The 72,089-nt window shown below is 37.1% G+C and overlaps 1 protein-coding gene across 1 annotated transcript; it reads left to right on the top strand.

The window, feature by feature from the left end:
- Positions 1 to 35,588: 35,588 nt before the first annotated feature.
- Positions 35,589 to 37,019, top strand: LOC142626292 (ethylene-responsive transcription factor ERF062). Its single transcript, XM_075800104.1, has one exon. It carries the CDS (start codon positions 35,612 to 35,614, stop codon positions 36,845 to 36,847), a length of 1,236 nt encoding a protein of 411 aa, XP_075656219.1. The 5' UTR covers positions 35,589 to 35,611; the 3' UTR covers positions 36,848 to 37,019.
- Positions 37,020 to 72,089: the final 35,070 nt, after the last annotated feature.

The raw sequence follows: 72,089 nt of genomic DNA, 5'->3' as shown, positions 1-72,089 counted from the left end.
ATTGCGAATTCGATCAATATTCATTTTCTTCTCATTTTGCAATCTTGTACATAAAGCTTCAAAGCGCTCTAGAGCATCTGACTTGGATCTTAGAAGAATGACCCAAGTATACCTGGTGAAATCATTTACTACAACCATGATGTATCTTTTTCCTCCAAGAGATTTGATTCTAGTTGGACCTATGAGATCCAAATGTAGTAGCTCCAAAGGTCTAGATGTAGCTGATGTCTGAGTGTCTAGATGTTTTGCTTTCGTCTGTTTCCCAAGCTGACATGGTCCATACACAACATTGCTAACCCTGCTGAGCTTTGGAATTCCCAACACTAATTCATGCTTAGATACAATTGATAGATGTTTGTAGCTAGCATGTCCCATCCTTTGGTGCCATAGGTCTTCATTTGTCAAACGAATACTATTGCACACAATATCAACATCAGGTACCAATCCAAAGCAATTATCCAGGGTACAAACTCTGCTTATGAGTTTCTTCCCAAACTCATTCAACACAAGGCATTTCCCTTTTGAAAACAGCACCATGAAGTCTTAATCACATATCTGACTTATGCTCAACAAGTTCACTCTTAGACCTTCCACATACAACACATTTGTAATGTTTGGTAGTCCAAGTAGAGAAATAGTTCCCTTTCCTTTTATTTGTGATTTGCTCCTATCACCGAAAGTGACATTTCCACCTTTCTTAGACTCGAAAACCTTAAAGAGAGAACGGTCTCCAGTCATGTGTCTTGAGCACCCACTGTCAAGGTACCACAAACATGTGTCCATTACCTTAAATGCAGACTTCATCATAAAGCGCACTCATGTTTGCTTGACAAATCAGTAGGCATGGTTTTCTCTTTCATTTGCCACTTATGTACAAAATCTTTAATTTTCACCCTTTTTAGACGAACTCCTTTGCACATTTTCATTTTGAGGCAGCCTAGTTTCTTCCTTGTCACACTAAGACCTTTTCAACAATCATCAAGATAGCTTTCAAATAACTTTTAGACTTACATTTTTCTGAAACACTCAATCAAATAGAGATTAGAAAAGCAAGATGTATTTGAAATAAGAGATCTTTTATGCTATTTGTAGCCATGACAACAAGGGCCAATGGAGCACACAGCAAAGCTTATACCTAATCAGAGTGTGCCTGCTCTGATACCACTTGATAGGAAAAAAATGTATTGACCCATTTTGCAAATTAATTAATTAATTATCCAAGTTAATTAATTAAGTCAATTTAACATGCAATAACATGGTAGCATAAACAAATCACCAACTAAGTCAATGCAACGAAAAATTAAGGTCACCACTCCTGAAAGGCCGAGAATCCACTATTATCAAAACAAGCGGTTACAAGTAAAAAAAATCCCAGTATCTAATACCAACTTACAGTTGAACCCTTACCCCAATACCCAATTAGACTTGTATTGCAATGACAATATCTCCTTTCAATGCACGAATCTCAGTACGTAACTAACCAATGATGTACGGATCCTAGTACATGACTAACATACCAACTTGAGGAAGATGTTGGCTACAAAGTTCTTCAGCTCATCAACTTGAAGATCAGGAAGCTCCTTGGTCACAAAACCCTTGGTGCAAAGACACAGTAGCTTCTAAAAAGAGAATGATGAACTAGAGAAATTTCTTTCTTCGGTCATAATATGCATGAAGGGATATCAAAAATACCTTTTGCAACACTAAGATGGCCCTTAAGATAATTTTATATATGTCCAGGGTTGTGAGAAAAGAAACCCTATACAAATACTCAAGGATATGCGTGTAATCAGGTCTGAAAAGTCTAATTTCGTAATTCTCGAGAGATATAACTTCTATTGAGCTGCTGTCGAGCTTCAACATTAAATCTTGATAGATTGGCTTCTGTTGAGACATCTGCCAAGCTTTAATGAACAACACTTCTTCACTTGTTTCTTGAAAAAACTTGTATGGCTTTAACACTTAACTTGAATAACATATTTCTTAAAGTCTTAATCCATTTTAGATCTACTCAATTACAAGTAAAGTGCGTTTTGTCAAAGGATTAGCCAATTACATTAATAATGTCCCTAACAGGCCAGTTTAATATTCCAGTAAATGATGGTGAAAACTTCATTACCCTTTCTCTCCCCAGAGAATTTGTCAACCCATGGCAAAAGCAAGGATACACTTATCTACACTTTGGTGCTGCAAGGTTGGCATTAACTTTCTTCGGAAGAGAGGGACTCCTTGTAGTCTCCAGAATGGCACTCCTTAACTCCAGATTTTTGGAGTATCAACATGCAGTTATAGGGACTGTCCAGACAACTCTGAATGCTGGAACTGTTTTTGTCACACTCTTCCTAAATTTCAATATACCTTTAAAAGACCCCCTATCTTTGTGATGCTCTCAAAGTTCAAATCCAAATTACTGGAGCTTCTCTGGCACAAGATACTTATGAAGCCACACTCCATTACCACCTTGCTTATAGGCTCTAAAATCATGCCTATGATTTGGCAGTGCTAGAAATGGCCCAAACCGATGATGCATTGCTTATCCAAGTTGACTCGAAATTAACTCTGATGTGTACATTTGTCCTTAGACAACTTACAAGGGACCGAATGATTTCCCTTTTCCCAGAATCATGGATCACGAAGTATGAGGAACTTCACCAAGCAGTCTAGCCTATTCAGTCTAACAATCTTTTCTTTATTAATAAAGAAAATGGAGAAGTGGAGACAAGATTCTTGAAGGCCCTACCAGAAAAGAAAGATGTAACAATTTCCAACCCAGATAGCAATGTTGCAACCCATACCATATGTTGGTGAAAAAGGCTTGGTAATTAAAGTGTTTGGTGAAAAATGGAAAACCTTGTTATGAAGGAAAATCTCCCTTTGGCCATATATGGTGGGATATTTGTGATTTCAATGAATGCAAAGAAGAATCAATTGATGATGATGATCAACCAAGAAGAAGAAAGAAAAAATCACTTCAGCAAAGCTTGAAAGAGAGATATGAAGTTGTGATCCTGAAGTGGATCTCTTGGGAGAACCTTCTGGAAAATTTACTATTATGTCTTCTATCCCAAAACCAAAAAACAAAAACCTCAACTTCCTTCATGTAAGGAAACCAAGCCTAAACAAGATACAAACCATGAACCTAACCTCCATTGATCCCATACTACAAGAATATTCTCTCCTAACTACATAAATATCATCCATCTACTTCCACACAAAACCAAACACAAAAACCTTTATCCTGCTACACGTTTGACAAAACTTCACCCTCTTATGCCTAGGATTTTCCTCCACTAGAAAACTTTGAACACCCCCAAGCCAACACAAAACATGTTTGGAAAATCAAAACTCCTGTTGGAACCAATTTAGATGGAACCCGAAAACAAGTTTCATCAGTAGAAGTAGCTTTAAATTGGCAAGCAGAGAATGCTATGGCTCAAAACCAAGCCCTTTTAAAGATTATTGATTATCAACAAAAGTTGGTAGAAGCAGTGACACATACATTTTCATCATCATAATCTCTTACTAATGACTTGAAGAAGAAAATAAAGAAAGTAGAACAAGAGCTTGCAACAATTGCATCCACAGTAAAAAATATGTTAGTTTCCTTCCCCTTTTTAGGATAGAAAGAAAACATTTGTTAACACAACTCCAGTTTATAGAGAAATCCTAGAAGATAGAAACACAAGCTTCCTAATGTTTGTCTATACCCCTCACCAATCTAGACAATCTTTGCATAAAGATCTGTCTATATCCTTAACCTCTTCATTTTTATCCAACTCCCCAAGTCAAAACTTCCAGCCTTTAACCACAATACACCCGACCATAACCCTCTTAAGAGCAGTGGAATCCTTCCAGCTATATCGTATCCATTACAATCCAAAACAGAGTCTCAAAACCAATCACAAAGTAAACCTTCCCCTGATAAATACCCACTATCCCAGCCCCCAGAACCAATCATTGGTGCATCCTCAAAACCTCCAGATATGAACATGTTGACCATAGACCCTAATCCTCCGAACCCAATTTCATCTTTCCTAAAAGCCATCACTTTAAAAGACTCAAATACCCCACCTGTGCTCCCAATCAATGTTGATACTGATTTGGATCTTTCTGATCTTGGTCTTGAAGGTATATTTATGCAGTAACAAGATGACCAGCCAACAATAGAAGAAGATAATGTTCTTCACCCTCCATCTCCGTCACCCATCTTTCCCTCTCCACCTTTTGTCCTTGATAATCAGACTTATCTTACCTATTCATCAATGACAGATTTAAAGCATTTATTCACCATTGATGATGCTCCTCCTTCCAAGTGACGTGAAAAGTTTTTTGACTTGTACTCATGGTGCACTGCTGAACTCCATGTTCAGAATTCCAAAGTTGCCCAAGTAATTGCTAAATTCATTGCAAGGCTTACAGGAAGAGTAAGAGAATGGTGGATTTCCCTAGGAGAATGTCGGCAAAGGCATGTAGCCCAATCTCAAACACTGGAAGATTTCCTTACAATCATTCATAATGAATTTCTTGGAGCACCAACACATTATATAGAAGTTGCGTGAGAAGAATTTCTTGTCATGAAATGCTGTTCATTCGAAAGGAGAGATTTAGAAAGACATTTGGATCAGATGTCAAGGAGATTTTATACTATCAATTGCATGGATGATGTGAATATCAAGCAAACCTTCCTTAATTCTCTTCCAGAACCATTGGGAGATGAAACCCTCCGAATGATGAATATCCAAAGAATAACTTTGAACCAAACTTCATTGGGAGAAATCTATCAACATATGCTTATTGCCCTTGAAAAGCTTTGCAATCAAAGAAAATTCTTTTTAGAAATAGAAAAGATTCACAATAAACTCAAGGACAGTTGCAAGAAAAAGATTTGCATATAAAATACCAAGAAAAAAGTTGTGATTTTTTGATAAAAAATGAATATATATATATATATATATATATATATATATATAAAGAAGATTCAAAAAGTTAGTTATGGCTTCAAAAAATATATTAAAAAAAATACCTCTAATCTAATTAGATAATCTTTATTCTTAAAAAAAAAAATTAGAGTTAAAATTATAATTCAATAAAATTCAAAAACAAAAAACTACTAGAGAAATTGTTTTTCCTAAAAATTAGCACACTCTCTATTTAAATATATTTCACACACGTTTGATACATTTTTTCCTAAAAACTAGTACTCACTAAACACAACAGTTTACTTCATTTCAAATCCTAAATTTTAGTTTTTTAAAAATTCCTTCTTGTATAACCTAAATAATAATAGATAAATTCAAATTGAAAAATTACATTATACATAATAAAATAAAAAGAGTCTTATCCCACATGCGGAGCACGTGTGATGAGGCTAGTGTGTATATATACACATCTTCTCTCTCGTACAGATCTCATCTCACACATCACATTAGTGGGGTCCATAAACAATAAGAGAGAGGATGTATTACTCCATCACATCACATTAATACTGATTAGTGTGTTTGATATATATATATATATATATATATTTTTTTTTTTTTTGGAGAGTTTATAATAAGTTAATAACCTTTTAAATTCACATTTTATAAGTATTTTACCGTATCCACCTCTTGAGTTGGTGTAATTATTCAATTTTTCTAGAGTACAATAATGACACGAAACTTTCTTTTCACTCACATAAAATAAAGGTTTCATTAATTAAGTTCGAGAGAAAGAAAGAAATAACATATTTTAGGTTACCATTTCTCTTCCTTAGCGCAATGGTCACTCCACAAATATAAGTGCTTGTAGGGTGTAGGGAACAAGGGACGAGATTTAAGTCTCTAGGAAGAGTTTTACACACATATACATTTAGATTAGGTTAGAGTATAATTTATGTCTTGTAAAAAAAAATAAAAATAAATCTTAAGAGGAGTAATTGAATAACCAACCGCATATAACCTTTTTTTTGTACATATTACTATGGCAACAACTTTCAGCTCTGTGGGTTAACTCCACAGACAATCACTACCTCCACCACATTTGCTGCTGCTACTACTACTACTAATAATAATCGAACATTGACTTCTTCTTGAACTGTCCCACACCACATATAGCACATCACTACCACATCCCAATGACAAATCTTCACATGAGCCTGAGCACAGCACAACAACAACAAAATATTAATTTAGTTCAGTCCTAACTCCAGTCATTTCCCAATTTGGCAACTTGGAGCAAACCTATTCTCTTATTGAAAAAAAATAAGAAGAAGCTCATGACATAATTCATAATCTCACATTTCATGTGTTTATAACAAGTTTGTTAGAAATTGAATACAACATACGGAAAAGGTATTTCCCATAGATATCCTTTACATGTACAACCGTGTGTATATATAATACAAGAGACAGTAGTCGAAGCCATAAATTATGCTATACAGAAAAGGGAAGATCTAATTTCCTACCTAACCTAGAGACAATTGCTATACAAGGAAAACTAAATATGGAATGGAGAATATTGGGAGCATGAAGATCCGCAATACTCCCCCTCAAGTTGGAGCATAAAGATCCATAATGTCCAACTTGCGTGACAAATTCTGAAAATGTTCACGAACCAAGGCTTTGGTGAAAATGTTAGCAAGTTGATGTTTATTGGGGACATGAGCAGTGGAGATGAGCCGAGAGAGCAATTTTTCATGAACAATGTAACAATCAATTTCAATGTGTTTAGTGCATTCATGGAAAACTGGATTTTGATCAATGTGGAGAGCAGCTTGGTTATCACAATAAAGGAGCATGGGCTGAGGATGGGGTACTTGAAGATCAAGAAGTAGTTTCTTAAGCCAAGTAAGTTCACATGAGGTGGAAGCAAGCGCACGATATTCAGCTTTGGCGGAAGAACGAGAGATTGTGAACTGCTTCTTGGCACACCAAGAGATGGGACTGTTACCAAGTTGGATAAGAAAACCATTGGTAGAGCGCCTTGTAAGTGGACAACTAGACCAATCAGAGTCGGAATAGGCAGAGACTTGTAATGAGTTGGTAGTAGGAAACAAGATGCCTTGACCCGGAAAGGATTTGATGTTGTGAAGAATGTAGACAACAGCATCATAGTGCGGTTGGCGAGGTTGCTACATGAATTGACTAAGGATATGTTGTATATATAGGTATATACAAGGATAAGTTGTAATAATGCTGTTTAAGTTTGGAGAATATGGTTTCATAAAGTGAAAATTCAAGTTTTGAAATTTTCTAAGTGAGAATTTGAAAGTCAATATTTTCGATCGGTCGAAACTTTGGCTCGATCGATTGAAAATGGTAAGAAAATAATCCTGGAGTTTCTGGATGTCTCGATCGCTGTTTGATTCCTGTTCGATCAATCGTAAGTAATTTTCGACCGATCGAAAATCGTGAAACAAGATTTTTTGCAGAATTTTCTGGTAACAGTTTGATGAAACATTTTAACTCTCTATATGTGCCTTTTGATGAAATATAACCCTATGTGTATAAATAGAGGTTTATGTTCACTTGAAAAAATAACTTGAAAAAATAAGTTAGAGATAAACACAAGAAATCCTGTGGTTATTCTCCAGAATTGCTATCTGTAGAACCCAACATCTTGGTTGTATCCTGGGGGCAAATTTGCGATAACCCTTTAGCAACAATAGTGTGGGGGGAAAATATTATCTAAGGAAAATGATAAAATGTCTCCAAGTTATCTATTTTTTTGTTTATCTTTTGTATTAACCTTGTTCTTTCATTATTACTTTGTGTAATATCCCCAATAGGATATTAACAGGAAAGGCAATGTTCGGTCGAGTAATGGTGAGATGAATTAATCTTCCCACCAAGCGACGATAGGAGTTGGGATCTGGGAGGAGAGCACCATTTGTGTCATTGAACTTGAGATTTGTTCCATAGGAAAGTGAGCAGGGCGAGCACCTAAATGACCACTATCAGTGAGGATGGCCAAGGCTTATTTTCATTAGTTAAGAAAAATTTCAGCTGGAGAGCGAGCAACTTCCAAACCAAGAAAAATATTTTAATGAACCAAAATCTTTAATTTTGAATGTCAGGGCAAGAAAAGACTTGAGCTTGTTGATAACAGAGAGATCATTACTTGCCACAAGAAGATCATCAACATAGACAAGAACAAGGGTAAAAGATGTTCCACATGAAAGGATGAAGAGAGAGCGGTTAGCATGTGAATGTCTAAAACCAGCTGTAAGCAAAACAGATGAGAGCTTGAAAAACCAATTACAAGAGGCTTGTTTGAGTCCATAGAGAGATTTTTGTAGGCGACAAACACGGGTCTCCCTTTGTTTGCAATATCCCAGCAGAGGGATCATGTAAATTTCTTCATGGAGATCGCCATGGAGAAAAGCATTTGTTATATCCAATTGATGGAGAGACTAATTTTTAGCGGCAGCAACAGCAAGAAAACATCAAACAGTAACAAGTTTTGCAACTGGAGCAAAGGTGTCACGATCCTTCAACTTGAGTGTAACCCTTGGCCACGAGGCAAGCCTTATGATGCTTAATGGATCCATCGGCCTTAAATTTTGTTTTGAAACCAATTTGCAGCCAATTGGTTTATTACCCGGAGGAAGAGATGAGAGGGTCCATGTATGGTTAGCTTCCAAGGCTTAGAGCTCAGCAGCCATGGCATCACACCAATGAGAGTGACACATAGCTTGAGAATATGTAGTGGGATCCACTTGATGAGAAAGGGCAGTAAGAAAAGCACAATGCTTGTTAGAAAAATGATGATAAGAAAGGAAGGAGGACAAGGAATGGGCTATACCTGAAGAAGGCTGAGGAGTGGGTGAAGTCGTGGACAATCTAGATGGAAGCGTAGGACAGATGTAGTCTTGGAGATAGGCAGGATGAGTAAGAGAATTTGGGACAAGAAGGTGGTGCAGGTGGAAGAAGCAAAGATGTGGGTAGTGGAGGTGGAGAGTTAGTGAGTGATTGTGGTAGGGTAGGTGAAGGTGGAAATGAAGGCTCAAGGACAGGGAGAGGAACAACAGGTACAGAAGGAGAAGATGGAGGTGAGTTGAAAAGGAAATACATGTTTAACGAAGGTGACATCACTGGACAAAAAAATCCGTTTGTTTTTAAGTCAAATACCCGATAGGCTTTATGATGGAGAGGATATCCCAAGAAAACACAACGGAGAGCATGGGGAGAAAATTTATCGTGATGAGAGCGAAGGGTGCTGGCATAACATAAGCTCCAAAAGCACGAAGATGTGTGTAGGATGGTGTTTTGTTGAAAAGGAGTTCATAAGGAGATTTATGATTAAGACGTGGGGAAGGAGTGCGATTAATTAGGTAAGTGGCAATGAGAATGACCTCGTGAAATTTTTGTTTTTCATTTTAGTTGATAAAAATTCTTGGCCATCATCAGTGCGAATGTTAATTAGGATGGAACGGTGAAAATTATTTTTTATTTGAGCATGAAAATGTGTAAGACGTCTATGTATCTGATTTCATATGCATTAGGTAGACCCAAGTGGCGCGAGAATGATCATCAACGATAGTCAAAAAATAATGAGCACTAGAGGAGGAAGGGGTTGAATAGCCACCCCATATGTCACATTAAATTTGATGAAAAATAAATGGACTTTTATTATGATTTAATTGAAAAGGCAAGCATGTGTGCTTTGCCCGAGCACAAACATCACGTGGAAAATTGTGTGGGGAAGAGGAAAGACTTGTAGGGATGCAAGAAGAAGAAGAAGGGTGTCCAAGTCATTGATGCTAGAGAGTGGAGGCTGGTGTGCTTTGAGAATGGAGAGCGATGGAAGGAAGAGGTTTGTAGTAATAAAGACCGTCAAGAACTTCACCCATTCCAATCAGCCTCTTTGTGGACAAGTCTCGAAAGACACAGAAAGTAGAAAAGAAAATGGCAACACAATTGAGGACAACTGTTATTTTGCTAATTAACAATAAATTAAATTTAAAATGAGGAACATATAAGACATTTGTTAAGGAAAAATCAGGGGGCGTATGCTTCCAAGAGCCCCACAATGATCACATTGAGGGCGTCCACGCCCCCTTCCCTTGGATTCAGTAGAGTGATTGGAACCAAAATTGCGATTGACAGACATCGCAATAGCATTAGAATTAGGAGTGAGCAAGTGAAGGAGGCGCTGTTTCTCTTCTTGATGAAGAATGGAATAGACTCTGTGTAATACCCGGTTCCAAAATAAATAAATAAAAAGGAGATTTATTTTTTTAGGGGTAACTTAGTAATTCTATTATTGAAGTTAGAAATATTTATACCCTAATTGTATCATGTAAACCCTAGCCACCCTAAAGATTTTGCTTTTTTTGCCTAAAGATTTCTAAGAGGAGTTGCCGTCCACCCCCCCCCCCCCCCCCCTCATCTTTTCTCCTATCTAAGAAGCCAACCAGTATATATCCAGTTAAGCAAAATTTCACCACTAAAAGCACATCACTTTTATTCCTTGATTCTTATTAAGGGCAATGTAACTAGATGCGTGTTGGCCACTATGGGCATTACTGACTTGTCTTTAAGGTTCCTTATTGATTAATAAAAGATGAAGCCAATACCAATTGTTTGAAGATTTCTAAGGACTTAGTCTTTTCACGTGTAAAGCATCTTTGCTTTGTTGTCTCCGTGGTGTTGGATGGCAAGTATTGAGATTTGAGGTCTAAGGATCTAAGTGACAAACTTGTTTGGAGTAAATTCTTTATTTGGTTTTCTAAAAGGTTTACATTGGATTGGTCTTGGGAAACTGCAAGGATTTTGAATAGGCTTTGGATTGATGTAAGTAACCTTATCCTAATTGGTTTTATTTTGCGTATTTTAACGACTGAAATTTGTTTACAATTGTTATAATTTTATGTCTATTGTATTACTGATTTCAAGTAAAGAATTATCACAAATATATCTGATTACTAAATATATGATGTATTTTATTTAAATGTTTTTAGCTACACTGATTCAAAGTAAAGAATAAAGAATTTTCACAAATATATATGAGCATTGAATATAAGATTTATTTTATTTAATTGTTTTTTTGGCTATATTGATTTAAAGTAAAGAATATAGAAATATAACAAATATATTTAAATACTGAATATATGATTATATATATATATATATATGTATTTGAATGAGATATATTTTTTAGTTTGAACTATGATTTGATATATATGATTATGGACAATCTGACTATGAATTAATTCTGATACTCAGCCAATGGGGGTCATTCATTGGTACTCAAATGCCCAGTCACAAGGATATAGCGTGACCATAGTCATAAAATTGTTAGGATATGAATTACATTTGAATATTGAACTGTTTTGAGTCCTTAAAACTACATATGTGATTTTGGAAATGTTGAGTATTTAAACTATTTTGCGTCACTAAAATTGCTTATGTGTTTTTGGAACCTATTGTAAGTTATAACTTTTGATATATGAAAAACTGATTATTTTCTAAACCATCTATGATATATGATTAAAGTACGTGATCTATGTGCAACTTATTATTTTAAGACTATGAAACTTCTTTTGTTATTTTGAAAACACATACTATATTATAACTTTTAAAAATACATATTACATCTTATACTTTACAAATCTATTGCTTGATGGAATTTATTATGATTTTGGTTATTTATTGAGTTGTTAATTCACCCCCTTTTTCCCCTCCAGTTTCAGATTGTGAAGAATAACAAGTTTTGAGAGTTTTGATATTGTGTTGTGAGTAGGAAAATAAGCTCAATGATTTTGGGATTGGATGGTCTTTTAATAGTTTTTATATTTATTGGCCAATTGGCATTATGTACATGAGGCTTGAATTTTGTTTCTATTAAATTATTGGAGATCTATTCATAAAAAAATTGTTGAGGTATTTTAGATTTATTTGATTTAATTTTTGAGGATAAAATTTAGTTGCTAAGAAGGCCTTGCACACTTGCCTATCTTTATAAGCGTGTGGCAGTTGTCACATGCCTATCTTTAAAATTGGGTTCGGAGCGTGACACTTTGCTTATAGCAGGAAGTGGGTCCATGGCCAGAATCTGACTTCGAATTGAAGAATAGGAATCATGTAAGCCTTTCGAAAATTGAAAAACTTGCTCTGTTCTTGCACTTGATGAAGAATCTTTGAGGTCCCACAAGTGCACGGAGGGACTGAAGTCAGCAGACTTAGTTCATCCCAATAAGATTTGATTTTTGTATAGTAGCTTGAAATAGACATGGACTCTTGCTTCAAGGTAGAGATGTCCTGCTTCAGCTTGTAAATTCAAGGATTATTGCTTTGTGAAAAACGAGCTTCAATATCGAGCCAAACAGCCTGAGCACTGTCATTGTATATGAGGCTAGCGACAAGATTTTTATCAATGGAGTAAAGAATTCATGATAAAACCATGTCATTGTAGCGGTCCCAGAGTTGTGCATCAGATTGGGATTTTGTTGGCTTTGTGATAGAACTATCAACGAAGCCAAGTTTGTTCTTGGCATTGAGAGCCATCTTCATGGCACGTTTCCAAGTGAGATAATTCTCATTGTTGAGAGGAGTTGAAACCAATACAGCACCCGGGATGATCTGCTGAATGGAGAAAGAAAGAAAATGAGACATCCGTGATTTGTCGGGATGCCGAACTAGTAGACGACTCGGAGGCCATAGATGGATGTGAGGTGATGGAAATTGGAATACTTGTGGGTGGCACCTCAGATTTAGATATGAATAATAATAATAATAATAAAACTTAGAGTGGAGGCTGCGTTGATACAATGTTAGAAAGTGAATACAACATATGGAAAAGGTATTTCTCATTGATATCCTTTAGAGCATCCAAATAAGTGGATGCAAAGTCTTGGATAATAGAAAAAAACACTTCATTTTACACATTTTGACAAAAAAAAAAACACTCACATCAGTGAGTGTAAAATTATGCATTTATGCACAAGTGCTACAGCAACCGTGCATATATGCACGGTTACTGTAGCTCTTGCATTTATTATTTTACATTTTTCTCTTTCTCTTTCACCTCACTCTCTCATTTTTAGCTTCTCACTCTCACCTCTCTCTCTTTTATATCTAGTCCCTTAGACCATCCTCACCAACACGATCAGTCCAGCCTCACCGATATTGATTAGTCTAGCCTCGCCAATTAGTCCAACCTCACTCTCGCCGATCACCCCAGCCTCACTGATACAATCTCACTCACCTTTGATCCTTTTTAATTTTTTGTTTGATCAGTTTTGGATTTTTTGTTTGATCAGTGGGTTCTGGGGTGATGGTGGTTGATGATGGTGGCTGGGTGGGTTGATGATGGGTGTGGATTGATTGTTGATGGTGGGTGAAGATTAATATTTTATTTGAATAAATATGTATAATAGAAAAACTAATGTGGGTGTTTCGTAAAAATGGGAGTGTAAAGTAGAAAAAGTAGGTTTTAGATATGCAAATTTACAAAAATTTTGCATCCACTGATGTGGATGCTCTTACATGTACAGCCGTGTGTATATATAATACAAGCGACAATAGTCAAAGCCATAAATCATGCTATACAAAAAGGGAAGATCCTACCTAACTTGGAAACAGTTGCTATACAAGAAAAACTAAATATGGAATGGAGAATATTGGGAGCATGAAGATCCGTAATAAAGTTGAATTCCTAATACTTCACCTTCAAATGTGAGGGACTTGATATTTTATTAGATCTGGGATAGTAAAATTAAGACCACCTAAGATTTGTGTTAAAATCAAATTGATGATCCTTGCTCTTTTTATTTGAAATATTAAGTCTCTGAATTTTTAAAAATGCGAAAATTGATTATTCTATTACTATTTTGTTAACAAATTTATAAAAATTTTAAAATATTTTTAACTAGTCGCTAACCCATGTAATGCACGGAATAAAATCTTATGAAAGTATAGTTTATACATATATTAGTTTAAAATGAATAAAAATCAATATTTATTATATGATATAAAGATATATTTTGAAGAAAAAATAACCAAATTGTATGTGTGTGTGAGTCTATATATATAAAGATGAAACAAAGGTGCACTATTTATATTTCTATCATATTTAAACTTTTAAAAAATATGGGACAACAAAATACAACAACAATATTGACAAAAAGAAATTTCTAAGTTTCATCGAGGCTTTTAGGGAAAAAAACACAAATAAAGTAATACAAAAATAACATTCTATAACACAAAGTATTCATCCAACAAAACAAAGATGTACATGAGAATAAAAAATCAAGATATTTTAGTGACATCCATTACCTCTTAGCTTCTTTTTAGCATTTACTCCATATGTAAAAACTCTAGTGTCTTCATAAGAAGAACGGTTTGTAAAAACAAAAGGATAGAAATGGTAGAGAGAGTAAACCGCATAGAAGGTTTTAGTGTAGTGCTGTATATATACTAGTAGGTTAGTTTGGTTTAAAACTCTGAATGTTGTTTAGTAGTAGTTGATTTAAAACTCTTCAGTTCATTGAGTAGTAGTCAATTTAAAACTCTCATTTTGACATAATTAATAAATTAATAAAAAAAATGATGACTTAAATTGTGGGACAACCAAAACTTACATGACAAATTATTAGAAGGTCAACTAATAGTCAAGCTTCTTTAGTTTGGTTTAAAATTCTCCATGTTGTTGAGTAATAATTGGTTTAAAACTTTCCATGTTACTAAGTAGTAGTCAGTTTGAAACTCTATGTCGTTGAGTAATAGTTGATTTAAAACTCTTTAGTATGAACAGTAGTAATCGATTTAATAAATAAATTAATGAAAAAAATGATGTATAACACTGTGGGACAACCAAAACTTATATTTTCTGAAACCTAATCCCGACGTGAGCAACTCTAGATTCTACTATTGCAATCTAATTAAAGAAATTAAAAAATAAAATATCTTATGCTCTATTATTATCCTATTTTGTAAAAGAAGATTGGAGATATACAACCTATTTTCCCTAACTTCGATAGGTTTACCCTTATTCCTATATCACAGCCAGATTGTAACCTCACATAGAGAAGACAAACATCAACATTATCTAAGTGTTTTATCTGTCGTGGGATTTTGATGTTAGTTTAGGACTCTGAAGTTATTTAATATGAGATTGTAAAATTGTATTGGGAACAAATATAGAATAATAATAAGGCGAAAAACTCATTTTCATCTCTACATTTTCACACAATTCTCACTTTGGTCCCTATCCTAAAAAACTCGTCTCATTTTTGTCCCTGCTGTTACATCAGAGACGAAAAATGCACACGTGACAAGTGGAGTGCATTGTTGGCACACTAAAAGCTGACGTGGCCATTAAAATAATAATAAAAAATGTTATTTGGCATTAAAAAATGCCACGTCAACATCTAAATTTAAAAAAAAATTAATTTTTTAAATTTAACTAAATAAAAAAATTAAAAACTAAAAATCATATCAATTGAGATCTAAGTATGTCTTGAACAAGAAGAATAAGAACACAATCCCAGATCCAAGAACACAACCCTTAAAATTAAAATAAAAAAAAAAAAAATCAAAACTCGCATTTTAGCATTGAGAAAATGACAAAAATGAAGGAATTGAAAAGAGACAGCAAAACCTCGTCGTTGTCTGGATCTAGGTAAGGGTTTGTGAGTGGTGAACCATTGAGAATCGAGCTTCTCGACGGCTTTGATTTCGAAGCTGATTCAGTCAAGCAAGAGCGACGAGGCGGTGTCGCGGTTGGAGATCTGGATTGTGATAATCAAAGGATCGCCAGGATGGCACACGTCCTTATCCGGTTGGATTTTGAGAGTGGGAACTTGTTGACGGAACTCGGACTCAACGGCGGCGGCGGTCTTTGGTGCATTGGAAGAAGCTCCTCTGCCGCTTCCACCAAAGAAGGGAAAGAGAGGTGGCAGCATTGTAATGCGACGTCGTGTTTGGCGTGTGGTAAAATCACTGAGCTGAATACATTTTGATTTGCCTCTCTCTCTCTCTCTCTCTCTCTCTCTCTCTCTCTCTCTCTCTCTCCCTTTGGCCTCGTGTTCTTCGTTCGGTGACATCTAATCTGTCTACTGGGTGGTCTATCAGTCCAGATCTGAAAGAACGAAGCATAGAGGATCTGGTTTTCTTTGGGGTTTGTTGAGGATCTGTGGTTTGATGATGAAATTTATGGATTTTGGGTTGATGATTGGGTTTTCTCTAGGGTTTGTTGATGATCTATGGTCTAATTGGTGCTATGTTGTTTTGTTGTTGATGTTGGATGTTTTGTTGTTGATTTCGCTGTGTTTTAATTTATTGGTTTTTTTTTTGTTTAATTTTAATTTATGGATTTGTGTTCTTGGATCTGATTTGTGTTCTTGTTTTTCTTGGATCTGGTTTGTGTTCTTGCTCGCTGGGTTTTAATTTCTTGATTTTTAGTTTTTAATTCTGTTTTTAATTTTTTATTTAGTTAAATTTAATAAATTAATTTTTTTTAATTTAGATGATGACGTGGCATTTTTTAATGCCAAATAACATTTTTATTATTATTTTAATGGTCATGTTAGCTTTTAGTGTGCCAACAGTGCACTATGTTTGCCACGTGTGCATTTTTCGTCTCTGATGTAACGACAGAGACAAAAATGAGACGCATTTCTCAGGATAGGGACTAAAAGCAGTGAAAATAAAAGTTATGGACCAAAGTGGGAATCGCGTGAAAATGTAGGGCAAAAATGGTTTTTTTGCCTAATAATAATAATAATAACAACAACAACAACAATAAAAATACAAGACAAAAACCATTAAGCAAAAATAGAAGTATTAGAAAAACTTAGATGAAAAAAGGGACATACCAAGATTAGGGTTTGTTATTTGTAGATTTAGATTTGTAAAAACACCACCTTTAGCACCACGATACTTGTCCTAGGCCTCCCGTCAAGCCTGATGGGCAATCAAGAAGCATTGATTTGGGAGTGTTGGTTGGAATGCAGAGACCATCATGGAGCAAGGAAGAGAAGGGAAGAGTCTTACATTTGGGGTTTGAGGAGGGACAATAATTAATGTTAGGATATATGTGGTTCAATTGTTAAGAACATATGTCATTATGTTATGTAATTGGCTGATCCTTTGAAAAAACGCACTTTACTTGTAATTGGGTAGATCTAGGATGTTTTTGATATTTCAAGTTGGTGATTAAAGTTGCGTACTGGGATCCGCGCAAATTGGTTAGTCACGTACTGGGAGCCGTACATTGAAAAGGGGAGATTGTCACTACAGAATAAGTCCAACTGGGTATTGTGGTAAGGGTTCAACTGTAGGTTAGTATAAGGTACTGAGATTCCTTTACTTGTAATCGCTTGTTGTGATAATAGTGGATTCTCAGGAGTGGTGACCTTAAAATCACCTGGTGGGATTTTTGCCTTGGAGGTTTTCCCCATTCGTAAACAAATCACTGTGTCAATTTATTTTCCGCTGCACTTTAGTTTATTGGTGATTTGTTTGTGCTACCATGCGTTTGCATGTTAATTTGATTAATTAATAAACTTGGCTAATTAATCAATTAATCCATCACTAGGGGTCAATATGTTTTTGGCCTATCAAGTGGTATCAGAGCAGGCACACTCTGATTAGGGTTTAATCCTTGTGTGTAATCCATTGACCCCTGTTGTCATGGATAGAGGACAATCTCTTATTATCCCTCCTTTATTTGATGAGACTAACTATGCATATTGGAAAGTACCTATGAGAGCTTTCTTGTAGTCTCTAGATGAGAAGGTGTGGCAAGCTATAGAGCTTGACTAGACCAAGCCAAAGGAAGTGCTGGCCGATTGGGATGAGGCAAAGATCAAGGCGGCAAACTTCAACAATAGAGCATTAAATGCTTTGTTCAGTGCAGTCACAAATGAGGAATTCAAGAAGATATCCTCCACTGAAACTGCAAAGGAAGCATGGACTATTCTCCAGACAACCTATGGAGGAACAAAGGCTGTCAAGGATTCGAAGTTGCAGAGGCTCACTACAAGCTTCGAAGAGATAAAGATGGAGGAGGATGAATCATTTTATGAGTTCTATATTAAACTCACGAACATAGTGAACTCTGCTTTTAATCTTGGAGAAACTATCCCAGAACCCCAGATTGTGAGAAAAGTGCTCAGATCTCTGCCCGAAAGATTTCATGCCAAGATCACTGCAATTGAGGAATTGAAGGATATTGATAAAATTCCTTTGACAGAGCTGGTTGGAAATCTACAGACCTACGAGTTGGGTTTGTCTAGAATCGGAAAAACGAGCAAGAGCAAGAATATGGCACTGAAGGCCAAGAGCAGTGAGACGGAAGAGTCTTCAGACGATGAAGATTCTAAGATGAAGTCCTACATCACCAGGCAATTCAAGAAGTTCGTGAAGAATGCCAATGGGAAAGGCTTACATTGTTCCTACAGGACCTAAGTGCTTTGGATGTCAAGGCTTTGGACATATGAAACAGGAATGCCCAACGTATCTCAAGACGATTGGAAAAAGTAAGGCACTTGCTGTTACACTAAGCGACACCGAGCCTGAAGATGATTCCGACAATGAGGATGATGAAATTTTGAATGCCTTCACTGCCATAGTTAATCCTGCTGAGGGGATTGTTGAAGATGTGGATGAAGAAGAGGAATTGGTCAAAGCCAAGTTTAAGAAGATGGATGATCAAGATGATATTCACACAACCTATGCAAAATTATATAAGGTCTAAGAAAAGCACGAGAAGCTGTACAGGTTGACCACCAAGAAGCTTAGTGATGTGGAGCTTGAACATGAAGAGCTTTCCACAAAGTTTGATGAAGCAAATCAAACTATTGGAACACTGAGGTTTGAAAATAACTTTTTGGCTGAGAAGACTAAGAAGCTTGAGATAGAACTATTCCAAGTTAGAGCTCAGCTAGAGAGGACTTCAAGTGGTATGCTCAATGAGATGCTTGGTTTTCAAAAATCTGCTTCAGATTGAACAGGTTTGGGGTATGATTTCTTTTCCTCTAATATTGCTTCTGCTAGTACTACTGTCTTTGTTCCCCCTAGCAATAATATTGAAATTGAGAAAACTAATGTTAAAACTGTATTATCTAGTGAGAACATAGACAAGGGTAAATCTATGTTAGGAGCAACCCCTAAGTAGGATAAGAAGGAAGTTAAAAACCCTAGGGCTAAGAAGGCTATCTCTCAAAGGCCTAAACAAAAGAAGCAGCATCTTTGTCATCACTGTGGAGTAGCTGGTCATACTAGACCAAATTGCTATAAGTGGTTACTCACTCAAAATAGCAACAGCATGTTGGCATCGGGAAACCAGAATCACTTTCCGTACTCGTTTGCTCCTCTTGGAGATCTTCTCAAAGCCCTCATGTTCCTTTTGAACTTGAATGGTATCAATTCTTCCCCTTCACCGCCGGTTCAAGGGTTTGCGAAAAGGAAAGGTTCTTCCAAGGAATGGAAGGAAAAGGGTTCCAAGTGATCTAATCACTTTTTCTCTCTCTTCTTCTGTTTTTGCTTTTGCATTACTTGTGTGTTTTGCTTTAATGTTTTGAGTTAGTCTAGTTTTTATGCATTGCTTTGTTTTACTTTACATGTTTTTGGTTATTAGTTTTTCAGTTTTAGTTATTTTGTTTTGTTTCAAATAAAAATAAAGATAAATTTGAAAATTTCAGAAAAATACAAAAACAGTGTGTGCTTGTGTACATTGGTTCTTGTGAACCTTAAAATGGTATTTAAAACAGAGTTTTCTAAACTATCTCTTGTAGCTTAGATGAGCATCCTTATGCACAACTAAGCAATTGAGCTTTGTGGCTTTTTGTTTGTGATGAGTAAGGTTAAGTGATCTTTTGTACTTAACACTCGTATCACTCTTTTTGACGGGAAGGACTAGAAAATCCTAAGAGAAATGCATAAATAACCATCTCACCACTGTTACTCGCCAATCATGATATGACATTTGTATGCTTCGGCATAGCAAAAGTGCAATGTCAATGACATTTGTATGCTTCGGCATAGCAAAAGTGTAATGTTCAAAAGCTTAACATAATTGGGTATTTATTCTCTCTCCTTTGTATACCTATGCATGGTTTGCTTAATAGAAAGAAAATATACAAAGAAAATAAAAGAAAAAAGAACAAAAATGCTTTAAATATGATTGCAAGCGTGTTTTCTAGGAGATGTAGGAGTTATAGGATGTACCTCAAAGGTGATAGTCACCATCAAACAGTTATGATTGTGTGTGAGTTAAAGTGATTTTCTCATATCTCAAATCATCATAACCTTGAGACACTCATGCAATCTTGCAATGTTTTTCGCACACAACACGCAAAATTTTTTGCTACTTTTGATACATGTGCAGGTACAATGTGATTTGGCCATCACAAGGTTTACATGTGTTGATGTATGCTCACTAAACTATCTTAACTTATTTTTAAAATATAAAATTGGTTAGACTTGTTTAGTGTGTGTGTGTGTGTGTGTGTGTGTTTTTGGGAGCTAAATGCTTAACTCTTTGTTGATTGAGAGATGTTTTGAGAGCTTAAAATGTTGGTTGGGTCATTGGCTGAGTTGCATGCTTGATTGCATTCATATCTGTTTTTTTCTCCTCTTTGAAAAACTATTTTTAAGCCTTCTTGACACCTGGCTTATCTGTCGAGATTTTCAGTTGCATCTTATCGCAATCTCGACAGCTCCTCGATAGCTTCTGGATCGATCGAGAAACCTCCTGACCTCTCGATAGATTCCCGACAGCTGGTGGATCGGTTGAGCTCTTTACTTGTATTTGATGTTTTGTTCCTTGACACCTCCTTGATAGCTGCATCTGTCCACGTCTTGTTCTCGACACCTACCTCGACACCTATCTTGACACCTCTCGACACTTCTATCTGTCGAGATTCACTGAGGTTCTATATAAAGGTTCTCACGCAATTTGGACTTCATTCTATATAAAGGTTCTCACGCAATTTAGATGTTTTTCCCATTTGTAAACAAATCACCGTGTCAATTTATTTTCCGCTGCACTTTAGTTTATTGGTGATTTGTTTGTGCTACCACGCTTTTGCATGCTAATTTGATTAATTAATAAACTTGGCTAATTAATCAATTAATCCATCACTAGGGGTCAATACGTTTTTGGCCTATCACTTAAAAACCAATTAATTATTAATTAATAAACTAAAAACCAAATAAGTTTTCTTACACTTACCTCTTCAATATTTTTCTGTCTCCAAAGGTTAAAATTTGGCTCTTTCTCGTTGAGCACTACTTACCCAAGCAGTGAGAATTGGATTTGTATAAGTTGAATTGTAGGGTTTGGCTGAGATGAGCAAAGAAAAGGAAGAGAGAGGAGCAAAAAAAAAAAAAAAACATTTGAGAGAGGGAAGGTAGTAGCGCGTTTGCGTTTGAGAAAACCTAGAATCTCAAAGGTTAAAATTTGGCTCTTTCTCATTGAGCACTACTTATCCAGGCAGTGAGAATCAGATTTGTATGAGTTGAATTGTAGGGTTTGGCTGAGATGAGCAGAGAAAAGGAAGAGAGAGGAGCAAAAAAAAAAGAAAGAAAAAGAAAAAAAAAGTTTGAGAGAGGGAAGGTAGTAGTGGGTTTGTGTTTGAGAAAACCTAGAATGCTTGGCTTTTATCCGGTTTTGTTTTTGAGTGAAATAGAGTTTTTAATTTTAATTTTTAAATATTGTACTGATGTGAAAAATTGTGAAAGTTTCAAAGACTTCAGTTTATATATATATATATATATATATATATATATATATATATATAGAGAGAGAGAGAGAGAGAGAGAGAGAGAGATAGATGAATTTTGCTTTTAAAAGAATATTTTATTAAAAGGAATTGCTTACTTCTCAAGTTATGTATTTTCTATCCATAACAGAAGGATCAATTTAACATTTCTTAAAGTTCAGAAAATTAATTATTTCAAATTTAAAAAGACAAATGGTAAATTTGATTTTGATCCAAAATTAAAGGTAGTTTTTTGTTTTTTTTTTTGTGTGTGTATATTAATGCATACTTATACTAACGAAGAATCAAAAGGAGCGAAGCGATGTCTAAAAACTCAATGCGTACCATACAAATGAAGAAACAAAATGCAGTGTAAGAAGACTATATGCAAAAGTTGCTTGAGAGTTTTTCTTTACATAATCAATATACAAAAGTTCATAGTTGCTTGAGAGTCTTTTTTAATTTTTTGCTTCATTAATGAGTAAAGAAGAAGATTTCTTCCCGAAGAAAAATAATATTATTTGCAATCTATTCTTGCAACTTGATGGATATCATAAAAGGAATTTATTGCTATGAAGAAATAGGAAATGTGAAGTACATATAGTATAGTTTATTATTATAAGGAATGAACATTTGCATTTAAGTATTTTCTTTTGTAGAGTGAGAAATATAGTATGTATTAGTTTTTCCTTCAATAAATAAAACAATGTTTTCCCTTGTGGTGAGTTTGTTAAAGGATTCATAATATGTGTAAATGTTACATTATTAGGATAAAAAAAAAATCATCAAATGAGAAGTACGTGTATCTCTACTTGGAGAGAGGAAGAGAATAAAATTGATGGGACGCACAAAGTGTAGTAGTCCAATTTTGAGCTTGTTCAATTAACGTGCCATCCATGTGTACAAAAATGATAAATATAGGGTACATTTGCAATCTAATTTATTATTATTTTGTGCTGTGGGGTTTTGAGTGCCGTCATTGGCATACTTGTTGACATACAAATATTTGTATCTAAAAACAATTTGATGATAAAAAAAAAAGTGATTAAAAACATTGGACATGGAGTTGTTGAGATGCTAAACAATTTGTATATGTTGAGATATGCTTGAGCTAAACTAAATTATCTTGAGACTTTCACATGTCTAGGGGCAATGAATTTGACCACATAAATGAGGAAACTCTCAAAAGATGCACACAAAGCTAATTACAAGTATTTGATGAGAGAGAGAGAGAGAGAGAGACTTATGTTAAAATAATAGGACCTTGTTTTAAGATTCGAAGCTGTAAATTATAGGAAAAAGATGAGTGGTCATCCATTCAAAAGCCACAAGGATTTTGACACGTGTAAACATGCTATTTGTTAGCCTTTTGCACATTTTAAATGTTCCAATCCTCCACCTAACTAGCGTCTTAGATTACAGTGGCTACTTAGGTGAGGTCCACAAATTTTGTAGGCCAATTAAGTTTGTCTTTCTCTAGTTAGTAAAGATTAAACTAATCAAAGTGACGATGATGATAACCGTAACAACGTTCATAGTCATGCCTTGTTAAAATAGCCATAAAGTGCACTTGGCTCAGCTCAGCTCATAAAAATTAAAATTATCAATCGAGTATACTTGTATTGATGGGAGTCATGATGATGATGATGATGATGATGATGATGATGATTATACTCAGTAGAAGATAGGCAGGCAAGTACAACTTAGTTTTCAGGATATGTTTTTCTAATCTTTCTTCTTTAAGGGATTGCCGGTTGCCTACGTATACTTCATTTTAAGCATATTCAGAAGAGATAATGATATGCATATGTAGACATTACAAAATTCAAACACGATCAATGTAAGTTAATATTGGATCGATATCTGCTGTATGTGTTGTATTGGACAAAAAATTAGTATTGATACCCTTTGGATGTACATGTACTAGATAAGATACCAGTCTATACCAGCCTGTAACGAGGATTTATATATATATATTTTTTACAGTGTTGTGGCCACTTCATTTGAGTTGATACATTATGTTTATGTATTTAGGCTTATAAAATAAGTGGTTTTAAATTCTGTGTTAATAAACATATAAGTAATAAATACATACAAACATGCATAACACACACACACATACACACACACACACACACACACATATATATATATATATATTTTATAAACTGATATTAACTCGTACAGAAATATTTCAATGGCTCAAAGTTTCTGGGAAGGTCAAACATTTATGTGGAGTTTATGCACAAACTCCCATCTAGTAATGTCATGCCCTGAACCTAACTATAAAGATAGACACGTGACAACCGCCGCACGCTTATAAAGTAAGCACCGTACAAGTGTTCAAGGCCTTCTTAGCAACTAAAATTTATCCTCAAAAATTAAATCAAATACATCCAAAATACCTCAACAATTTCTTTATGAATAGATCTCCAATAATTTAATAGGAACAAAATCCAAACCTCATGTATATAATGTCAATTGGCCAATAAATATAAAACTATTAGAAGACCATCCAATTCCAAAATCTCTAAGCTTCTTTTTCTACTCATAACACAACATCAAAACTCTCAAAATTTATTATTCTTCTCAATCTGAAACTGAATGGGAAAAAGGGCAATGAGTTGACAACTCAATAAATAATAAAAATTCTAATAAGTTCTATCAAGCAATAGATCTATAAAGTAATAAGATGCAATACGAGTTTCCAAAAGTTATAATATACTATGGGTTTTTAAAAAATAGTTAAGAATTTTCATAGCTTTAAAATAATAAGTTGCAAATAAATCACATACTTTAATCTTACAGATATATCATAGATGGTTTAGAAAGTATTTAGTTTTCCATATATCAAAAACTATAACTTACAATAGGTTCCAAAAATACATAAGCAATTTTTAATGACTCAAAATAGTTCAAATACTCAAACATTTTCAAAATCACATATGTAGTTTTAAGGACTCAAATGGTTCAAATATTCAAACGTAATTTATATTGTTAACAATCTTATGACTATAGTCATGCTTTATCCCCGTGATTGGGCATTAAAGTACCAATGAATAACCCTCATTGGTTGGGTATCAGAGTACCAATGAATAACCCCCATTGATTTGGGTATCAGAATCAATTCATAGTCAGATTGTCCATAATCATATAGATGAAATCATAGTTTCTAACAAAAATATATCTTATTCAAATACATACATATATATGTATAATCATACATTTAATATTCAAATATATTTGTGATATTTCTATATTATTTACTTTAAATCAATATAGCTAAAAAAACAATTAAATAAAATAAATTTTATATTCAATGCTCATATATATTTGTGAAAATTCTTTATTTTTTACTTTGAATCAGTATAGCTAAAAACAATTAAGTAAAATACATCATATATTCAGTAATAAGATATATTTATGATAATTCTTTACTTGAAATAAGTAATACGATTGAAATAAAATTGTAACAACTATATACAATTTTCAGTAGTTAAAATACACAAAATAAAACCAATTAGGATAAGGTTACTTACCTCCAAAAGCTATTCCAAAAGAAACTTTTCCTTAACAATTCATCTAAAATCCTTAGATATCATCTAAAACAATTTTCAAATATTTTTACTCAATAATCAAATAATTTAAGAAGAATTTATAATGGTACCCAGCTAGATAGAGAGACTACTAAAAATATCTTATAACTATCCACTGTTATCTCACAGTAAAATTCCTCCTATTCATAATATTTTTCTTTATATATATATATATATATATATATTTATATATTTTTAATTTTTATAACTGATTAGACCTCATTGACTTTTCTATTCACTTCTATCAAGATCATTAAACAAAGAAGAAGAAGAAGAAGAAGAAGAAGAAGAAGAAGAAAGAAAGAAAGAAAGAAAGAAGTTGAGCTCTGCTCACTTCGGTTTTGCCATATACCCTAAGAAGTCCACATCAGGTACTATTTATCAAAGAAAACCATGCAGAACCTAACCATTAAACCCAAAAGTTTATCACCTCTATCTTCACATAACGCAGCAAAACTATGGAAAAAGATTAAATCTCAGAACCTAGAAAAATCTGCAGGTACAATGTCCAGTTTACCGAAAAATAAAACTAAACTTTTTTTCGTATGCATCATTCAAACTCTTGAATATTTGAATAGTTTCACTATAGGCCAAAATACCAACATAAAAAAAAATACTTTAACTCTAAATAAAACTTAGATTTGACAAGAAAGAAATTCTTAAGCTTTTACCTCAATTGTGCAATCAAACCTCCTCTACTTGAGTATTTTGGATAGTCTCCTCTCTCAAAACATCTGTCACTATGCGCTAACTTAAATTAGACTATATATTACTAGGGTTTCAACCTTATTTTTCTAAAAACTCCCTTATAATTATAAATTATAAAATTAGCCCCACAAAAAAATTTACTTAAATACCCCCCCTTTTAAATTCTTTTTTTTTTTTTTTTTTGGGTATTACATGTTAAACCAAATCTACTTAAGAGGAAAATTTGTAGCAACTCTAGATACCATTTGTGTGATAAGGGTGAAGAATCTGTTATGCCTCTTTGGGAATGTGATAAGTTTCGGCAAGTTTGGGATAAGAGATTTAGGTGGGGCAGAAATTGGCATTGGGCTTGTTCTTATAGTTAACCTTCTTGATTTAGGAGAATGCGTAGATGTTGGAGTCTTTCACGGTCACGGCCTAGTATATATGAATTCACTGGAATAAATCTCGGCTAAGTGAAGTTTTGATTTTGTTGGACAGAGTGGTTGAATTGGTCTCATCCTATCTTACACTCATTCAACAAAGTCAAGTCATTAAGCCAAAACAACAAACTTGTGCAGGTAAGAATACTTGGATCCTCATCCACTAGATTCTTATAAAACAAACTTTGAAGGAGCTGTTTGTGAAGTTTCTTTTGAAACTGGAATTGGTGTGGTAATCCGAAACTTCGCTGATAAGATTATTGCAGCTATGTCAGAGAAAATTTCAATACCTCCTTTTGTGGTTATACTGGAATCTCTAACTACTAGACGAGCTATTCTCTTTTCCCATGAAGTAGGAATTACTAAATCTTCTTTTGAAGAGGATTCTGAGATTGTTTTCAATTCTTTACGAGCTAGGGATAAGCTCTCTTTCTATTTTGGCCATTTACTTAGAGACATTATATTTATGCTTGCTTGCTTTTTTTTCCCATATTGTTACGAAAGGTAATACTGTTGCTCATGTCTTAGCCAAAATAGCAAAATTATCTTTTTCGCTACTTGTTTCGATGGAGCCTACTTCTCTAGATACATTTTGTGTAGTTGCAGCTGATTTTCCAGCTATTTAATAACATGCTTGATGTCATTTTTCTCAACAAAAAAAAAGTGGTTTTAAATTCTGCGTTAATAAACATATAAATAATAAATTCATACAACCATGAATAAACATATATAAATATATGCAATAGCTTTAAAATGGTAAACTGATATTAATTTGTACAGAAATATTTCGTTCCCCTAACAAAATAAAATATATCTTTCGATACAATATTAACTACTTTAACAGCTTGACCTTGACTCGAAAATCTCCCTAAACCCACTACAACAAAATGTAATTATGGTGACGAATTTTAGTGACGAACATTTTTTCGTCACAAAAAAGTACCATATAGTGACGAAATTTATATATCGTCGCTATTTATAAAAAAAATTAGTAACATTTAGCGACGAAAATTAGATTTCGTCGCTATATGTTCCGCTGAATTAAAGGCGCGAAACGAAATTGTAGGCGCGAAACGAAATTCACCTATAGCGACAAATTTGTTTGTTGCTAAAAGTTTAAGTTTTTTGTGACAAAAACTTTTGTCACTAAAGGTATTGCTGGTCATGCTATTAGTGATGAAACCCGTTTCGTCGCTGAATGTGACAAATAACGACAAATAAGTCATCGCTGAAAGGAAAATCCAAAACATTAGTGTTATTATTGGCGACAAATCTGAGTTTGTCGCTAAAGGCAACCAATAGTGACGAAATTCAAGTCGTCATTAAAGGGTTGATATATATATATATATAGCACATTTAGCCCTCTTTTTTTTCAGCTCTCACTCGATTCTCTCTTCTTCTTTTTTTTGTTTTCCCAATTCTCACACGAAATTCAACTCTCTCCCATACAGTGCCTCACCCAGCCATCGTCGCCACCTCACCCAGCCTACCAGTGACACCGACCTAGCTCTCCACCGGGCCTCCTTCTCTCCTTCGCCCTCCCTCTCTCCTTTCTTTCCCTCCCCCTTTTCCTCCACTACCTCCCCTCTTCCTTCCCTTTGTCTCCCCCCTTCCCTTGTCATCTCCTTCCACTGATTACAACTATGTAAGTCTTCTTTTTTTTTTTTGGTGAAATTTGGTTTGGATTTGATTAAATGATGGGTTTTGAGTTTTTTTTTCTTGTAAGTGTAAGTACGAGCTTATAGTATTTGGTTACTTGTAATGGGTTTTGTGTTAGTTACTTGTAATGGGTTTTTGTGTGATTTTAGAGTGCATTTGTTAAATGTGGTAAATTTAAGTTCTCTATTGTTGGTTTTGTCAGGTTTGGATGATGATAAAGAGTGATTTTCTCTTGGGGATTCTTTGATTCTAACTGTTCTTTGCAAGTATATTTTTGTTTTTTGTTTTTGTTTTTTGTTTTTGTTTTTGTTTTTGTTTTTGTTTTGTTTTTGTTTTGTTTTTGTTTTTGTTTTTGTTTTTGTTTTGTTTTTGTTTTTGTTTTTGTTTTGTTTTTTTTTTTTTTGATGGTAGTGAAGCTTCTGAGCATTATAATTTTAAGCTTTTGGGTGTGTGTAATTTTATTTTTTCTTGGAATTCTTTGATTCTAGCAGTTCTTGGTCATGAATATTTTTTTTTTGTTTTTGTTTTTGTTTTGTTTTGTTTTTTTGTTTTTTTGTTTTTTTTTTGTGTGAAGCTACTAACTTGTTATCCATTTGTTAAAAATTTGTTGTTTTTTTTTTTTGGAGAAGTTTTCGACTTGAATACTTACATTGAGCATTATGCTATAATAGCTAGTAAGTGTATTGATAAACTCTATAAATTAGGCTTTTCTTTTGCTGGTTAAATATTCATTATTTGTGATAACTTTGTATTTTTTCTTAAAGGTGTACGCTTGGCTTGAGCATAGTAAGTAAAATTTGTTTAAATACTTAAAAAACTCTATACTTGTGATGTTGATGATTGATATTGTGGTGGGTTGTTGTATTGGAGCAAGCAAGTGGCTTTTATGATGTTATAAGGTGGTTTAAATTTATATTGGGAGTGTCTCTTATTTTTTGGAATTGTGAATGAATATTGTTGATTTATATGTGATGGATACTATTTAATTGTTTTTAATACTTGTAAGCATTATATATCGTGATGTTGATAATTATTTTTGTGATGGGTTGTTGTGTTGGAGCAAGTGGGTGGCTTGTATGGAGTTATAAGGTGGTTTAAATTTATATTGGGAGTGTTGATTGTTTTGTGTATATTTAAGCATTAAGGTATATATAGATTTGAGTACGAAAAGCATTAACTAATTTTTAAACTTCCGATTAGCTTTACACTTAAAATAAATGATTATGGTACTTACAAAAAAAAATAATACAAAGTTATGGTATATTTAGTGAACCATATGTTAGTGGAGTATGGCTTTATCTGAGTATTAAGGTATATATAGATTTGAGAGCAGCGTGACATAGACTTGTGCATTCTTGAATGGGAAAAGACATAATCTTAGAATGGCTTGAGTATGGCTTTATCTAAAAAGGGAAAGACATAATCTTAGTGCATGGTGATATAAGGTGGTTCAATATTATATTGAGAGTGTTTCTTATTTTTTGGAATTGTGGATGGATATCGTTGAGTTACTTTTGTATGATTATATTAACGTTTTTTTTAATACTTGTAAACGTTTTATATTGTGATGTTGATGATTGGTATTGTGGTGGGTTGTTGTAATGGAGCAAGCGGGTGGCTTGCATGGTGTTATAAGGTGGTATAAATTGATATTGGGAGTGTCATGCATCCACAAACCTCATAAGAAGGGAGTGTCATTTTGTTTAAAGTTTGGGGTAAGAATTTTTTAAAAAAAAAATGGATTATTTTGCTTGTTTAATCATAGTTTGAGAGTACATTGACTAAATTGTTGCATTTATAAATCTCAAGAGAGTGAGTGTCATTTATGCAAACGTTTGTGGGTGGGGGTGGGGGAGTATCATTTTGTCCATATTTTGGGTACATATCTTTTTTAAAAAGGAACATTCTAGTAACTTAGTCATAATTTGAGAGGTCATGGACTATTATATTGCATTTATAATTCTCCAAAGTTTCATTTTGATAAGAGGATAATGTAATTTACTTTTTAATAAAAACAATAGTGTAGTATGGTTAATTTTTTACTTGACTATGGGGGAGCCTACACCACCCATGATGTGGTGTAGATGTAACTCATAGAGGAATGTGTTTTTTCAACCAAATATCACCATGAAATGTTTAAAGATTTCCTCCAAAGCTTATGGTAGATGCACCATCATATAGACAAACATACTAATATAGACAATAGTATTCATGAATGAGAAAGGATTTTATCTAAGTAGCTTATAAACTTAGATGTTAGAATACATTATGTATGAGTTGTCCTTTTTTGAGATGTTTTTTGCTTAAATACTTATATTGAGCATTATGCTATAACACTAAGCATTATATGCTATTGCCAGTAGTGATGATATAGCTTGTAAGTGTATTGATAAACTCTTTATAAATTTGACTTTTCTTTTGCAGGTTAAATACTCATTGTTTGTGATAACTTTGAATTTTTTCTTAAAGGTGTATGCTTAGCCTGAGCATAGTAAGTAAAATTTGTTTAAATACTTAAAAAACACTATGCTTGTAATACTGATGATTGGTTTTGTGGTGGGATGTTGTATTGAAGAGGATCATTGTCATGATCCTAATGCAATTCCCCTTACACAAGAGGAGATCTCAAACATGGTTTTTAAGAAGAAGTTCAGTATTGTAAAAGGACTTGGCATGAGACCTTCCTCTTCTTTAGTAACCATTGCCTCATCTAGTTTCTCGGTGGAATATATCCATCATCTAGAAAGTGAGATAATTGAGTTCAAAGAGGTAAGAGTTAGGGACCAAGAGGCGTAAGCTAAGCAAGAAGAGGTCCAAAAGAATATTCTTAACTTTTTGAGGAGTAAGGGTTATGATGACACTCTTACTTATGTGGGTTGTTCGTCTTCAAGTTAAAACATTTATTGGTTAGTACTTTATTTTAGCAATTGACCTGCACTACATGGTGTGACTACTTTTTTCAAAATATTATATTACACTTGAAAATCTATATTTGCTTTCTACAACTTATACATTAGGAGTTGTGATTTTAATTTATTGGTGTGGCTACTCTTAATGCATTGTTAGAAATGTTTCTTATAACATAGTTAATATTTTTACTTTATGATTTTAATGTAGTATTGTTTTTATATTTGTGCAGATTTCTTATTGGTGGCGTTTAGGGCATTTACTTTTGGCATTACTTGAAGACATTTGAGGACATCTTCTATTGGTTCTAATTATATTATGCTACACTTTTTGTATTGTTATAAAACATCTTGTGTTATTGTATGTGTTGCAAACAATTATTGTATGGATGGATTGAATTGGATACGTGTTTTATTTTTAACTTTTGGAATGTATGGATGGTTTTAAAAAAAAAAATTTATAAATGTGTTGTTAAAATAAATGTGTTATTGAAATGTGAGGTTTTAATAATATAATGACAGGTTACAAGTTAATATCAAAGCCAAATAAAAATAGAAAATTAGTTTTAGCAACGAATTTTTTCGTCACTAAATATAGCAACAAAAAATTGTTTTAGTGACGAAATAATTTGTTGCTAAATGTAGCACAATTTTGTAAGAAATAGTTTTAGTGACGAAATTTTTCGTCACTATATGTGCTTGGATTTTCTTAAAAATAGTTTTAGTGACGAACTTTTTCGTCACTATATGTACCCGAAAATAGTTTTAGTGTGCGTTTAGATAGTGCTGAAAAGCACTATCTTGTGTCTACGTTTTCTTCTCTTTTTTTTTTAGAAGCGCGTTTCAGCACTTCTATTGGGTCTCGTGCATTGTTCACGGGACCCACAAACCTCTTTTTTTAATAAAACTTTCATTAAAAATGGGTCTCACAGCACTATTTACACATTTAAAAATTATTTTGCTACAGTGTTTTTAGTTTTTAGTTTTCAACAAAATAAGCGGTATTCAAACACACCCTTAGTGACGAAATTTTTCGTCACTAAATATGATTTAATAAACCAAAGTTTTTTTGGCGATGAAATATTTTTGTGCTTGAATAGTGCTTTTAGCGAGTAAAACATTTAGAGACGAAATGTTTTTATTGCTAAAAGTTTTTTTTTTTATTATAAAACTAATTAGATTTTTAGTGATGAAATTTTTCGTCGCTAGGACCTTTAGCGACGGGTATTAGCAATGAAGTGAGTTTGGTCGCTAATTAGTAGATTTCGTCGTTAAAGGTCATTGGCGACGAAAAACTGGACTTTTAGTGACGAATATTTTCGTCACTAAAAATACATTTTGTAGTGACCTAAAGGAAAACCCGTATGGGTAGAAATTTTTATACTAGTGAAAAAATGAGTCAACTTGTACCCACTGCGTTGAAATACTTAGTTGAGTTGACCCATGGGTCACATAGGTTAACCCCTTTTTTTGTAAAGGGAAATTTACTTTTTACATATTTTTTCACTTTCTGACTATCTGTAAACATGTTTCACACTTTCACTTTTTGCTCTTTTCTTTATTTCTTTTATTTTTTTTAAATTTATTTTCTTCTAAAACACAGTCAAATATTCTTTTTTTACAAGGTTGAGGCTTAAAGGTTTCACAATAGTAAATTTTATATTATGCAAACTTAAAATTTTATGTATTTTTTAGCTTTTATGTTTTATTTTTTATTTTTTAAATTTAATTTAATTTTTATTTTAAAATTTTCTCTTATTAGTATTAAAAGGAAGACAATTACAATATTATTAAGTATTTATTTATTATTTTTTGACATGTGAAAAAAAATATTGGTTATTCGGTTAAATTTTTTGCAACCTGTTTAAGACTATATGTTTCTGACCGAAACCTTGTCGGGTTGAACTTGAACTCAATCGATTTGACTTGTTTGCAAGATCTTTGTCGGCAACGGCAGGGGGAAGGGGGGGGGGGGGGTGATAAGCTATATATGCAGGTAAATATCCATGACCAGGCATGCATGTGTCAATTCCTTTTATTCCTTGTTTTGTTTTATAAAAACTATAAATTTTTTGATTATGTCAAATTAATTAACTTTGAAAATGGGTACAAACAATTATAAATTTGACTTCTAATATAATATTGTAATGCTTATATTAACAAGTAATATCAAAGGTGATGATGCTAGTGGCATTGAGCTTAAAAGCAGGGAAGAGTTAAATGGTATAAAACAAAAGAGAGAATCATTTTTACAAGGAGGATTCCACTTTGATGGAGTTGTTTTCATCTTTTACACTCTTTCCTAGTTTTTCATATTTTAACTTTACGGCCTCATGTTTGTTAGAATATGATATACTTGTGGGCTGTTATGATTGGAATGGAGAGGAAGATAAAAGGCATTTGGCAAGAAGAGGTGAGCATTCTAGTTAAAAAGGTTGGGAAACCCTCTGAAAGGATGAATGGGAATATGAAGAGAAGGTGTTCAGTCAAATGCAGGAGTAGTTGCACCAGAATAGAACCTGATGCTTTGTGTTTTTATGGTCAGCTTAAGCTCCTAATTAGTATTTATTTATTGGCAATGGCATGATACTTTAACCAAAAGGCTCTGAGGGTAGTTGTGAAGGTTAGGAAGCCAACATCCTAGAAAATAATGACAAAGGACAAATCTCTCTCTCTCTCTCTCTCTCACAGACACACAGAGACACATCAGGCCACATATATAGAATATTCACCAAAATCATAAACAATTAAAAGAGAGACTACTAGATCTGTTGACAATGTATTTACACTAGTTGTTTGAAGAGTAAAATTATCAACCTGTTTTTTTCTTCATATTCTTAACCTTTAACTCGAAATTAACTGTTTTGAGTTGGCAATTCTAGCCATATGATCAGTGAATCTAACACACGCATGCACACGCAGACCACAGACTTGCAGGGAGGAAGAACAAAGCACTAAGACAGCTATAAGAAAAAAAAAAAAAAACGACTATTAGAATGGTGCAGAAGCTTGCCTACCCGACAAAATCTTTATGTATTTCTGCTAGGCTGCAAAATCCTTAGCTTCAAGGTTGAGAAAGCATGGAGTATGAAGGAAATTAAAGCAAGGCATGTCACAAGAGAGTCAGAATTAGGGATCAGACACCATGCATGATCTGTTATGCTCTAATTGGTGAAGCCAGTTTCACAAGTCTATGCTAACAGAACTTTTTCATTAACTAAAGTAGTGATGTGCACATAGATGCATTTTTATTCTGTTCTATTGATTGTTTCGAGGCCCAAAACTGAGGAAGGAATAAAGAACTTTGTTTGATAAGAGGGAAAAGAAAAAGGTAAAAGCAGCATTGAAGAACTTGGCCTCATGTCTCTGCTTACTAATTACCAATTAGAAATGTCTTAACACTAGTACCTTAAGCCAGGACCATGTGCATGGTTAATAAAATAATAATGACAAAACAATTGCACTACTGGAAGAGCCTGGTCACTGAATAATATCAACTTCCAAAAAGTGAAATAAAGAGCTCTAGGGAATCTCTCTCTCATATGTGGTATTTTACTCCCCTAGAATGGTCACCAAGTGGCATTGACCAAAGAAGGTAGCTTAAGATAGTTGCACAAAAAAAAAAAAACACCATCTAGTAGTAAGTTCTAATCATTTGAGGCTCAAAATTGGAGGTGGGAAAGGCCCATATAGGATGTTCCATCACCTTTTCTTGGTTGAGTTGATGTGTGCCGGAAGTGTCTCCAAACCCTTATCTAAAGACACATGGTGATGCACTTCAAAAGGCCGAATAAGGTATACCTGTGTTCATAGCCTTTGCCATTTGTTTAATAATAGATCCAGAAAAGACAGCCATGATTTTCTCATACATAAAAGAACATAATAATTTATTAATACTTGAATTAAGGCCTGTTCAAAGCTAATAATAACGTCGATGATAATATTAATAATGAAGCTCTTCTAAAAACACTAATAATTTCCACCTAATTAATTAAGAACTTGCAATTCAGGGCCAATCATGAGACTCTCAACATCAGTTGGTCTATATTGCAAAATTTTTGTTCCTAATTTTTTCTGTCTGCAATTATTTTCCTCAAGTATGACATTGACGCTTAGAGATGACAAGAGTTTCTTGCACTAAAATTAATAATCTTATTATCAAATTCAATATGAAAAGTAAAAAGAAGGAAGAATATAACATGTGGGTGTTTTGGAAAATCACATGATCATTAGTAAACTATCCTAGAAAATTCAAATAATGCCATCAAATTAAAGTTGTTGTCACTGTCATGGAGGAATATTGATCCATCTCATAAACCCTACATGACAGGTAAGCAAGAAGGCCTGAGTTGTAAGTTTCTCATTGGTTAATTGGCTACAAAACATCGGAATGGCAAGCACGAACGTACGAGCTTATTGTCTTGGACAAGCAGATCCGACTCAGAGGATAACTTCACTTTATCAACGTAAAGCTAGCGGTTCCTTTTATTTTCTATTAAGACTTATAGCAGATTCCTGTCCATCATGAGGTGTGCTTTAGGATAATCAATATATATATATGTAGCATTGTTCCTTCGCTCTCTATCATTTCTATCTCTTTCTCTGTATTTTCTTCATCCACCAAGAAGGCTTTCCATGGAAGATCAGTTTCCTAAGATGGAAACCTTCATGCAACAAGAGTTGCCGTCTTATATGGCGTCTGGATCAAATATTTTTGGTGATCCAATTATGTGGCGTGCTCTAACACAAAGTTTTTGTTACCACCATGGTGGCATGAAATCATCATTATCAGCATCATCCCCTGATAGGCGGTTTTCATGTTGGGAGTCTAGTTCTTCCACAGAGGAGGCTTCTGATATCAATTTGCCTACTAGTATTCCTGGTTTCACTAAACAGGATGTTCATAAACACCATACAAGTCCTCTTCTTTCAGCAGCAAGTGCCAAAGAAAGCTTCATTCCTGTAAATTTTTTGGACACGTTTCCAAAACTAAGTCAAGCTCAAGCTTCTACACCCTCTTCTCCATCTTCATTATCAACCACATCCAAATTCCCAAATTTAACTTTGTTTCTGCCAGAACATACCATGTTATATTCAGCTTCACCCATTGTTGACTCACCTAGCAAGAATCCAAAATGTGAATCTATGTTATCATCTCCACACCCTTCATTTTCCATGTCTCAACTAGGCCAAGTTAAGTCCTCCAAAGGTTTTAATGACTACTGGCTCAGCACCACGAAGACACAGCCAATGAAGTACACGTCCACCGGACGAAGAATGCAGAATAATCAGGTTGTGCACAAGACTACTAATTTTTCATCACAGGGAAAGCTATACAGGGGGGTGAGGCAAAGGCACTGGGGGAAATGGGTGGCTGAAATAAGGTTACCAAGAAATAGGACTCGGGTTTGGTTGGGTACTTTTGACACAGCTGAAGAGGCTGCTATGGCATACGACACAGCAGCTTATATGCTACGTGGGGAATATGCACAGTTGAATTTCCCAGATCAAAAGCATGCAATTAAGGCCAATTCTTTGAATGGAACCACAGCAGCCCTTCTGGAAGCAAAGCTACAGGCAATATCATCACAAGGCATTAATTCTGCTCATAAGAAGCCAACTGAGCCACCACCAAAAATACTACCTAAGAACCTTTTATCTGAGAACATAAAAATCCAAGGTTTGAGCCAAAACACATCGAGAAAAGAGTGGCAGTTTGAGTTGGAGAGCAAAGTTGGATCAGGGGTACTGATTGAGAACAAGAAAACTCAGGAGGTTTTATCAGATGTGGATGCTGTTCAGCTAAGTAGAATACCCTCCTTGGACATGGACATGATCTGGGATGCTCTTTCAGTTTCAGATCATTTATGACCATCATCTTATTATACAATGGTACCAATTTCTGGATTGAACTCATCTTCATGTGGGTATTATGTTTTTGCTTAATTTGAATAACACAGCCATTTTTCTTTCTGTAGGAAGTCTCATACTTTCATACTATAGGATCTATGCAATCTTTGTCCATGATGATTTTTGCTTTAAAACATGTTCTTTATGCAGGTATTTTCCGTTTTCTTTTGTAATTTTTTTTCTTCCTGTTAGCATGTAGGTAGTTTTTAGCACTACTATATTGTTCAGATAAGGAAAAGTTTTGAGCTTTGGACTTTGATTGACATTTTATTTGGAATGTGGAAGGAGGCCTAATGGGCCCTTGTCCGTAAAAACAGGCATTCCGCTTGTTGGCTGTTAAAGGATGTTGAGCACATTGGTTTGTGAGGGCCAATCAATTGGGATATTTGAAAGAACAATGTCAAGATACTATAAATTTTGAGGCACATTACATTTTGTTTTTCATCCTAATCATTCATCTCGATTAAAATGTCTCTTCGACCTTTTGTAACACACAATGATCCCCAAAGTTAATAATTTAGCTACAATTTAGCTCTTAAGTCATATCGTATATTTAGGTGTTAAAGTTTGACGGAAAAGTAATGTGCGAATAGGACACGTGAACTCTGACCCCACTAAACCAGCTGATATCTACCACTAAAAATTAAAAGACAAAATTACCCTCATACAGATCAATTAGACAACCTTAGGCAGTTCTTTGGATTGTGAGAAAATTTTACAAGAGTATTCAAGAAAACTCAAAAATAAAAATTGAATATTTTCCCCCAAATTTGAATCAGGCAACCTCCTAAATTTTTCTTATATTTTTCCATAATTTCTCACAAAACAAACATGACAAGCAAAATAAATAAATAAATATATTTTTTAATCTACATTGATAGTGAATATTTTCACCAAAGCAAAATAAATCTAACAAAGATGAGATTTGTCATGTCTTTGAGGGATCGTCACGTACAAGAGGGTAATTAAGTTCCCATGTTTATTACTCTGCAATGCAATCCGTTCAACAACTACTCGTCTAATACACCATTATGACAGAGCGATAGGTCTCGACGAACGATCCCTTTCACTGAGTCCTCTAGCCTTTGCATATCCTCCACTCCATTATTTCCATATGGAAAGAACCTACACACTACACCCAAATATCCTTCTACAAATTCGTATCTACCAAGTATGAGAGGTCAAACTCAAATATCTCGAGATATTAATTTCACTAAGGGAAGTTCCTAAATCCATGGAAACTACCATTATATAAGCACTAAGGCTCCTCCTCTCCAAGACACATAATTTCTAGCTCTCATATTTTTGAAGTTATTGGAAATCATTGAATTACGGACTTCACCTTTGGAGGGTCTTTGGCCGGTATCATATCAGTGCACTTTGTAAATATTTCATTCTTCAGGTACCCTAGCATTGCAAGTTTGGGCAATTGGCTCACTGACCCAATTTGAGTGAAATAAATACATCGGTTTCGATCTTTTTCAATATAATCACCACGTAGTGAATCAACAAAGCCTAAAGTGGTTTATCTTTCAACTTCAAGTTTACCTACTATGATATTAGAATGAATATGATCTCCACCAGATAGACATAATGCTTTAGTTAGTATATGAAAGTGTATATCATGATTCTTTTGTCGATCAATAACTACATGCACTACACGATGAATGTGAAGAAGTCGACCATTATCTTGGCAATTCTCCTCCTACTCTTCCTCTTCCACCTCTCAATTCACCAAGACTTATATAGCTCTTCCCAACCCACCAAACCACATTTGACCCAAACCCTCCATTTTGCCCACATCATATCCTGATCCATCGACAAGTTGGGTCTTCCTTGTTAACTCCACGGATTTCGATTTGATTTGAACCGCACTCCAAGGATCTTGACTCGAATAAAATGAGGTTAAAAAAAAAGAGGTTCATGTTGTCCTCATCATTGTAAAACATGATTGTGACAAAAACTACTATGACATCGGAACTCACCCTCGCCAACCTCGTTTATCGCTCACATGCCAATCTTCATAGTAGCTTCACCATCCCTACCACTAAGCATTTCCTTACTAATAAAAAGCACTTTTAAGTTGAAAATTGGGGCATTTGACTAATAAGGTTTTGTTAAATATATAAGAACCTTTAGAGAGAGAGAGAGAGAGAGAGAGAGAGAGAGAGAGAGAGAGAGAGAGAGAGAGAGAGAGAGAGAGAGAGAGAGAGTTATAAGAACAAATAACTTACTGAGTGTATTTTTGTTGATACAAGTCTTTCCCTATTTATACAAAATTCAATCACTCCATATTACGACACTAACAGATTACATGTATACAACTGACAATTACTCCAACTAACAAACTAACTACCCAATGACTAAGCCACGTGGGAAATGGTAACTGTCTTAACATCTCAGCAGTATCTTAGCAATGATTGTAGACATTGAATTTTGTACCCCTTACAACTCGATCTCTCGTTCTCCAATGATGTTAGAATTCCAAAGCCCAAGGTTTAGGGCCCAATCAAAAAAATATTAACTTGATGAAAATGTTTATGAAAAATATAACTTTTTTGGAAAAGAAAGGCCACATAAACCCTAGGGCATGTGTATGCATACACACATATGAGCACGCATGCTCAAGTTCTGTGTATGCATGCTCCATGCATGCGTACACTTAGCACGGGCATGTGTGTGCATGTTAGGGTTCCAGAAATCAGAAAGGAAAGGTTTTCTACATTAAAATTTGGTTTGGAATGAATCCCACATCGTATGGGATGTTGCGTTAAAGTGAATTAACCCCTTGCAAATTAATTAAATACCCAAGTTAGTTAATTAGATCAAATTATATGCAATAGCGTGGTAGCACAAACAAATCACCAACTAAACTAAATACAGTGGAAAATAAATTTGACACGGATGATTTGTTTTCAAATGGGGAAAACCACTGAGGCAAAACCCCACCAGGTGAATTTAAGGTCACCACTCCCAAGAATCCACTATTATCAATCACAAGCGGTTACAAGTATAAGGAATCCTACCAAAACCTATGGCCTATCCCAAAATACCAACCTACAGTTGAACCCTTACCCCAATACCTAATTGGACTTGTATTGTAGTGGCAATCTTTCCGTTCAATGCACGAATCCCAGTAAGTGACTAACCAATGACGCACGGATTCCAATACGTGACTAACTCCAGCAACTTGAAGAAGATGTTGGCTACAAAGACAGTTCATCAACAATGAAGATTAGGAAGCTCTTTGGTCACAAAACCATTGGCGTAAAGATGCAGTAGCTTCTACAAAGAGAATAATGAACTAGGTCACTATTTGCTTGTATTCTCTTGGCATCCACTTGTGACAGCCTTTAACATAAGTCTTATATATGTCTAGGGTTGTGAGAAAAGAAACCCTACACAAATACATAAGCTTGACTCGAAAATCAGATTTGGAAATTTTGATTTCGTAAGTCTTGACAGAAACAGCTTTTGTCGAGCTTCAACATTAAATCTCGATAGAAAGGACTTTGTCGAGATTTCTATCAAGTTTTAATGAACAACTTTTCTTCACTTGTTTCTTGGTCAAATCTTCATGGCTTGAATACTTGACTTGAACAACATGTTTCTTGAAATTTTAAACTCATTCTAGATCTACCCAATTACAAGTAAAGTGTATTTTGTCAAAGGATTAGCCAATTACAAAAAATATATCCATAACAATCTCCCCCTTCGGCAATTTGTGACAAAACCACAACAAAACAAATAATCATGAGAGAAATCTTAAATCACTTAACTTATAACCACTTGTTGCATTACACAATAAATCTAACCCTAACATAAACTCTTGAAAAACTTTGCAAGAAGAGAGTCCATGGCAAGATAGACTTTCACAATATGTCTTTCTGAAAAACTTAACAAAACTCATCAACACATCATGTGTGAAACATAAATAAAGATTGCGTACATAAAGAAACATGTGTATATAGGGAGAAAAGAAAAAACACATGTAAAGATAGGTGAATAAAATGAAAATACATCATCATTATATATATAAAAATAAAGTACAATGTATGTCATAATAAAATGGTCACAAGACCGGTGTGTAAGATGTTAGGATTAGTGCCCTTAAATCCTATTGTATGATGCTATCTATGATACTATGTACGTTATTATGTATGACTTAATGTTGTGATTAATAAAGTTGTTTTATTATTATCTAAAATAATGGTAACATGAATATAGGACATTATCATATAGTCCATGGGATGCATAATATGTGATTTATGTGAAAAGTTACAAAAGATATAAATCACAAGTTCTTTGTAAACTCAGAATTATAGTTCGTAGTCAATGATGAAATAGGGCATTTCATCTGCGAAGATTATAACATATCAACTAAGATGATTTGTCTTGATCATGGAAGTGTAGACTTCTAGTTGATATGTTGATATGTTTTAAGAGTTAAGACATACTGAACTGGACCGCTATGAGATTTATTATTCTCCTAACAACTGTCAATTGAATAATAAATCTCACGACTTCTATTAAAATGAACTCTTAATCTTGAGAGGATAATGGACCTGATCATGAAATGTAGGTTGCTTTGATATATCAGAAGTGAGATCTAAAGTAATAGTCAAAACCTCAGTATGTTGGGCAGCCACATTTAGTGTTGATAGAGCATATATTCTCAAGATGGAATTCATAGTCTTTTAATGGAGATATAAAATATTCCCTTGAGATAAGTTTAATGGGTTCAGTTATTTAGAGAGTTAGGCCTAACCACTTTGATAAGAAGTTACTAAAGTATATATTTATGAAATTGGATTTTATAAATATATAATGAATAACTTTAAAGGATTAAGCTGGGTACTCAAGGATAAGATGTAGTAATTTACAAAGTGACAGTCTACATTCATGACTTTGTATTACTACGAATATTTTATGAAAGAGTTGCATGTATAATAAATTCTTGGGATATAATTTATAAATAAGGCCTAGAGTGCAACTATATTTATATAGTGGTATTAAATATAGTTAATGGTAACTTTGGACTTGTCAAGAGTTGACAGAAAAGCCCAAGGCCTATTGGAGCTAGTGTCTTATTGGTCCTTTTTGGTCCCATTCCAAGCCACACACTAAAGCCCAATTGGAAAGCCCAATTAGATAATCAATTAGATATAAAGGGAGAAACATACAAAATTTATATGTGTGAAAAAGAGAGACATCATTGTGAAAGGGTGTGTATGTGAGAGTGAGACACTCTATCATTCTCCCTTTGAAACTGATTGAGAGACCACACTTCTTGGGCGTAAAGTGGGGTTAGAGTTAAGATTAAAAGTATTCCCGAGTACTTCTAATTCTTGTTTTGAATTTCACCACACCAAGGTACGCTCTATTGTTCTAGAATTCTAAAATTTACATAGTACATGTTATCAATTGCGAATGAAGTAGATCCGTTAATTTTTCGCTACGTATGTTTTGTATGTGATACAAACATGTACTTTCCATCATTAGAGGCTAATGTAAAAAAGACAGAAAAGAAAAGTGCATAAAAACCTCACTACATCCCTAAAAACTATACACACTTCCCCTAACAAAAATTTCCTATACTAACTCTCCCCCTAAGTACAAGACTACTCTCAAACCCAAAACTACTCCCCCTTTTTTGTAACGAATGATAAAGGGTAAGTCATTGAGAGGTCGTTATCTTGTCATCACCATCACATGAGACCTTTGGAGAAGGAGAGGGAGAAGGAGCAAAGCCAGCCATGCGAGCGTGTCTATTGATAATGCAATCGACTCTAGTGTTCATTTGACACATCTCATTTGTGAGATAGTCAAGACGACCACCAAAGTTAGCCTCCATTCGCTGAAGCTGCGCCATGATGGCCTCGAGGGTCACTCCACCAACTGCAGAGGTAGAAGGAGTTGAAGAAGAGGTGGAACAGCAGAAGCTGCAGGATTGGTCGTCTCCATTTATGGCCGCTTCGATCGAAGCTGGGCCTCGCTTCGTCAGACAAAGCCAATGCTAATGGCACCCATGGTGGTGAAATGAGGAGAGAGAGGAATGGAAAAATGAAAGTTTTGGAGGATTTGTGTGATAGCTGAAGGAAAGATAAGCTTATCACGGGTAGCATTATCCAAATACACATTTAGAATAAATGTGATGAAATGAGAAAGAAAGTCTATAAAGAGATCCTCCATCAAGGAAAGAAGAAACTGAGCACGAGGCTCAGTGATGGAGTTATAGTGAGAGAATGGTGTGAGAGTGAAAGTCATCACCATGTTAAGGAATCTCGAGCCTTTACAAAACCCGATCATAGAGTGTTTAGCTTACCACCCAATATGGAAGGAGTCTCACAAAAGTAAGAGAGAAGCTCGTCTCTAGACACAGTTCATAGTCGATCATAGCCAGGGTAGTCAGGATATGATATCCTAGAACGTGTAGTACCTCGGATATAAGATTTGGAGTAACTACAATACATGTACCTTGGAACGTAGTAACAAACTAAGGCACAGAGGTATCGATGCCGTGTATGTTGGAGTAAAACTCCTGAATAAACATGACAGGACATCGCGAGGGTTTCTCGCAGAGAGATTCCAATCCCCGAGTCCGAATGACTTTAGGTAGTGGAGTGTCGGCAAAGTCTGACAAGATAACTTGGTGTTCGAGATGAATGCCATGTTTCTAAAATTTCCCAAAGAAGTCCATCTGGGCCTTCTCATCACGAAACCGACTATGAAAAGGTACGAGAGGATTAGAAGAAGAAGATGACCTAGAACCTTGACGAGGGTTCCGAGCTAGAGTAGATTTGCGCGGCTTGGGTGCCATGACGTAGTCTATCTGAGAGAGAGAGATAGAGAGATAGAGAGAGAGAGAGAGAGAACAGAAGGAAACACAAGTTCAGAAAAGGAAAGAAAAGAAAGAACATATGCATGAAAAATGCATGAATATGTGACATGAGAATTTAAGAGCATAATGGGTAAAACCCAATCCAAACCTAACATCACTCACAAGATTAATCAAGCACACAATCCTAAAATGCATGAAATACTGTTATAATGTATAGAAGATGTAATGCATGAACATATAACAAAAAATCAACACAACCTAACCCAAAAATTTCACAAAAAACTCAAAAGCCCTAAAATTTTTCAAAAACCCCGAAACCTAGGTCTAATGAGTGAAATGCATGAAAAAGAGAGGATTTAGAGGTCATACCACAAGAATGAGGCTTGAATTAAACCAAATCTTGAGTAGGTTGAAGGATTTGAGTGAGGGACAGGGGTTGGGGTTGAGAAAGAGAGATTTCTATTAGGTTCTAAGACTTTAGGAACTAATTGTATTAGAACTTAAATTTGTAATATGTTGACAAATTATGATCAAAACATAGAGTCTAGGTTTAGGCTTGCTCAAAGTATGCTTATTTGTAGTATTGGAATCGACTGATTGCAGAATTTATTGGACTAAATCTGCAAGGCTTGATTGATTGAAAATTAGACTCGACTGATCGAACCACGTGCCGATTGTTTTTTTTTTTTTTTTTGTGCAGAAATTTCAATTTAGCCCAAGCTCGTTTGACATGCAGGGTTTTATGTTTTACTCTAAGTATAAAAGGAAAAACCCTAGCTACATTTTAAAAGTCTTTGATGTGTTGTGTGTTGAATCGCTTGTGAGATCTAAAGGTGTTTACCTTCATACACACTTAAGGTTATCAAAATCAAGATTCATGTCAAGAACTTGGTGATTGCTTCAGCTGCTGCATAAAGAACTTAAAGAAGATCTGAAACCTTTGAGTGGAGTCTCAAAGTCACAAGTAGGAGAACTTGTAGTTGTAGTAGATCAAAAAAAGAAATAGTCCGTGGACTTAGAGCTGTCATGTGGTCATGGTAGTAAGTTTTCTACTTGAGGTAGCAATAGGATGTTAGTGGTCTAAGTTTTATTGTACAAACTTCAATTACTTCATAGTTGATCTGTTTTACCTTGAGGATAGCTAGGTTAAATCCTCCCTAGGTTTTTTACCGGTTTGGTTTTCTTGGGTTATCATATCGTCGTGTTCTTTATATTTTCGCATTATTTACATGATATGATTTTATTGTGTTAACCTAGATTTGTGTAATTTATCTAAGTATTCACTTGGCTAAATAACTAGGTTAAACAACTTGTGTTAAAGGGTATAAAAACATACGATTTCTATCGAGAGAGAAGTGTGAAAATGAAATTGGAAATCGTGCCTACTGTGTTTGGAAAAAGTATTTCCCCTTCATTAAGGATTGCATGACATCTACACCCTTTTTGAGTCGAACCCAGGCTCTACACTGCTGGCGTATGCACATCTCTTTAGGGATTTCATCACCCCATCTGTAGATGCCCAGACACAAACATTGGTAGTGTTACCCATAATTAGATCTGGAGTTGACTTTGTAGGCACTTCTGGGTCTATGGGTGGATAGGAGTAGTTGAAAAGGCCCCCTCGATCCTTCCTACCCCACAACTTCCATGAAGGGAGGGGTATGGCGATTGAGTCCCCCTAGGATAGGAACAACCTACTAGTTAAGCCTTTGTATATAGTTGGCCTAGTTATGTCAAATCTATGAGGACTAGATTAAGCCCAGAGCCCATGAGGACTAGGTAAAACCCAAAGAGTGAAAATCCAAGCCTAGGAAAGGATACCCTTATAGGACTAGAGGTCAGGGGAAAGTGTTTTGTAACAGGTGTGCCCTTTTTGCTTGCGCCAAAGAAATCATGCTCTATTCTAGGTTCTTTCTATCTTGCTTGCATAGCATCCATGATTAAACCCCTAGGGAAAGCAACCCCGTTGCTTGTACATGCTAGATCATACCCTATCCCTCAGGGTTTACAATCCTACAAGGGCATTCATGCATACACTAAATGGTTCCGTCACCTAATTGTGCAAAGATAAAACTTGTGGCAAGTAGCTTAAACTCCGTTTAGGAGGAAATGCTGCTGAAAAGTTGTCAAGAATTTCAAAGCATCAAGAGTCCAAGAGCTTTCCTAGGAAAAATCCAAAAAAATTGCCAAAAGGTCCTTGATGTCAAGAATCCAAGGGCTCCCCCAAGAGACCCAAAGGTCCAAGAGATCCATGCTGTCCAAGTTACCAAGAGATCTGCATAGTCAAGAGCCAAGTTTTTCCTTGTAATCGCATTTACTTGTATTGTAGAAGGCCCATTGTTGGAGCCATTGAACTCAGCATTGTAAAAGCAAACCTTGTACAAGCATTCTATTTCCATGTAATCAAAAGAAGGGCTCGTCCCGCATTATCCAGCATGTCATGTAAGTTTTGGTTACTTGCCAATCTTGTGCATTAATCTTGCATCATAGTAGAAACTTACCATGATAACTACCCAATCAAGAGTGCAAAGCCAAATTTTTCTAAAAATGGTAGGTGCATGTTAAATAGAAAGGGCATAAACTAACTTGATTTTGGTGTTGTGTTTCCACATTGTCAAATGCCCCCTGTTTCTTTCACCTCCTATTCTTTCTCAATATCAAAAGATTGCTAGAAAGAAATAGTCTAAGCTACCACTATGTCGTGATCCCATCATCACTAGGTCTCGCGCAAGAGAGATGTCTACTAATGGTACTTCTCCCTATGAGGAAAATGCTCAGGAAATTGCTCTTCTGAAGGAGCAAGTGGCAAAAATGATGCGATGATGCAATAACTGGTTGTTGGAGAAGGACATAACTCCTTTGGTCATAGTTAGGGACGTCCCCAAACCAAGAGCGAAAATCAGCCCCCACCAAGATAGGATCAGGTCCACAATATACCGCCCCAAGGCAATGACCAAGAAACAGGTCCTTCCAAGGACAAGAACCCGAGTCTGGGATTGGCCAAGTCAAGAGCCAAGTGGAAAATCAAGTTGAGAAGCCTCATATCATAGAGGGCTCTAGCGCCAATAGAAGCATTGATCTAGACAGTCTGACCAACTTCCCTCAGGTTATTATGCCTCCCTAGTTCAAGGCACTAGAGTTTGTCAAGTATGATGGTATTGGAGACCCTTGCGTGCACTTGCGCATGTTTTGTAGGAAGATAGCTCTTTATAGGGATAATCACTTTCTACTTTGACAGATTTTCCTTTATAGTTTGACCGGCCCCACGGCCACATGGTATGTGAGACTGGAAACAACCTCTAGCTGGAGGGAAATGGTCAACTCTTTCCTAGAATACTATAGTTTTAGCACCAAGATAGCTCCCAACCGCACAGTCCTTATGAGAACAGAGAAGAAGAGTGGGGAATCTTTTCGAGAATATGCCCAAAGGTGGTGAGAGTTAGCCGTACAAGTGCAACCCCCTATGATGGAAAATGCAACCCCCTATTACTTCTGCTTATACAACCCCATCTACTAGACCTTATCAGCAATAAGCTCAGTCTACTCAAGCACCCAACCGAGCCTTTAATTAGAAAGGGAGGCCAAACCCACCTCGTCCCCCCAAGAAGGAAAACCAGAAATACACCCCGTTACCTATGCCCATGGTAGATCTTTATGCTTACCTGGTGGAAAGGAAGCTAGTGACCCCGATGAATGCCATGCCTAGAGAAGGCCCTTCATCATCTAGCTTTGATCCGTCCAAGAAGTGTGAACACTATTTTGGAGCCAAGGAGCATACTTTGGAAGAATGCTACCAATTGAGAGATCGTGTCCAGGATCTCATCGACAACAAGTTGATACAGTTCGATAATGCAATCACTCTGAACAACATCACCAACTCTTTGCCTCCCCATCAAGAAGGGAATGTAAACGCCATCATCACAGTGGAAGAAAAGGTCCCAGATTTCTCCTCACTGTCTTTCCCATGGAAGGCCATGCTTCGAGCCTTGGTCTCAGAGAGCCACCTTGATCTTAATGGTATGGGAACCTTAGGATTTGATTGGCGAATCTCCTTATTTTGTGATAGTGGAGACAGGCATGCCTTGTTTGATTGTAGAGTGCTCCGAGCACACGTTCAGAGTCTAGCCGATCACGGTATTATCTAGATTGAAAGGGAAATTGTGCAAAGAGTTGATTACATGGCAGCCAGCCTATGTCCTCTAGCTACCTAGTCAAGAACTAGCTACAATGTTGTATTTGTTGGATCAAGGAAAGATTGGGACGAATATCTACCGAAACGTCTTGATAGGGTTACTTTAGTACCTCCTTCTTCAGTAGTCATTGAGGAGATCATAGAATCACCTGCAGATCTGGAGTCATCAGATTCAAGAAAAGGGCAAACCCTGCCAACCATCGAGGGATTCACTCCTCTGGTTCTTGCATTGCCTGCAATTGCAGGGCCAACTTCATCATCAGATCAAGAGGGAACCGCTATTGTTCACGCTATCCGAGGTTTCGATCCTCTTATTCTGCCGGAGCCTGCCTCAAGAATCTTTGGGGTATCCGACTTAAAAGCCCTTGAAGCCATTCTGCCAAGTCCTGTGGTCATTAATCTAAAGATGTTCTTTATAGCGCCCGATTTGCAAACTCGGGATGGTGTTATCATTCGCATGCCGAAGTCGTTCCCTTTTGAGAATAACCATTGTGTCCCTTGGAAATACAATGTGTCTTTGATTTCCACTCGAACTGGAAAAGTGCAGGTCTGCTCCAATATCTCTTTAGGTCTATCTGGGCTTACTAGGAGTGGCCACTGCTATACTCCCAAGGAGCTAGAAAAGAAAAGGATAGAGATTGGAAAGGGTACAGCCGATCTCGTCAGGAATAGGTTTACAACCGAAGAAGCTGAGGAATTCTTGAAAATTATCAGAAACTCTGAATACAGTGTGATTTAGCAGCTAAACAAGTCACCAACTCAGATTTCTATCTTGGCGCTATTCCTATCCTCCGATGTCCACCATGAGGCTCTCTTGAAAGAGACGTGTTCCTACAGGTGTCACAAAATCTTCCTTTGAGGGTATGGTCTCAATGGTGTTGGCCACCAACCAGCTTTCCTTCAAAGATGATGAGCTACCACCAGAAGGTAGACAACATACTTTGCCCATGCACATTATGGTAAAGTGTGAAGATATGATCGCCTACAAAGAACTAATTAACAATAGATTAGCCCTGAATGTTTGCTTGATGTCTACTATAGAGCGTCTGAATGCGGTTACCTCTTTTATCCGCCCTACCACCATGATCATTAGAGCCTTTGATGGCACTCTTCGAGAAGTGCAAGGTGAGATTGAAATAGCAATTGGAATTGGCCCCAAGTCTTTCATGGTTAACTTCCAAGTCATTAAGGTGGATTCCCCATATAATATGCTCCTAGGGAGGCCTTGGCAACATGCCGTGAGCGCAGTTGCTTCTACCCTTCATGGGAGACTCAAGTTCCCCTTCGAGGATTAGATGATCACTATTATGGCTAAAGAGCCCCTAACCATCTTTAAGGAGACTTTTATCCCCTGCATTGGTGCTAATACCTTTCTGGAGGCAACTTTCCATAGTTTCGAGCTAGTCTCCATGATTTCCAGAGCTTTAGAACTCGAGTCAGCATGGCCCTCCGCTACTTTAATGGCTGCCAAGGAGATGCTCAAATTTGGCTATCAGTTAGGGAAAGCCTCGGTTCCGTAGGACATGGGAAAACCTCTTTGATTGAACTCCTAGACAACAAAGGAGGATTCAGTCTAGGCTACAACCCCTCCGATGAAGAACTTTTCTAGGCTTCTAGAGGAAAGAAAAGGAAGTGCACTGGCCAAGGGACGTCCATTCCCCACATTAGGGTCACTTTTTTGGCTCTAGTCGAGGTCATCAGATTAGAAGTGGCACAGGAATCATGCGAGGAGGAATCTGATTTGGCTTGTCTCATTCGCTTGTATCCTAAAGAATTCTCAGTGAATGCCATCATAACTCTCGGGATGATCTGAATTCTACTATTAGGCCCTATGTGCCAGACGAGACAGTAGGCCATTGGACCATCGAGCCTTGCTTTGTGGTTGCACCGACTGAGTAAGGAGTGTTCCATCATCATGTGGTTGGGTCCTCCAATTGCCCGAAAGAGTTGGAATAGCATATCTAGTTTGTTTTTCATGTTTATTTCCTATTTTCTGCATTCCTTGTTTGTATTTCCTAGTTTATTTCCCAAAAAAAAAAAATTCCCTTTTATCATTATCAGGCATGAACTTTGTTATCCCCCTGTCTATAACCCGTTAATGAAAATTATCCAGCGTATTATTCAGGAAATCCTTGCATTTATCTCTTTATTTGCTTTCCTATGAATATGTGTGTGCAAATTGTCTTATGTTTCCTTGTATATGTTCCATTCTATAGGATCTATTATGACTCCCAAGCAGGTACATCATCATGTTGCCATAACGAGGATATTGATGATGTGAATGAGACAATAAAGTTGGATCATGATATTGAAGAATTAGAGGAAATTCTGAGTTTACCTCGTGATATTTTGGAAGCTTTAAACAGAGAAAATGAGGGGTCCAAGCCCAACATAGAAGAAACTGAAGTGATTAACCTTGCCGACAAAGGTGAGAATGAAAAACCCGTCAAGATTGGGGTGAACTTTCCTAAAGACATGAAGCTTGAGCTCATAGCGCTGCTCAAATAATTAAAGAGATTTTCACTTGGTCTTACCAAGATATGCTAGGGTTAGATACTGAGATTGTTGTGCACAAATATCCAGTTAAACCTGAATGCCTCCTGTTGCGGCAAGCCCTTCAAAGGATGAAATCTAAGATCATTTTGAAGATCAAAGAAGAAGTAGAAAAACAGTTGAAAGCCGGTTTCCTTATTGCGCTAGTTCAGGGAAATTGATCAGCTTTATAGTCAGCCAAAGAGGAATTGAATTGGACCTAGCAAAAGTCCATGCTATCCGGGACATGCTGACACCGCAAACAGTGAAACATATTCACAACTTCTTAGGAAAGGTCAATTACATAGCCCGCTTCATAGCGCAATTAACCGCCACATGTGATCCACTGTTCAAGCTCTTGAAGAAAGACACAAAAATAGAATGGACAAATGAGTGCCAAGCAACCTTTGAAAAGATCAAGCAGTATTTGTTGAACCCTTATATTCTGGTTCCCCCAACACCGAGATATTCGTTAATTCGTTACCTAGCAGTACAAGAAACCTCCATGAGTTGCATGTTAGGCCAGCTAATTGAGCTCGATCAAAAAGAAAAGGTGATTTACTATTTAAGCAAGCAATTCAGTAATTGTGAGATCAAATACATCGCCATTGAGAAGATGTGTTGTGCCTTAGTGTGAGCCTTACATAAATTGCGAAAATACATGCTCTACTACCCCACGCAGCTTATTTCTTACATGGATCCCATTAAGTACATCTTTGAAAAGCTAGCTCTTACAGGGAAGATCTCTTGTTAGCAAATGTTGCTCTCCGAGTTCAACATTGTGTTTGTAACAAGAAAGACCATCAAGGGCCAGGTCATAGCCGATTAACTAGCGAACCAACCGTTGAATGATCCAAAACATTAAGAATCCCTCTTCCCTAATAAGGATGTCATGGTGCTAAAGCCAGAACCAGATAGTGTGGAACCGTGGCGTTGGAAGCTTTATTTTAATGGAGCCACCAATTCTACTAGAAATGCGGTGAGAGCAATCTTAGTTTCCCCTAAAGGCCAGTAAATCCTTGTTTTAGTCAAGCTGAATTTTGATTACACCAACAACGTCACAAAATATGAAGCATGCATAGTCGTCCTGCAAGTGGCCCCAGAGTTCAGCGCCTATGACTTGAGCGTCTTTGGAGATTTCCTGTTGATCATCTCCCAAATCGAAGGAAAATGGCAAGCCCGAGACACCAAGTTGATTCCGTATCAGAAATGTGTCAACCGCTTGATTTTGAAATTCTGAGACATCACATTCGCCTATTTGCCCCGAGCACACAACTAGTTTGTAGACGCCTTGGCTACTTTGGCTAGCATGGTCAAGTTATTAGAAGTAGATGATATGTGGCAATTGCACATAAAAGTCCAGGGTATTCCAGCCTATTGCAAGAACATCAAAGAATGCATGAGTGTCGAAGTAGAAGTCGACAAAAAGCCATGGTACCATGATATCAAGGCTTATTTCAAGAACAGTGAATACCCATCCAATGCAACAGACAGTGAAAAGAAGTTTATCTGGCGCATGGCCTACCAATTTTTCTTGAGTGGAGAATCCTGTACAAAAGAAACCATGATTCTACCTTGCTCCGATGCGCAGATGCCTCAAAGGCTAATCATTTGATGGAAGAGATGCATGAAGGCATACTCGGAGCTTATGCCAGTGGACCCCTGTTGGCCCACAAGATTATGAGAGCTAGTTACTATTGGCTCACAATGGAAAGTGATTGCCTTAAACATGTGTAGAAATGCCACCATTGCCAGGCCTATCAAGACAGGAAGAATGCTCGTCCTCAACCTTTGCACTCTTTAGCAGCACTATGGCCCTTCTCAGCCTGGGGTATAGATGTCATTGGACCCGTGATTCTGAAAGCTTCAATTAGTCATGAGTACATCGTAGTGGCCACTGATTATTTTACAAAGTGGGTGAAAGCCGCTTCGTACAAAAGCGTCACTCAAGCAGTGGTAGTCCGATTCTTGAAACACAACATTATTTGCCACTACAGCTTGCCAGGAGAGCTCATTACAGATAATGGGGCGAACCTAAATGGGAAAATGATCCAGGAACTCTGCCAACAGTTCAAGATCGAGCACAAAAATTCGGTTCCCTATCGCCCTCAGATGAATGGTGTAGTGGAAGCCGCTAACAAGAATATAAAGAAAATTTTGGCGAAGATGATAGACACATATAAAGATTGGCACGAGTACTTGTCGTTTGCCTTATGTGCATATCGTACTTCTGTGCATACTTCCACGGGTACGACCCCTTTTTTATTAGTATATGGCCTGGAGGACATCCTCCTGCAGAAGTAAAGATCTCGTCTCTCAGGATTTTATCTCAAACAAAGCTGTCAAAAGCTGAATGGGTCCATTCCCAATATGAACAACTAAACATGATAGATGAAAAGTGCATGACCACAATGTGCCATGGACAGTTGTACCAACGCCGCATCAAGCAAGCATTCAACAAGAAAGTTAGACCCAAGGTCTTTGAAGAAGGTGATCTAGTCTTGAAGAAGCACAACCAAGCCATGCCTGATCACAGAGGAAAGTTTGCCCCAATTATGAGGGCCTATATGTGGTAAAGAAGACCTTTTCTGGAGGAGCCTTGATTCTAGCCGACATGGATAGGCATGACTTTAATATGCCTACCAATTTTGATACCGTCATATGGTACTTTGCATAAAGGAGCCTCTCAATGCACCCCATTTCTATATTTTTATATCAACAAAAAAAGGAACAAAAAAGAACAAAAACAAAAAATATATATATGTAAAAGGGTAGGTCAAAAACCGAAAGAGTGGTCTACGCAAAAGGAGAGCCAAAAGAAAGAGAGCGTGAGAAAATACAAAAGGTAAATTGAAATCCCAAAAAGGCGGTCTAAGCAAAAAGAGAGCAAAAGAAAGAGTGTGAGAGAGTCTGCTAGATTGAAAACCCAAAAGGGTGGTCTAGGAAAAAACTAAGGCAATCAAAAAGTCAGTTGAACTATGTGATGACTTGATCCTTCCTAGTAGAGGTACGTAGGAAGCCATCCCGGTTCGGTCACGTCTTAAAAGAAAAATCGGTCAGTTGTGCTTGCTTGAATTCCTGGTCAAGATTAGAAAATTAGGCAGATCCAGTGTCCAAGACAAGATATGAAGATGCCTCTGAGATTGCTCTCTATCTACAATACAGCCATGACCCGGTGGTCTGCTCTAGATGTTCTGGCTTGTACCAATGGGAACTGTACCTCAATGGGAAAAGGAAAAGATCCATCTAGAATAGGATCTATCCTTGGAAAAATAAGATATTGATATGCATGGATTTTAACTCTATCACTTATTTGTATGATCTTGCATTTTCAAAGCATTTGCCTGCATATTCATTAACATGCCTGTATTGACCCATTCTGTTTCTTTCATACATTCTGGTATCAAAACATGAAATCTCATCTCATAAATATATCCTAAATATCATCATAAGCATCTCTCTCCACCATCTCTCAGTTTCTAAGCATGCCTAATAGACTAGACTTTGCTTTAAGAACTTAAACAAAAAGAGGAAGGTCTTATGCAATTGCCTTGCATTTTACGAAGGACCTTTCCATACATGGTGGGATACTAACTACATAGGACATGTGCAGGAAAAAAAAAAAAGTAGATTAGAACACCAGCAAGTCAAACATGGCCTAAGCGATCAAACACTGCCTGGCACAATTCCCAAAACCAGTATGGAGAATTGAGTCATCATGAGCATGAGTGCAAAGTAAATCGGCTGCATCAAAGCCCAGGTCTCTAACAACCCCTCTGAGTTTTTTATGTGAATGTCAAAGACAGACAAGCTCCCTCTCCATTAGGGAATCAGAAGTAGGCGCCTGTCTCTCGGTCCCTAGCAAAGCCTGCAAGATGCCCACCTTTGTAGTAGCAACTCTCAAAGCCTCCATCCTCTTAGCCAGCTCAGTTTGAAGGTGAAAGAAGGCCAACTGCGGCTCACTAGGCTTACCCCCTCTTACCCATACTTCATGCTCAAAGTGGAATGAATGTAGGCCTTTGCCTATACTAGCTCTAATGCTAAGCCATTGACCTTACTACTAGTCTCGGCCCTGCCGGCCTCCAGTGTGGCCCTTTCCTCAACCCAAGTATGATCCAAAGTGGCAAACCTCTGAGTAAGATCTGCAAGCTTATCCTCCAAAACCGCAACCCAGGATCTTAGTTGAACACACTCTGCATTTGTACCGGGAGGGGTTGGCCTTCTCCGATCAAGCTTTGCCCTAAGAGTAGCAAGCTCACTCTCATGTGCACTGCTCATCTCCTCAATATCCTCCATAAGGGTATCAACAAGCTCCTTACAATAGTCTCTATCCCTGACAACCTCCCCTAGGAACTCCCTCAGATCCATAAGGGCCCTCTCAACCCTGATCTCAAACTTCAGAGTATAGTCTCTCAAAACATCAGCCGAAAGTGGCAACTCGGCTGAGACTAGTAATGATAAGTCAAACACAAAGCTGGGATCTCTAGTGTCTCACCATAATCTAGACTTAACAAAAAACCACTCTTGGTCATCCTTAGAATAAAGAGGGAAGTCAATGCTCGACTTGCGCACCATCCAGAAATCAGAGGCACACCCTATCACTACCACATCAATATCCATGAGCTTGTACTCACAAGTGACAACAGAGTGATCGCTAAGCTAAGGGATATGCTGGATACCCTCAAATTGTCACATGGCCATGCTCGAAAAATACCCTGTGCACGCCCAGATACCCACCAGGGGAATGCCAAGTAAACTAACACAATGGGTTCGCCCCTGCCATCTAGTGATACCTCATTTGACTCTCCAAGTCTAGTCAGCGAGACTCAGGCTGTGCAAGTACCTCACCCAACCCTCGGTATCCCCAGAAAAGGGAAGATCAAGAACTATAGTGGCCCAAACTCTGCACCTAATGGCAAAACCCTCAAGCTAATCCTTGGCAATAACACTCAAGTGGCTACAAAACCACAGCTGTAGCAGATCAACACAACAACCTAGCCTACCCCTACTGGTTCCCCGACACAAAGACAAGGACCTAATCGTCTCAGAAAGTTAAGTAGGAATGAAAGAGGTACCATAAGGTAGGGCACTCACCAGAGGGAGCATGGCAAAGCTAACAGCTCCTGATGATGAAGGAAAAAGCACTGCACCAAAGAAGGCCACCAAGAAGGCCTGACGTCGGTAGGATGTCCACCGCTCCTCTAAGTCCACAAAGTCATCTTAGTAGCCAACAGGACAATCCAATGGGTGGAACCGATCATATAGAAAATCAAAGGACATGCTCCCTCCTATCTCGCTGCCATACCGAGTCAGTGCCTCTACAACGGGCCTCTTCAAGCCCAACAAATCAGTGAGTCTCTTGTGGTAGCGTGGCTGCATTGGTGGAACAAAAATAGTGCTCAAAGAGGTAGAGAGAGAAAGAAAACGATCATACTCTACCAGGGTGGGCAACAAATCAACATCCCCAATGGTGACATATCTCAAGATGGGATCCCAACAAGAGGGAATGGCCTCCAGCAAATGCCAATCCAACATGGTACAAAGAAGAGCAGTAGTATCTCTATGAAGTTGCCAGATGAATGCCCGGTCACCACAAGAAAAGGAGCTCAACCACCTCCTAAGCTTCTTCTCATAGTAAGACACCCTCTCAAGCCCGTCCAAAGTGTCGTAGGAATGAGCACCAAGAGCATCCATGAGCGGATCCTACTAAATTTGATGAATTGATGAGAATCTACACAAAAATGATGAAAAACAGTGTTTTCTACGCATTTTGGGCGAAGAAAAGGGTAGAAGAAGACCTTAGAAAATCGTAGACCAGAATGAGTTGGGGCTGGGTTGATCCCAGCCTTTTATGCACGAAAATCGAGGCAGCACACCTTATAGGGCCGCTGGCACACCTACAAGGGCCGCCGACCCTCAGGACATGTGCTGGGGTTTTTCAACCCCCTAGGCACAAAACCAATTGTATTATGACTAATACCCCCAGTTAGGGATGTTTTTGACCGCCTTAAAGCAAAGATTCCTCTGTTTTAGCACCCATTGTAGTGCGCGGTCTACCCGACAGTGAACCGGATTATCAAAAATTCTCTCTCATGCAACCGAGACTACACAAATCCTACACTGGGGTAGTTTATCTTTGTACATCTCATTTAACACTTTTAGACATCTTGAACCTCATTTTTCTAAGTCCAGTTCACCCGGTTTAGGGGTCGATTCAGCCCCGATAATCAGAGCTCACAACAGAAGGACACTAGAACCTGTTCTCAGCCATCCAACAGCTTTTTTAGCTTATTTGGAGGATAGAGGGAGTCATTTCTCATGATTTTTCCCCAAGAAGCTTGTCTTTGAGTTATTAGCCTGCCTGGAAATAATAGGAGCGATTAGTGCATACCGGCTCATGGTGTGTTTATAAAGATCTTGTTCAGAATTACCGCATTCACTACCAGCATTTGATATGGCCTATGAAGTCAAGGCCATTTTCAGCCAGCCTACAAGCTTGGAACCCCGCAAAACCCTAAACTGGGGCAGTTTAGTGTGGTTCCCTCCACCTTGTCCAATATACAAGAATGGGTCCATCTCATTGAGGATGTGTCCCTAATGTCAAGAATTACATGAAACCCTAAATTGGGGCAGTTTATTTCATGCAGCCTCTCCATTCTCTCTCCCCCCAACGGGACGATCATTTTCAAAATCCATTGATAAACCCATGAAACTGCGGTGCAATACAAATGAGTATGACACAAGCAGGTTTAAAACCACCATCCATGATGAAAATTCGATAGTGCATACATACAGGAGTAGCCCTTTGAAAGGCGACTTACAAAATCATACATGTAAGTCCTACCTAGAGGCATTGTTTCTTGCACACATCAGCAGCCCTTTGAAAGGCGATATCCAGAATCATGCATGTAAGTCCTACCCAGAGGCATTGTTTTTCACATGTCAGCCGCCCTCTCGAATGCGATTTTTCTATGGTTGTACATGTAAGTCCTAATTAGGGGCATTGTTTCTCCTACACCAGCAGTAGCCCTCTTAAAGGCAATTTTCCAGAGTTATGCATGTAAGCCCTACCAAAAGGCATTGCTTCTCACATATGTCTACAACCCTCTCAAAGGTGATTAATCTAGAGTTATGCATATAAGTCCTAACCAGACGCATTGTCTTTGATATACATCAGCAGCCCTCTTAAAGGTGATTTCCTCGAACTATGCATGTAAGTTCTAATCAGAGGCATTTTTTTTTTCACATATAACAATAGCCCTCTCAAAGGCACTTTTCCTAAAGTCATACATCAATCCTCTCAAAAGCAGTTTCCAGAATCATACATGTAAGTCCTAACAAGAGGCATTGTTTTATACATACATCATGAAGTAAAGAGATAATATCATATATCAAGTCCTACTATGGGGTAATATAATACACCCATGTCCAGGCCTATCAAGATGCGATACATAATTTACATACACAACTGGCCCACCATGGGGCAATGTCTACAAGATACAAGAAGAATACACACATGCCCATGGAGGGGCTACATCATGGCATAACAAAAAACTAACCCTATTGGGAATCATCATCCCTAAAAAACTAGTTGGCATCATCATCATCACCACCATCACTTGCAAGAGGACCAGTGGAAGGACCTACTTCACCTGAAGTGCCTGCAGTGTATCCTGGGTCCTGAGGAGGCCACGAAGCTTGAGTAAAAGAGCCCCAACCGCCCGACAGACCTGGCGGAGTTGGCATGTACTCTGTCTCGCCTAGTGGAATAATGGGCCCCCGACTCGGCATGTAAGGTGAAGATGGAATATATGCCTGAAGTGCCTAAAGCTCCCTTATCAAGACCCTAGCATAACCATGAAGCATGGCTAGCTCACCCTAAAGCTGGCTCCGCTCTCTCTTTGCAACAGTAGTACGGACCTCTCTATCCCTCTACTAAATCTCCCTCTCCCGAGAAGTCTCCTCCTATATGTGCACCTCCCTAGCAGCAACAACAGTCTCAAGCTCTATCACTTTGCCTTGCAAAGCCTCTGCATGCAATCTCCATTCAGCTTAGAAAGCTACCTGAGCACAAACAATGCCTCTTAGCACTCTACCTCCACTCACAGGAACATCTCCAATGATAGGCCCTATGGAGGACTCTACAAACCAAGTGGCATAATCCCTGCTAGTATCCATGTATACATCAAAAGAACCTGTCACGTAAGCCGAGTTGTCCATGACAATGGACTCAAATGGCAAGTCAAAAGGAGGTGGATCTTTAGGTACTCCAAAAACCAGCATGACCTAATGGAAGGTCCTCTCAACCAAGAAGAACTCCCAACTCAATAAGGCCCAGAACTAGCGTCATACTCTCGACTGGCCCATGGCAACAGTAAGCTTGATGCGAACCTCAATCGACACGCTTTGAGACCCAACAAAAATATTGGAATATTTAACCCAGGAAAGCTAAAAATCAACGTTTGTAATCGAAATGCGAACCAAAGGTATAAGTTGACCTTGACCCAATGATTATAAAGAATTACGAACCAAAGGTATAAAGTTTGAACGCCACAAGGAAGAATCCTTGATAAGTTCACAGTTCTTGAAGAACTAAAAGAGAGCAAAGCCTCACCTTTTCTGATTTTTATTTAATAATATTCTATGAAAAACGTTTACAGACTTAAGGGCTTATTTAAGGACTCCACAAAACTTGACAGACAAGAAAATATATTCTAAAATAACTCCTAATTGATACCTTACCATATCAGGAATCAAGTTTGACCTAAAAAGCATTAAATGCACCTAAAAACAAGGAAAATACCTAAAAAACGTACTAAATAATAAAACCCTAAATAAATGTTGATTTGGTCTGAAATTAGCAGATCCAAAATAGGAAAAAATCTGTCTTAACTAATATAGAGCTGGAAAGTCAATCAGCCATTAATTCAAGCCATAAATCACTCGCAATTAAGTCAGATCAGCCCTAAATAGCTTGAATTAAATTTATTACGTTTTCAGCTTCCTTTGGGCCAAGCTTGGAATGTCCTGCGTTAGAATAAGCCCAAATCTCTTGAATCAGCCCATTAAGTGCTTCTTTGATCTTCTTGGATCTTGTTCTTGTAATGGGCCCAACAGGAACATGCAATGGATCCTTGAATGCTTGTTGATTCTCATCAAAGCTCTGGTCTCCCCAGTAGTGAGCCACCATAAGGATGAACCACTATCTCACCCCAAGTGATGCAATCCAAGGCCGTAGTGATAATAACCGGCTACACCAGGACAACTCTGGTAATAGTGCAGAGAGACCAATCATAAGCTCAAGGATAAATGGTCACAGACAAACCCAAAAATCATTGTTGCAAGGCTGGAATATACTCATAGGCCTATCATGTCAAGATCTACCAGAACCCCTCTAAGCTCTTGAATCCTGCTGTGAAGCTTGCCTCAAGAAAGCGATAAAAAAACCGCAAGTGACAGACCCCCAATCATATCTCCCAATGTTGGAGACTGCTCTCATGACCCATAGTAGCTGGTAGGATAATACATGAAGAACCACCGAAGATGAATGTGGGCTAGTGCTACACTCTAGGGGATGCTACCCTGCAGCCACTCAGTACAGATCTGTGGCAACGTGGTGGGCCCAAAATACGCTCTCGTGTCCTCCGTCAATGGAAGAGGGATGCCCAAGAGCTCACAGGCTATCTCAAAGCTCATGTCATCAGTCGAAATCGGGTATCCACTGAATCTAATGCCCAAGATGGCCGCCCATTCAAGAGGGAGAATTGCATACTCCCCACAACTCAGGTGAAAGCTGCTTGTCTTGGCATGAAACCACTACACTAAAGTCTCCCCAATCTAGTGCCCTATAGTATACAGAGGGATCCTCAAAAAATCCTCGAATCCCTGCTCTTTCAGGAAATCCGTATAGTGCATGTGGGTCCTAGGATCAGACAGCAGCCGAAGAAAGGTGGACCAAGCACCCTGACCACGGATCTTGCCAGGCCCCTGCATTCAGAATTAAAAGCTACCTGTTATCACATGCATTCAACAGAAATCAAGATGACAAAAAATTAAGACAACATACCTATTCCTTTCATGCTTGAGTGAAAGGATGCCCCTTCAACCCCTGCTGAAGGTAAGTGTCCCTGATACTGTTGTCTGATGTGGCAGGAATTTCGGCCTCAAATTACGCCTCTGGGTGCCCAGATCTAGAAAGATCTCCTCCTCCCAAGACAATCCAGCCTCTATATCAAAAAGAAGATCCTCAGCTAGCGTCTCTCCTCTAGAGGTCCCTCTCCCTGTAGTTAGCACGCGCCGTGAGGAAGCCCCACTGGAAATAGTGTAAGACTTAGAGGAAGCACTAACTATCTTAGCTGAACGTCGTCTCTTGGATCGAGTCTCTATGGGAATCTCGCCGGTGGCTTGATGACATCACCCTCGAGGTCATAATGGCTCTGCTGAACTCGAGCTGCTTGTTCACCAGCAAAAACAGTCTCATCATCAGGAAAAGATTCCCCTTGCGACGTAGTGTAAATGGGGGCCTTCACTTGGTCTCCTCTGGAAATTGCCCTCCGAGGCATAATCTACATAACAACTAGAAATTCAAACACAAGTGGTAAGCCCATGAAACAAATGGCAAAACAGATGAACTAACACTATTTCCTAAACATGTTGTGCAAGTTCATGTTAAGCATATATCTTAGAAGAAAGAAAAATCCTACGAGAATCCCCAGTGGGTTAACTAGCGGTTGTGTCGTATGCTTACATCCTACAACAAGTTAAATAGCAGTCGTGCTGTATGCTCGCATCTTATTTGAAGGCTATCTAGCAGTCGTGCCGTACGTCTCTACAATGGGTTAACTAGCGATCGTGTCGTATGCTCGCATCTTATTTGGAGGCTATCTAGCAGCCATGCCGTACGTCTCTACAGTGGGTTAACCAGTGGCCGTACCGTATGCTTACATCCTACAGCGAGTTAAGTAGCGGCCATGCCATACGTCTCTATAGTGGGTTAACTAGCGGCCGTGCCGTATGCTCATATCCTATAACGAGTTAACTAGCAGTAGTGCCATACGCTTACATCTTATTTGGAGGCTATCTAGCGGCCATGTCGTACGTCTCTACAGTGGGTTAACTAGCGGCCGTGCCGTATGCTTACATCCTACAATGGGTTAACTAGCGATCATGCCATATGCTCGCATCTTATTTGGAGGCTACCTAACAACCGTACTGCATGTCTCTATAGTGGATTAACTAGCAGCCGCGCCATATGCTCACATCTTATAGCGGGTTAACTAGCGGCCATGCCGCTTGCTCACATCTTATTTAGAGGCTATCTAGTGGGCATGTCGTACATCTCTACAGTGGGTTAACTAGCGGTTGTGCCATATGCTTACATCCTATAGTGGGTTAACTAGCGATCTTGCCATATGCTTGCATCTTATTTGGAAGCTATTTAATGGCCGTGCCATACGTCTCTACAGTGGGTTAACTAGCGGCCGTGCCGTATGCTCATATCCTACAACGGGTTAAGTAGCGGTCGTGCCACTTGCTCACATCTTATTTGGAGGCTATCTAGCAGCCATGTCATACATCTCTACAGTGGGTTAACTAGTGGTCATGTCGTATGCTCACATCCTATAGCGGGTTAACTAATGGTCGTGCCGTATGCTCGCATCTTATTTGGAGGCTATCTAGCAACTGTGTCGTACATCTCTACAGTGGGTTAACTAGCAGCCATCCTATCTTGAGGTTAACTAACGGCCGTGATGTATGCCTCACCATCACAACTATCAAGTCACTAAAAACTTTTCAAGTTCCTAATCTACAGTGTGTTAACTAGCGGCCGTGCCGTATGCTCACATCCTATCTTGTGGTTAATTATCTGCCGTATGGTATGCCTCACCATCATAGTTATCAAGTCATTAAAAGTTTTCAAGTTCCTGATCTATAATGGGTTAACTAGCGGCCATGCCGTATGCTCACATTCTGTCTTGAGGTTAACTAGCGATCATTCTGTACACCTCGCCATCACACAGCTATCAAATTCTGGAAGAGTTTTGAAGTTCCTAATCTACAATGGGTTAACTAGCAGTCGTACCGTATGCTCACATCCTATTTTGAGGTTAACTAGTGGTTTTCTCGTATACCTCACCATCACACAGTTATCAAGTTCCTAAAAAAGTTCCGAGTTGTTGATCTACAGTTGGTTAACTAGCGGCCATGCCGTATGTGTTAGGATTAGTGCCTTTAAATCCTATTGTATGATGTTATGTATAATATTATGTATGACATTATGTATGACATGATGTGTGACTTAATATTGTGATTGATAAATTTGTTTTATTATAATCTAAAATACTGGTAACATGAATATGGGACATTATCATATAGTTCATGAGATGCATAGTATGTGATTTATGTGAAAAGTCACTGAAGATATAAATCACAAGTTCTTTGTAAACTCAGAATTGTGGTTCATAGTCGGTGATGAAATTGGGCATTTCATCTGCGAAGACTATAACATATTAACTAAGATGATCTTTCTTGATCATGGAAGTGGAGACTTCTAGTTGATGTGTTGATATGTTTTAAGAGTTAAGACATATTGAACTGAACCGCTATGAGATTTATTATTCTCCTAACGACTGTCAAATGAATAATAAACCTCACGACTTTTATATACATGAACTCTTAATCCTAGAGGATAATGGACCTAATCATGAAGTATAGGTTGCTCTGATATATCAGGAGTGAGATCTATCCTAACGGTCAAAACCTCGGTATGTTGGGCAACCACATTTAGTGTAGATGGAACATATATTCTCAAGATGGAATTCATAGTCTCTTCATGGAGATATAAAATATTCCCTTGAGATAAGTTTAATGTGTTCAGTTATTCAGAGAGTTAGGCCTAACCATTTTAGTAAGAAGTTACTAAAGTATATATTTATAAAATTGGATTTCATAAATATATGATGAATAACTTTAAAGGATTAAACCGTGTACTCAAGGACAAGATGTAGTAATTTACAAAGTGGCAGTCTACATTCATGACTTTGTATTACTACGAATATTTTATGAAGGGGTTGCATGCATAATAAAGTCTTGGGATATAATTCATAAATAAGGCCTAGAGTGCAACTATATTTATATAGTGGTATTAAATATAGTTAATGGTAATTTTGGACTTGTCAAGAGTTGTTAGAAAAGCTTGAGGCCCATTGGAGCTAGTGTCTTATTGGTCCCTTTTGGTCCCATTCCAAGCCACATACTAAAGCCCAATTGGAAATGCCCAAAAGGCTAGCCCAATTAGATAATCAGTTATAAGGAGAGAAACATACAGAATTTTAATATATGAAAAAAAGAGACATCATTGTGAAATGGTGTGTATGTGAGTGTTGGACACTCTCTCATTCTCCATTGAACAAAAACTGATTAAGAGACCATACATCTTGGGCGTTAGTGGAATTGGAGTGAAGATTGAAGTGTTCCCGAGAACTTCTGATCTTTGGTTTTAAAATTCACCGCTTCAAGGTGCACTCTCTTGATTCTATATTCTGAAATTTACATAGTGCATGTTATCAATTGTGAATTTAGTAGATCCGTTTATTTTTCCGCTGCATACATGCATATTTCCATCAAATGGTATCAAAGCGGTCTTCAATTTCGAATTGCATAACATGCTTTGTGAGTTTTGGAATCAAGAATTATAGTTTCATGATGTTAGAAAGTTATTTAATTGATTTTCTGCATGGTGATTGAAATTATGTTTTGATGAAAACTGAAATTGATGTTATGATGTTGTTTAAGTTTGATATTGAGTACGTTAATTTGAACTTTAAGGCTTTAACATCAATGGAAATCAGTTTAGATATCAATCTCTGTCTATTATGTTCATATGATGGTTGTTTGTTCATGAAAAACTGTTGAAAATGCTTCAAAAAAAATTCTGGAAATTCGAAGTTCACGAGTTTCGATCGATCAAAATTTTTTTTCGATCAATTGAGTGAATTGGTGGCCATTCTGCTTGATTCGATTGATACCTGATTGCTAGTCGATTGATCGAATATAATTTTTCAACCGATCGAGAAGCAATCGAGTATTGATCGAGCAAGGCAGACAGTCAGGTTTGAATTCTTTAATTTTTTCAACCGATTGAGGGACACATTCGATCGATCAAAAGAAGGAAATTTTGAATTTTTCTAAGTGTTTTCAAGTTTTAAAAGTGCAAGGCTATGTTTGTTTTAGATTACACATGATTTCTAAATAAAAACCTATATTTTAAAACATCTAGTGGGAGAGAGATACAAGGGTTGATTCTCATCGCCTCCATTGTTGGTTCATAGTAGCGTGAAATATATACTTTGTCTTTGCTTCGAGCTTAGCATTCCATGTGGAGAGTATTTATTTCATGGTCCTACAAGATTGAATTTCCTGGTTTATAGTGGTTTGATGAAACATCTTGTCTTAGCCTTGAGCTTTGCATTCTATGCGGAGGGTGTCTTTATCATGGTACGACAAAATAAGCTTGTTAAAGGGATGAAATGTGGCTACACATGATTCTAGACAATGGTATACACTAGACTAAGTATTATAGTATCCTCTATGTTGAGTTCTTACCATTATTACTTAGAGGTTAATTTTAAAATGGCATATTAATAGTGTTTGATTATCATGATAGCACTAACAATGAGAATAGTTTTCAATTAATCATAGTATTTAATGTTCACTCTATTCTGAGGGATATTAAATATGGGATTGGATTGTCGTTGCATATATATATTTTTATGGTTTTATTAAGGTTCCATATTATATGCTTATATGCTAAATTGATAATGTTCAGTTTACTTATTATATTCATGTTTATTATTTTCAGATTTGATCATGGCATCATTAAGTTCACTTGTTACTATTCTTAATCAAAACAAACTGACTGGATTCAACTATGTTGACTGGAAAAGAAATTTGAACATTGTTCTTACAGCTGAGGAGCACAAATACGTGCTTACTCAACCATGTCTAAGCTTTCCTTTATTAGATACTCCTTCTGAGGAAAAACAGCGATATGATCGTTGGTAGAAATCAAATGAGATGGCCAAGTGCTACATCCTAGCATCTCTCTCAAATGTTCTACAGCATCAAATGCAGGATGTAGAACTTGCTTCGGACATTATGCTAAGTCTGAATGAGATGTTTGGTGAGCAAGACCGTTCAGTAAGGCAAGAAACCATGAGGCAGATTTATAATACCAAAATGGCTGAAGGCAGTTCAATGAGGGAGCATTGTCTTACAATGATCTCTAATCTGAATACATTGGAGGTTTTAGGTGCCGACATTGATGGAGAATCCCAAGTGGATATGATACTCCAGTCACTACCAGAATCATTCAAGGAATTCAGACTCAATTATTATATGAACAAAAAGATTTATTCTTTGTCTGAATTAATGAATGAATTGGTGGCGGCGGAAGGCATCCTTGGTACCTCTAGTGTTGAAGCCAATATTGATGAAGCTTCTACTTCTCAACCTAAGTCGAAAGGCAAGGGTAAGAAGAAGAAGAAGAAGGATTTCACTAAGCAAGAGGGTAAGCAAATTGCCTTAAGGGTTGCTGACAAAGGAAAGAAAACCAAAGGAAAGTGTTTCCATTGTGGTGAGAAAGGACACTAGAAGAAGAATTGTCCAAAGTTCAAAGCTACCAAGAATAAGGGTATGAAAAGTTCCTTTCTTCTTGAAATATGTTTGGTACAGAATCCCACGAATTCCTGGTGTGTAGATTTAGGTTGTACTAATCATATCTGCAATTCTTTGCAGGGGTTTCAGGAGACCAAAAGGCTGAATGAAGGAGAATTGTTTCTTACCTTAGCGGATGGGAGCAGAATTCCAGTTGTAGCTGTTGGAGTGTTTAATTTATGCTTTGAATCTAGAGTTTTAATATTAGAAGACTGTTTGTATGTGTTAGGATTGGTGCCCTTAAATCCTATTGTATGATGCTATGTATGTTATTATGTATGACTTAATGTTGTGATTAATAAAGTTGTTTTATTATTATTTAAAATAATGGTAACATGAATATTGAGACATTATCATATAGTCCATGAGATGCATAGTATGTGATTTATGTGAAAAGTCAAAGAAGATATAAATCATAAGTTCTTTGTAAACTCAGAATTTTAATTCGTAGTCGGTGATGAAATTGGGCATTTCATCTGCGAAGACTATAACATAACAACTAAGATGATTTGTCTTGATCATGGAAATGGAGATTTCTAGTTGGTATGTTGATATGTTTTAAGAGTTAAGACATATTGAACTGGACCGCTGTGAGGTTTATTATTTTTCTAACGACTGTAAAATGAATAATAAACTCACGATTTATATTTACATTAGCCCTAAATCCTGAGAGCATAATGGACCTGATCATGAAGTGTTGGTTGCTTTGATATATCAAGAGTGAGATCTAAAGTTACGGTCAAAATCTCAGTATGTTGGGCAACCACATTTAGTGTTGATGGAACATATATTCTCAAGATGGAGTTCATAGTCTCTTAACAGAGATACAAAATGTTCCCTTGAGATAAGTTTAATGGGTCTGTTATTCAGAATGTTAGGCCTAACTACTTTAGTAAATTATTGCTAGAGTATGTATTTATGAAATTGGATTTTATAAATATATGATGAATAACTTAAAGGATTAAATCAAGTACTCACAGATAAGATGTAGAAATTTACAAAGTGGTAGTCTACATAGTGGCCGTGCCGTATGCTCACGTCCTATTTTGAGGTTAACTAGCTGCCATGCTATACACCTTGCCATCACATGAATATCAAATTCCTGAAGAGTTTCAAGTTCTTGAAGAGTTTCAAGTTCTTGATCTACAGTGGGTTAACTAGTGTTTGTGCCATATGCTCATATCCTATCTGAAGGTTAACTAGTGACCGTGTCGTACGCCTAACCACCACAGTTATCAAGTTCATAAGAGTTACCGAGTTCCGGATCTACAGTGGGTTAACTAGAGGCCGTGCCGTACGCCTCTCCATCACAGTTATCATGTCACTGAGAAGTTTCCAAGGTCCTAATCTACAGTGGGTTAACTAGCAGCCGTGCTGTACGCTCACCACCACACAATTCTCTTTGTCTGATCCTATTTCAAGGCTAACTAGTGGTGGTGCCGTACGTCTCACCATTTCCACTATTCCTAACTACCAGGTAAGTCCCCTTACCTATATCCCCCATTTTATTTTTAGCATTTAAATTCCCACATATTTTCACCCCCATATAACATAGACAAAAAGCAAAAAATATATGCACTTTCCTAAGGTAGCATGGCATCAATCATGGCAAAAAAATATATATGCTTATGAAAATTCCAAAAAAAAAAAAGCGCTACATGTATCCCTAGTAGTATTGCTACTAACATTTAGCAAAAAAAAAAAAAACAAGAGAAGAAGAAAGCTAGACACTAACCTCAAGTACAGAAGAAACTGAAGCAGCAGAAAAAGTCAAAAAGCTAGACCCATTAAGTTTGCAAGTTGCTCCAGAGAACATTTTAGAAGCAAGAAGTCAAAGGAACGAGTGAAATGAGGTCAAAATGAGCTAAAAGGAGGCTTTTATAGGCCTTTAGATGGCTTGGGCTGCAAATCGCACCTTCTTAGGCCACCGGGTCAACCTGGCACACCTTGAAGCGTTGGCCAAGTCAACGTTGACCGGTTGACCCAGTCAAACTTCCAAAAAAAAAAAGAGAAGAAAAGCCTCTTCCTCTCCCAGAGCTTAGAGATAGGTCCAAAAAGTGTTTCAGAAGCAGCTAAGCATATCGGTCCAATTAGCTAAAATTCAATCTCGATCTGTGAGTAGTCTCCACACACAATTTGGGGGTGACAAATTTCGAAATCACGTTCTTTATCCGACACTTCTCATTACACTCGAGATGTCAAATAAAGAAGGGGTAGTTGTTGATACTGTATTTTGTTCGCCATTAATTTGTGTGTCAGGCCCCAAAACTTCTAAAAATGTTATTTTCTCTCCACGGGGCTGCAAGAATATCCAAAACGACGTGGCGTAATCCGTTCAGACACCTAAGCACCCAAAGTGCCTCTTTTAGCTAAAACGACCAAAATACCCCTAGTCAACCCTGGGTTGATTGAAAGTCAAACAAAGTAAAAATCACCTCAAAATAGCACCATTCATAGTTTTACATCAAACCCGAGCTTTTCAGAGACTCATGGCAACTTTGACCAAGTTTGACCCGGAGTTGACTCCTGATGGGCCCAGAACCCTAACATTGATCTGGTCGTCAGAACGGGTTGAAACTAATGCCATTGCAAAGATCATCAAATTCTCAATCCAACGACTATTCATGGGTCAAAATCAGAATTAGAATGGCCGAGATATCATGAAAAATAGGCTAACGCATTGATCGATGCACCACTAACTCCCAGGAGCCATAACTTTTGATCCAACCGTTGAATTTTCCAATTCCATACCCTTTTAGAAACAAAAAGTCAAGATCTTTCCAGGGGTGTCAGATCAACTCGATTCGAGACCATTTGAAGGTGGCAGTCCTTGAAGGGTCGTTGCCTCGTAAAGTGTGCGGGGGCTATAAAAGGCCCCAGGCACCTCTAGACTGAAAAAAGGAAGGACTTTTCTGGGTTTTGCTCTTTGCCTAGACGTTTTCTGTACATTTTTCCTCTCTCCCAAACACATTCTTACACATTAAAAAAACACATCTAAGCCTCTTGATTCTTCCTTCTTCACCAATAGTACAAGGTATTGTTCTTATACCCAATCTTCTTCTCCTTAGTTCTACACTTCGGATTTGTGGTTTAGGGGTATGGATGTATCTTTTTAGCTACTATCCACACCCCTAGCTCTCTAAATCTTTCCCTAGCATTTATCTTGCTTTCTCTTACTTTAACATGATTTATTGCTTTCTCTAGCATACTCTTTACTTTATTTTGCTTCTAGCATGTTTTTGGCTTATTTCCACATGCTTCCATGTTTGTTCATGTGTTAGTTGCCTCTTCTACATGTTTTATGCTTTATGCCATGTTTTCGATGCTTAGATCTTTTCTTTCCCATGTGTTGATGTTTGGGTCTACATGTTCACATGCTTGATATGATGTCTTTGGCTATGCGTTGCTTAGATCTACATGCTTGTATGCATGTTCTATGCTCCTATGCCTATGTCCATGTCGGTCACATGCTTGTATGCTTGGATTTGTGTTCTTACATGTTTTTATGCTTACATCCACATGCTTAGATGTATATCCACATGCTTACATGCGTATTTCCATGCTTATATGTGTAGATCGGTGTGTTTACATGCTTAGATCGATGTTCTCTACATGCTTTATGCCATCATCTATGTGCTTGTGTGCTTCACGCCATGTTTATGTGCTTAGACCACGACCTTGTTTGTCATGCCATGTGCTATTGTAGCGCTTTTGCTCCTTTTATCGCATTTTCTTGTGTTTTGGCCTAATGGTTAGGACCCGATCTAGACCCTATGGTTTTTTTCATCGTCCATATTCCAAGGCCCACATCAAAGGGTTTGGATCATACTATTTGCATGTCTATGCTTGCTTGCTTTTATGTTTTATGCTGGTGCTAGCCTTTCTTGTTCTAGGCTTTGCCATGCTTGACACCATCCTCGGGCTTGATCTTGTTTGGTTACATCCGACCCTCATAGGGACTTGTTCAGATGAAACCATTTAAGAGGCATCTCCAGATGCCGGGTTGCTCCATGCTGCCAAGGCCAGGGCAGCCCCATGGGCACGTAGCCAAGGCCAAGGTATGTAGCCAAGGCCAAGGCAGCCCCAATGGGAACACAGCCAAGGCCAAGGTATGCAGTAGCCAAGTCCAACACACATCGCCATGGGCACGCTGCCAAGGCCAAGGCATGCATGCTGCCAAGGCCAAGGCAGCCCCATGGACATGCAGCCAAGGCTAAGGCATGCAGCCCCTGTACGCTTCCTATTATGCTCAATGCGATGCTATGCTTACCATGCTTGCTTATGCCACCCGTTGGCTTTCTATATATCTTTACACTCTTGCTCACATGTCCATGCATGAGTCTTGCTTGCTAGTGTGTCGTCCATGCTTCAACACAATGAAGTCATGGACATTCGATCCAAACCTACATTTGTCCCCTGTGGACACCACCTTTTATTTGCTTTCTTGCTTATTTGCCTTCTCACTTGTTTGCTTGCTTCCTTATTTCTTTGCTTGCCATGTCTATCATGCTTATTTGCTTTATGCCTCTTTCATATGCTCTTTGCGTCTTTTCCTTCCATTGCTTGTTTGTTGGTTTCTTGTCTTTGCCTTTACATGTACACACATGGAGCGAGGACACATAGAGCTAGGGCATGATCTTCCAAGCACAAGCAAAAAGGGTGAGGATGCGAGCATGTGGATATAAGCCAAGTGGCTATGTTCAATACATTTAGGGGTCTAGCTTCTCCCATTTGGTTATGTACTCTTTTAAACCCCCATCCTTCCTACCTCATTTCTCTCTTAGATAGGTTCTATCAAGTATATCATGCCAAGTACCATTCACCCTAATCTCTAGAGTATGGCGACCCCTTTTTACTTTCCTACACCTATACTTTGGGTCATGCTCTAGGGATATAGGCATATAATTTCCTGCTCTGTGTGCTTGCATTGTGCATGATGTATGTATACATATACCTACTCCCCCTTTCCAGTGTGATTGTCATAGTTCATATCACCTAAGGCAAAGCGAAGCCTAATTTCTTCTGCAAAAGTAAGGTGACATGTTGCCGAATTTTCGCGGTGGAAATCTGGTACTTTGCCTGAATGCCTTAAGAAAGCATAGATTAAGACCACACCTATTCAAAAGCCAAACCTTAAAGCCCCCCCATGCATGCAAAGCCTCGAAAGCCAATAACAAAATTGTGTTTTTTACTGCTAATCTCCGAAAATTAAGGACTGAAGAATCAAATTTTTTTGTCATCCACATTAGATTAGGAAAAATTCCCTATTTCTTAGCCTAGGATTGGTAATAAAATCTGATAGGCCAAAAATGTATTGACCCCTGTGATGAATTAACTAATTAATTAGCCAAGTGAATTAATTAGGTTCAATCACATGCAATGAGCGTGGAAATCACCAAATAACTAAATATGCAGTGGAAGTTAAATGACACGGTGATTACAAGTGGTTACAAGTATAGGAATCCTAATACCTTATACCAACCTACTGTTGAACCTTTACTCCAATATCCAATTGGACTTGTTCTATAGTGACAATCTCTTTTTGTATTGCATGGCTCCCAGTACGTGACTAACCAAAAGATGCGCGGATCCTAGTACGCGACTTGATCACCAACTAGAGAAGGATGTTGGCTACAAAGATCATGAAGTTGCTTGGTCACAAAACCCTATGGTGTACAAACACAGCAGCTTCTTCAAGAAGAACTAGGGCAACTAGGTTTTCGGTCACACTTGTGGAATTATGCTCTTGTGTAATTGTGATTTTGACTGTTTAACCTGTGATGGCCCTTAAAATAATCCTTATATATGTTTAGGGTTGTGAGAGAAGAAAGCTCAAACACATACTCACAGATTGGATGAAAAACAGCTTTGAAAAACTGAATTTCATAAACCTTGATAGATAGCCATCTATCGAGATAGTTGTC

This window comes from Castanea sativa, chromosome 2, assembly GCF_040712315.1.
Source record: "Castanea sativa cultivar Marrone di Chiusa Pesio chromosome 2, ASM4071231v1".
Classification (NCBI taxonomy): Eukaryota; Viridiplantae; Streptophyta; class Magnoliopsida; order Fagales; family Fagaceae; genus Castanea; species Castanea sativa.
This window is presented reverse-complemented; position numbering and strand designations above follow the sequence as displayed.

Excerpts from the sequence above, each read along its gene's own strand:
- LOC142626292 (XM_075800104.1), top strand. The coding sequence starts at position 35,612 with ATGGAAGATCAGTTTCCTAAGATGGAAACCTTCATGCAACAAGAGTTG.